This window comes from Myxine glutinosa, chromosome 7 (genome assembly GCF_964187855.1).
Source record: "Myxine glutinosa chromosome 7, kmMyxGlut1.1, whole genome shotgun sequence".
Taxonomy (NCBI): Eukaryota; Metazoa; Chordata; class Myxini; order Myxiniformes; family Myxinidae; genus Myxine; species Myxine glutinosa.
The window spans coordinates 8353408-8425496 of NC_136267.1; the positions used below are offsets into that span (position 1 = coordinate 8353408).

A 72089-nucleotide genomic window follows, 5' to 3' on the forward strand; every position below is an offset into this window, starting at 1 on the left:
ACTACCCCAACTACTGCCTCAATCCCCCGCTACCTCTCAACACTGACGGACAAACAACACCAACTACTGTCTCAGGTTCCCCTCTACCGCTCAACACAGATGGCCAAACTACCCCAACTACTGTCTCAGATCCCCCGCTACCTCTCAACACTGACGGACAAACTACTCCAACTACTGCCTCAATCCCCCGCTACCTCTCAACACTGATGAACAAACTACCCCAACTACTGTCTCAGATTCCCATCTACCTCTCAACACTGACGGACAAACTACCCCAACTACTGCCTCAATCCCCCGCTACCTCTCAACACTGATGAACAAACTACCCCAACTCCTGCCTCAATCCCCTGCTACCTCTCAACACTGACGGACAAACTACCCCAACTACTGCCTCAATCCCCCGCTACCTCTCAACACTGATGAACAAACTACCAAACTACTGTCTCAGATTCCCATCTACCTCTCAACACTGACGGACAAACTACCCCAACTACTGCCTCAATCCCCCGCTACCTCTCAACACTGATGAACAAACTACCCCAACTACTGCCTCAATCCCCCGCTACCTCTCAACACTGACGGACAAACTACCCCAACTACTGCCTCAATCCCCCGCTACCTCTCAACACTGACAAACAAACTACCACAACTACTGCCTTCCATGACCTTTCATCCTGCATTCAAAATGTCATTCGTCCATGGCCCAGACACTTAAACTTGTGTTAACAAACAGACCCGAGTCAAATCCAATGCTGTAATAACGGAATTTAAATTTGTTCCCGTATTATAATAATAATAATAACTAGCCGAAACCCGTGGAACATCCACGGAAGGGAGGATGTGGTGTATGGATAGAGTGTACCATTATGGATGGCATAGGGGATTTGCTTGTCCGAGTAAGAGTTAGGAAGAAAGATGAGAATGAAGAGTGCGTATATGAACAACGATCGCCGACACCGGCACAAATGCATGCTCTGGATTGTCCACTCAGTGGACGGCTTGCTTTCGCCTTCGCCTGTCCAATCAGCGGACGGCTTGCTTCGCCTTCGCCCAGCAGACGCCAATACGATGGCGTCGTAAGATGGCGTCGTATCGGCAGTTAATCGGATGCTCTTGGGCCCCAGCGTCGGCTAATTCAGATTTTTCGAGTATGGCTGTACGTGATAAACAAAGAGCGCGGTTCGTAGATCGTAAATCCATTAGTGCCGTGGGCATCGGGTCACTGGGTGCGGCGTAAAAGGGATAACAAAGTCGAGTCCTTTCGCTATTATTATCTATCTATAATTCCACTAATCTCTGTGTGTATGTTTGTATGTTTGTTTGTCTGTGACCGCTGTTTCTCGACAACCACGGGTCCGATATACTTGAAACTTGCCAGGTATATTGCTGGGGACCCGAGGATGTGCCTTTTCAAGGTTTCATATTAATCGGAGAAGTAGTTACCGAGCTATGTCCAAAAAACGATTCAACCAATCAGAGAGCAGCGAGCTATCACGTGTGCCGAACGTGGCGAACAGACTCTGCCTCGGACGGCACATTTGAGAGCGTATTCATTTATTTCACGTTGGCAAACTATGTTGCCGTTAAACTATGTTTTAAAACTAATTAAAACTAATTTGCGATTCTTTCGCTTTCCTGCGCTTTTGTGCACGCTATGGCGATTTCTTTACCAAACTCCGCAAGCCGTTCGCTTTGGACCAAACCATTTCATGTAAATAGAGGGGGGGGGGGATTGTCACCGTACTTGCAAGCCGTTCGCTTTGGACCAAACCATTTCATGTAAATAGAGGGGGGGGATTGTCACCGTACTCGCAAGCCGTTCGCTTTGGACCAAACCATTTCATGTAAATAGAGGGGGGGATATAATTTTAGATATAGATATAGTACGGGCATGCCCTAGTATAGATAATAATAATAATAATACCACCAAATGGCGATTTGTACAAAGTTTTGGATTTCTTGTATTACGAGAGAAAGTTTGTTTTTGAAACAATTTGAAAATGGCTGTTTGTATAAAAGAAAATAAATTTCACATTTTGATTGTAATGGAAGTTCCATCCTGCAAGAAATTTGAGGAATGGCGACTACGTTGTGACTTGGTCATTGTTAATATCACAAGTTAACATGTTTTATGCAATATGTAAACCACAACGTTGCTGCACTTGAATCTTTCCACTTCCATCCCTCGTCATTACAACCGGAGAATTCTCATTAAAGGCTGAGTGTGTGGTTCGGGAATATGTCCATGGATTTCTTTTTCCCACCGTTAGGGGTGATGATGTCACGCAGCGAGGACTTTACATTCCGAAATCCGCTCGCACTTGGGACACTTCGAGCGTCTTCACACATCTTGTGCAGTTCAAGGGAAAGTTGGATTTGAAAGGTAACTTTTGTAAATAGTTTGAGCCGTTTCAAGGTGTGCAAAATGTGCACAGCACAACATGTGAAAACGTCAAGAGATCCATTCCAGGGGCAACTCGGAATCCATCGGAGGCCGACTACTTCGGCCATCTTACCAGCAGATGTTATTTTGAGTATCGCTTGTCGTGGTTGTCCTTCGGAGACGCTCAGTGGTTTCACTTGCCAAAGTTTGGATGTTCGGGAGCTGGCAGCCGTTATTCCAATGATCCACTGTTGTCCTTCGGAGACCCTCAGTGGTTTCACTTGCCAAGGTTTGGATGTTCGGGATCTGGCAGCCGTTATTCCAATGATCCATGGTTGTTGTCCTTCGGAGACCCTCGGTGGTTTCACTTGCCAAAGTTTGGATGTTCGGTAGCTGGCAGCCGTTATTCCAATGATCCATGGTTGTTGTCCTTCGGAGACCCTCTGGTTTCTTTCACTTGCCAAAGTTTGGATGTTCGGGAGCTGGCAGCCGTTATTCCCATGATCCATGGTTGTTGTCCTTCGGAGACCCTCGGTGGTTTCACTTGCCAAAGTTTGGATGTTCGGGAGCTGGCAGCCATTATTCCAATGATCCATGGTTGTTGTCCTTCGGAGACCCTCGGTGGTTTCACTTGCCAAGGTTTGGATGTTTGGGAGCTGGCAGCCGTTATTCCAATGATCCAGCTGCTTCTGCTCGGCACTGCATCACTATCCTCTGTATTTTCCTTTGTACAAGGAGGTGAAAGTGGTAACAGTTATTCGTCTCCGGACACTCAAGAGTTTCAATCATCCCAACTGGTTTAGTTTGCTCGATAGGTCGGACAGAAACACGATTCCTTCGTAGTCCGAGCCCATTCATTTAGGCCAGGGCTTCCCCGGAAGTTGACGTGGCACCAAGAACACCACTCCGTCGTGTGTGTGCTCGAGCGTGTATTTTTCAGGTGAGTATGGGCTACCGTGCTCATCGCGCAAGTTTGCAAAGACCCGTTTCCGTAAGTTAGCAAGTGCGGTGCGTGCTGTTTGCACAGTCGTGCTCAAACGTTCCTTCTGGTGTTGCAGACATGTCCGCTCTGTGTGCAAGGCCTCAATCTCACCCTCGAGCGACGCCAGACTTTGCATCTTTCGGCGTCGACAGTTTTGAGCGGCCACCTTGTTTTTTCCTCGTCGACGAATGTCTCGCACAAGTGCCAACTGTACATCAGAAAGCGAGTGTCTTGCCAGTAGCCTGCCGAAACTGTCCACGGGTAGTCCCACGACATCCGACACCGAGAAAGGGATCTTCATGGCGTCGGTGCGACGTTGGTCACGAGACGGTCGTGCCACCATCTTGCTCGCCCTAGCTGCCATAAAGGTTTGTGCCTTCGCCTTACCGGTTGATTTGTAATCGTCCGGTGAACGGGAAGACCTCAGACTAAAGCTGGTGCTCATCGTTCCAGACTCAGAAGAATCTTCATCTTCCTCATGAAGTGAATTAGGTGGGCTTCTTGGAATGGGAAACGGAATAGAGTCTGAATCGAGATCAGGTGGCGTCGACGTGTTGCAATCGGCACCGTCACTGACGGATCCCGAATCGGACGATTTCATCAAGGTCCAGCCTATCCTACTTTCATCGCTTCCTTTCGAGGGTTCCAAGTAAGGAACTGCACAGATTCCGGCAGGAAAAAAGCTCTCCTCCCATGGAAAATCGTCATCTGCTTTGCTTTGACCCTTGCTCTGATGGATTTCCATGTCTTCACCATCCATGGCACTATAAAGCAACTCGCTCAAAGGATCATCGGCCTGGAATGAATTTTGACAAATCGTAGTGGAAATGGCACGGATTTTGGAGACCGTGTCCGAGTCGAGGAGTTCGTGTTCAGAAGTGCTCGTGTTTCTGTTGAGAGCGTCCATGGCAGGGCAGAGATTGTCCATCGCCTCAAGCTTTATGGAAACCACATCATTTGGGGCGTTGAGTACGTCATCGCATTTCAATGCCGGGCAGGCCTCCAAGGTGGAGATGTCCACCCGGTTATCGGAACGAACCTGCTGCATTCTCGAGCAGACTCCATCCGCATCCATTCCCTAGAAATACACAGACACGTTTCATGACAATCTGTGTGCACAACCGGAATTCTAAGGTACAAATATTGTGGTGTTCAAGTGAAACTTTGACATCGATTTGTTTTTCCCGTTTCGGAACTTCGACATTGTCAACAATCCATCCGAGCCTTTTCTGTCCTGAGAGCTACAAGATAAGGCACCACAAAAAAGTATTATCTTATCACCTCGCGCATCACTTTTGGTAGAATTCTGGGGATTTTTTTTTCCATCGTCTTTTCGGTCTTTTTTTGCTCGAAAAACGAACGATTCCTTTCGCGCTCCGGAAGTCATCGGATCGATAGTTTTTACTTTATGCGCATGCGCAGTTACCACAATGACTGTTCGATCCTTTGTGTGTGAGGTGCTCAGCGAGGCCTGCGACGCTCCGTTTGTTGCATTGTGTTTGCTTTTTCTTCTGAACTATATTGAACTTCTTCAGCACAATGCCTCCAATTGTCATGCAAATAACGAGGGGAGTGAATGTTTTGAAGGACTGGTTCGCCAAAAACATCCCTGCAAATAGTACTGTGAATGAATTGTTTATGGCTTTCAAATCGGGCGAGATCGGAGGAGGGGAGCCTGTGGGAGTCCCTGACGGTACTGCCGTTCGATCTTAGTCTGCGTCCGTGCGGCCGAGGCTTGGCCGGGCTTGCAGAAGATTTTTAAAATTAGTTTTTGGTAGATTTGGGAATTTTGCGATATATTTAAAAACAATTTGTCGTTTGAGGTGGGACTGTCGGGATGTCATCAAAGATACATCTACCCAAATGTTTTAAGTAGGCTGGGCCATGAAGGGGCCGAGCTTGCTATGCTCGGCCTACTTGATCGTACTACAGACGTTCGTGTCGCCAGGACTCGAGAGCCTTCTCTCAGCAGAGCGCCGGCTCGGGCTACCATCAACTTATTTTTGCTGCACGTCCGAGCCAGAGCAGACTCCCGTGGTCATGTGGTGTGAGGCAGGCCTAGTTGATCACCAACATCACAATTTGGGTTCCATTTCTACCCTCGAGAATGTTCAGGGTTGTCATGCGATGCCAAATTTAATTTTGTGAAGAATTCAATTTCTATTTTTGAAAAATTTATTTGGCCGAATACCCAGGCTTTTAATATTCATGACAAGTGTGACGATTGAGGAATGCCAACAAAATATATCAAGTTTTGTTTCTGTCGTATACACTCACAAAATTGATTTGTTTGCGCATCCATCAATGTCAGGATATGTTGATATTCTTTCACTCTTTTTGTGAGAGGACATGGTGTGCTGTAGTTTGCCGTACCAAATAAATGCAATATTCTGTGCTACAAGAGATACTACATATCCAGGTTCTCACTGTTGATACTGTAGTTTTAGATGCAAACTGTTTACTGTGTGTAAAATAAAAACCTGGTTGTTTTAAAAGTTGATAGTGTGTATATGGTTTTTTATGTTAATTAATGTTATGTATTTGACCTTGACGGTCAACGCGCCAACAAACAACACCGGGTGATATTTGGCTTTGGCAAATAAATAAATAAATAAATAACCTCCCCCATCACTTCTCCAGCCTGGATAGGGAGAGGGAAAGGGATAGGGATAGGGACAGGGTGACAAGATAATACATTTTTTGATGGGGCCGAACATGAGGAGAGGGCATCTAATAATAAACACGAAATTACAGGGGGGTTCATAATCTGTTTTCCTGATGTTGACCCTCTGTTTGGAGTGTGTGGGATTAGAAATCCTTTTACCCATGTTGACCCTCTGTTTGGAGTGTGCAGGATGAGTAATCCTTTTACCCATGTTGACCCTCTGTTTGGAGTGTGTAGGATTAGTAATCCTTTTTCCCATGTTGACCCTCTGTTTGGAGTGTGTAGGATGAGTAATCCTTTTACCCATGTTGACCCTCTGTTTGGAGTGTGTAGGATTAGTAATCCTTTTTCCCATGTTGACCCTCTGTTTGGAGTGTGTAGGATGAGTAATCCTTTTACCCATGTTGACCCTCTGTTTGGAGTGTGTAGGATGAGTAATCCTTTTACCCATGTTGACCCTCTGTTTGGAGTGTGTGGGATTAGTAATCCTTTTACCCATGTTGACCCTCCGGAGTGTGGAGGATTAGTAATCCTTTTACCCATGTTGACCCTCCGGAGTGTGTAGGATGAGAAATCCTTTTACCCATGTTGACCCTCTGTTTGGAGTGTGTAGGATGAGTAATCCTTTTACCCATGTTGACCCTCTGTTTGGAGTGTGTAGGATTAGTAATCCTTTTTCCCATGTTGACCCTCTGTTTGGAGTGTGTAGGATGAGTAATCCTTTTACCCATGTTGACCCTCTGTTTGGAGTGTGTAGGATTAGTAATCCTTTTTCCCATGTTGACCCTCTGTTTGGAGTGTGTAGGATGAGTAATCCTTTTACCCATGTTGACCCTCTGTTTGGAGTGTGTGGGATTAGTAATCCTTTTACCCATGTTGACCCTCCGGAGTGTGGAGGATTAGTAATCCTTTTACCCATGTTGACCCTCTGTTTGGAGTGTGTGGGATTAGTAATCCTTTTACCCATGTTGACCCTCTGGAGTGTGGAGGATTAGTAATCCTTTTACCCATGTTTACCCTCTGTTTGGAGTGTGTGGGATTAGTAATCCTTTTACCCATGTTAACCCTCTGTTTGGAGTGTGTGGGATTAGTAATCCTTTTACCCATGTTGACCCTCTGTTTGGAGTGTGTGGGATTAGTAATCCTTTTACCCATGTTTACCCTCTGTTTGGAGTGTGGAGGATTAGTAATCCTTTTACCCATGTTGACCCTCTGTTTGGAGTGTGTGGGATTAGTAATCCTTTTACCCATGTTGACCCTCTGTTTGGAGTGTGTAGGATGAGTAATCCTTTTACCCATGTTGACCCTCTGTTTGGAGTGTGTGGGATTAGTAATCCTTTTACCCATGTTGACCCTCTGTTTGGAGTGTGTAGGATTAGTAATCCTTTTACCCATGTTGACCCTCTGTTTGGAGTGTGTAGGATTAGTAATCCTTTTACCCATGTTGACCCTCTGTTTGGAGTGTGTAGGATTAGTAATCCTTTTTCCCATGTTGACCCTCTGGTTGGAGTGTGTGGGATTAGTAATCCTTTTACCCATGTTGACCCTCTGGTTGGAGTGTGTGGGATTAGTAATCCTTTTACCCATGTTGACCCTCTGGAGTGTGGAGGATTAGTAATCCTTTTACCCATGTTGACCCTCTGTTTGGAGTGTGTAGGATTAGTAATCCTTTTACCCATGTTGACCCTCTGTTTGGAGTGTGTGAGATTAGTAATCCTTTTACCCATGTTGACCCTCTGTTTGGAGTGTGTGGGATTAGTAATCCTTTTACCCATGTTGACCCTCTGGTTGGAGTGTGTGGGATTAGTAATCCTTTTACCCATGTTGACCCTCTGGAGTGTGGAGGATTAGTAATCCTTTTACCCATGTTGACCCTCTGTTTGGAGTGTGTAGGATTAGTAATCCTTTTACCCATGTTGACCCTCTGTTTGGAGTGTGTGAGATTAGTAATCCTTTTACCCATGTTGACCCTCTGTTTGGAGTGTGTAGGATTAGTAATCCTTTTACCCATGTTGACCCTCTGTTTGGAGTGTGTAGGATTAGTAATCCTTTTTCCCATGTTGACCCTCTGGAGTGTGTAGGATGAGTAATCCTTTTACCCATGTTGACCCTCTGGTTGGAGTGTGTGGGATTAGTAATCCTTTTACCCATGTTGACCCTCTGGAGTGTGGAGGATTAGTAATCCTTTTACCCATGTTGACCCTGTTTGGAGTGTGTGAGATTAGTAATCCTTTTACCCATGTTGACCCTCTGTTTGGAGTGTGTGGGATTAGTCATCCTTTTACCCATGTTGACCCTCTGTTTGGAGTGTGTGGGATTAGTCATCCTTTTACCCATGTTGACCCTCTGTTTGGAGTGTGTGGGATTAGTCATCCTTTTACCCATGTTGACCCTCTGTTTGGAGTGTGTAGGATTAGTAATCCTTTTACCCATGTTGACCCTCTGTTTGGAGTGTGTGGGATTAGTCATCCTTTTACCCATGTTGACCCTCTGTTTGGAGTGTGTAGGATGAGTAATCCTTTTACCCATGTTGACCCTCTGTTTGGAGTGTGTAGGATGAGTAATCCTTTTACCCATGTTGACCCTCTGTTTGGAGTGTGTAGGATTAGTAATCCTTTTACCCATGTTGACCCTCTGTTTGGAGTGTATCGAATTAGTAATCCTTTTACCCATGTTGACCCTCTGTTTGGAGTGTGTAGGATTAGTAATCCTTTTACCCATGTTGACCCTCTGGAGTGTGTAGGATTAGTCATCCTTTTACCCATGCTGACCCTCTGTTTGGAGTGTGTAGGATTAGTAATCCTTTTACCAATTTTGACCCTCTGTTTGGAGTGTGTAGGATTAGTAATCCTTTTACCAATGTTGACCCTCTGTTTGGAGTATGTAGGATTAGTAATCCTTTTACCCATGTTGACCCTCTGTTTGGAATGTGTAGGATTAGTAATCCTTTTACCAATGTTGACCCTCTGTTTGGAGTGTGTGGGATTAGTCATCCTTTTACCCATGTTGACCCTCTGTTTGGATCCTTTACCATATAAAGGACTAAGCGGGTTGGCGTCAGGAAGAGCATCCGGCCATAAAAACATTGCCTCAAAAAGAGAACCATGACAATTACTACTACATATGGGCAGGGTACAGCCCGAAGTGCAGATCGGTTTCTGAGGTTTGGGACATGGAATGTAGGGACAATGACAGGGAGATCAGGAGAAGTGGTGGAAGTATTGGTCAGAAGAAGAGTGGACGTATGTTGTGTGCAAGAGACGAGATGGAAGGGAAGTGGTGTGAGAATGGTGAAGGGTAGGCAGGGACAGAAATACAAGTTTGTGTGGCAAGGGTGCCTGGAGGGCGTGAATGGTGTTGGTGTCCTGTTTTCTGAGGAGTTTGTAGACAGTGTGGTGAGTGTGACTAGAGTGAGTGATAGGTTGATGATGGTGAAAATGATGATTGGAAAGCTCTTGGTGAACGTCATCTCGGGATATGCTCCGCAGGTTGGTCGAAGCGATGAAGAGAAGGACAAGTTCTGGTGTGCGATAGAGAAGCTGATGGAAAACGTGAACGATGAGGAAGTTGTGGTAGGAGTAGACCTAAATGGACATGTGGGAAGGAGTATGGATGGTTTTGACGGAGTTCCTGGGGGTTACGGATATGGTGTGAGAAATGGAGATGGTGAAAGGATTTTGAAGTTTGCTGATGGAGCTGATTTGTTGATTTGTAATACGCAGTTCCAGAAAGAGGATAATAAGCTTGTTACATACACGTCAGGTGGGTCGACGACAACCGTTGACTACCTGATGGTGCGTTGGCGAGATAGGGGGCACCTCCGAGACACAAAGGTGATCCCGGGGGAGGAGGCTGTTTCACAGCACCACTTGGTTGTCTGCGACGTAAGGGTGAAAGGTGCGAGGAGAGCTCGGCGGGTGAAGTACCAACCGAGAATGAAGGTGTGGAGGTTGAAAGAGGTGACAGTAAGGGAGGCATTAAAAGAGAGGCTGAGTCGGGTAGAGGATGATGTGGTTGAGCTTGAAAGTGGTTGGACGTCAATGAAAGCTAGTCTGTTGGGAGCCGTTGGTGAGGTATGTGGATGGACAAAAGGACCACCGAGGCACTCGGAAACATGGTGGTGGGATGATGAAGTTGGAAAGAGGATTGACGAGAAGAGGAAGAAGTTCAAGGAGTGGCAGAAGGCGAAGGGTACGGGAGCAGAAACAGCAGAGCATGAAAGTTATAAGGCTGCAAAGAAAGAGGTAGCAAAGGCGCAGGAGGCATGTAGGAAAATGTTCGGAGAACGCTTGGATTCGGAAGAGGGTCAGAGAGCGGTATTCAGGATTGCAAAGCAGATCGCGAAAGAGAGGTGTGATGTGATGGGGGTGAGTTGCTTGAAGGATGAAGTGGGACAAATCGTTGTCGACCCAGATGGAATTAAAGGAAGATGGAAAAGATATATGGAAATACTGTTGAATACAGAGAATGAATGGGATGGCAACAAAGAGAGTAACCCAGTTTTAGGACCGGCAGAGAAGATAACTGAGAAGGAAGTTGAGGAAGCGATAAAAGCAATGAAGGGTAGAAAAGTGGGAGGGCCGACAGGAGTTGTGGGAGATATGTTGAAGGCAGCAGGAAGTTTGGGTGTGAAGAGAATGACAGAGATCTGTAATCTGGTGGTGAAAGAAGGCCGCATTCCAGTGAATTGGGAACTGAGTACCCTCGTCCCTCTATACAAGGGGAAAGGTGACCCTCTGGAGTGTGGCTCGTACCGAGCGATAAAGTTATTGGAGCATGGAATGAAGGTATTGGAAAGGGTGTTGGAGAGGAGGATAAGGAAGAAAGTGAAGATCAACGAAATGCAATTTGGATTCATGCCAGGAAGAGGAACGACAGACGCGCTTTTCATTGTGAGGCAGTTGCAGGAGAAGTACATGGAGAAGAGGAAGAAGTTGTTTCTTGGGTTTGTTGATCTGGAGAAAGCATTCGATCGGGTTCCACGCAAAGTATTGACGTGGGCATTGAGGAAGTTATGAGTGGAGGAATGGTTGATCAGAGTAGTGATGGCAATGTACAAAAGAGCGCGCACAGCTGTAAGGACGAAGGACGGGAACAGTGGTGAGTTTGAGGTGAAGGTGGGAGTGCATCAGGGGTCGGTACTAAGTCCACTACTATTTGTAGCTGTGATGGAGGTGCTGGCTCAGAACGTAAAGGAGGGTTTACCGTGGGAGTTGTTGTATGCAGATGATCTGGTGTTGATTGCGGAAAGTATGGATGGACTGAAGGAAAAGATGAACACGTGGAAGGAATGTATGGAGACAAAAGGTCTGAAGGTGAATATCGGAAAGACGAAGGTGATGGCAAGTGGTAAAGCATGTGGTGAGGTGGAAAGAACTGGGAAGTGGCCCTGTGCTGTGTGTAGGAAGGGTGTCGGAGTGAACTCCATTCAGTGTACAATGTGCGCTGAGTGGGTTCATCAAAAATGTAGTGGTCTGAGAGGGTCATTAACCAGTGTGGCAGCTACATTCAAATGTAAGGTGTGCACAGAGGGAGCTGCAGATGGAGGAAATGTTGAGTTGGATCTTGGAGACGGCGTGAAGCTGGAAGGTGTGAAAACATTTTGCTACCTCGGAGACATGCTGAATGGAGAAGGTGGATCAGACTCGGCAACGGTTGCTCGAGTGAGATGTGCATGGAATAAGTTTCGGGAATTGAGTGGCGTGCTGATGATGAGGGGAGTGTCGTTGAAGCTGAAGGGAAAGGTGTATGCTGCATGTGTGAGAAGTGTTAAGATTTATGGGAGCGAGACATGGGTAATGAACGTAGAGCAGCAACGAAGGTTGGAAAGGGTGGAAATGCGAATGGTTCGACGGATGTGCGGAGTATCTTTGAGAGAGAGACAAATGATGAATTGCGAAAGATGATGGGAAAAGAGCCTGTGATTTATGCTGTGAAGAGGAACAGGTTGAGATGGTTTGGTCATGTGTTGAGGAAGGATGAAAGTGACTGGTTGGGAAGAGTGATGGAAATGAATGTGAAGGAAGTAGAGGACGGGGAAGACCGAGAAAGAATTGGCTAAAGATGGTGGAAGAAGAAATGCGGGCAAGGGGGTTAACAAGGAGAGATGCAGAAAATAGGGCAAGATGGAGAAGATTGTCATGGGGACCGCAAGGCTAACCCCCGCTCTAGCAGGGAAAATGGCCTTTAAAATGCATGTTGTTGTTGTTGACCCTTTGTTTGGAGTGTGGGATTAGTAATCCTGTTACCCATGTTGACCCTCTGTTTGGAGTGTGTAGGATTAGTAATCCTTTTACCCATGTTGACCCTCTGTTTGGAATGTGTGAGATTAGTATCCTTTTACCCATGTTGACCCTCTGTTTGGAGTGTGTGAGATTAGTAATCCTTTTACCCATGTTGACCCTCTGTTTGGAATGTGTGAGATTAGTAATCCTTTTACCCATGTTGACCGTCTGTTTGGAGTATGTGGGGTTAGTCATCCTTTTACCCATGTTGACCCTCTGTTTGGAGCGTGGGATTCGTAATCCTTTTACCCATTTTGACCCTCTGTTTGGAGTGTGAAGGGTTAGTAATCCTTTTACCCATGTTGACCCTCTGTTTGGAGTGTGTGGGATTAGTAATCCTTTTACCCATGTTGACCCTCTGTTTGGAGTGTGTGGGATTAGTAATCCTTTTACCCATGTTGACCCTCTGTTTGGAGTGTGAAGGGTTAGTAATCCTTTTACCCATGTTGACCCTCTGTTTGGAGTGTGTGGGATTAGTAATCCTTTTACCCATGTTGACCCTCTGTTTGGAGTGTGTGGGATTAGTAATCCTTTTACCCATGTTGACCCTCTGTTTGGAGTGTGTGGGATTAGTAATCCTTTTACCCATGTTGACCCTCTGTTTGGAGCGTGTGGGATTGGTCATCCTCCTTTTCCATATTTTTGGGGGGATGTAAAACGCCTTCCCTTTTGTCCTTACACTGAACTCTCCCCTCCTTTGTCTCTGATTTTGTCTGTGAACCCCACTCCCTCCCACCACTCTCCGTTTTGTGTGCAACATGTCTGGCAGTGGCATCTAAACTTGATTGATAAAGTCATTGAATGATTTTGCCCAAAGTTCAAGTTGTTGCATGTAAATGTTGAGGTCAGTTGTTGCAGGTAAATGTCATCGCCACACCTGCAGCTCATTGAGGGACAGGATTTCCTGCCATTGCTGTTCCAGATCGATCGGTGGCTCTGAGGATGTGCAAGTCAAGGCCCCGTGTCGTGGTGCACCCGTCATCTTGACCAGCTCCAAACACGGACTTTGCACAGCCAAAGATTCCTGCAGAGAAAAAGCTGAAATTATGGTCTTCAAATTCATTTACTGCCCCCTCGGCCGCTGCCTCCTCCCAAATCCTGATCACCGCCCGAAATCACGCGATGCCGTTTTGTGTGACGCCTTCGGGAGAAGAGACTGTTTTTCCAAAGATTGCATTCGGCAACATCCTGTAACATGCAATGTCCAACAGGTAACTGGGAATCTGTACGAGGAACCAGGAAATCCTTTTCTTTGTGAAGAGGTAAATTGATTGAAAGATTGTGAGGTGACCTAACCACATGACTCTGCTTGGGAATAACTGAGCGATCCCAACTTGGTCAAAATATCCTGCTTTTGCCAATTTTTCTCTCAAGTGCGAGCCAGAGTTGATTTGTACAAGTTAACGTTTTTTATTACCCTGCGCTCACGAAGGGAAAAGCAGGGTTAGCCATTTGGTGTCTGCATTTTAAAAACCAGCAACGGTACCCGCCCTGTGGGCGGGGCTTCAATTGAGAAGCCCAAATGAAAAGGCAAAATATCAGAAATTGAAGGCTTTTTTTTATTTTGAACGAATCGTATACACGTCCGTTGAATCATATCACACGCAAATCATCAAAATCTAAACAGTCCATGGCGCCCATTTTGAAAAAAAGATTGAATTCTGCAAAACGGAAGCGGACGCTTACACGTCTTTCTCAGTCGCACGTTTAGTTGTGAAGAATGCGCGCCGAATCTGTAACACGGAAGCGGCCGCCACACCTGTTTCTCAGTCGCTTTGCACACGCCGCCGTGTTACTTCGGAGCCGCACGTTTTTATCGGAAGAGTTCGTCAGGAGTCAATCTGCTCTCTCCTGGAACGTAGAATTTCAACAAAAGCCACACGTACGTTGGTACGTAGAATCACTGTTCTCGGTAAATATTATTCCATCGTTTGGAAAATTGGGAAAAAATTGGAAAAACAATGTGGCCTATTTTACTCCAAATGGTCCCAGGAATACCCATCCAAAATATTGTTGCGATCGGTTCAGCCGTTTTAGCGGTACCTTCGAACGGACAGACGGACATGTGGTGAATTATAGTAAGATTAATTTTCTCGGCAACCGTTGGTCCGATTGACACTAAATGTTACCATTGGACCTCCTCCGCCTTTTTTATTCATAATTATGACGTCATAGGTCATGTGGTATGGACGCCATCTTGGAAAACCGTTACACCTCGATATCTCCAATCAATTGAAAATATTGAAACATGTCTCATTGTCAAGTACCCACCATGGGAAATAAGATATGTTAATGATGTCACCGGTGCCTTCATTATGACGTCATAATTCAACAAGTACAAAACTTGCTCTGATCAGTATGAAAACAAAATTTTCTGCAACTGTTAGTCCAATGGATACGAAATTTTGACCATCGGAGCACCTCTTCCTGTAGAATTTTAATGATAATTATAACATTATAGGTCACGTGGTACAGGCACTATCTTGGAAAAATCTAAAAATGTTGCACTTCTATCTACGAAACCGCTCCATGGAAAAAATTGAAACATGGTGCGTTGTCAAGTACTCCCCATGGAGAACAAGATATGTTAATGATGATGTCATCGCTATCTTAATTATGATGTCATAATTTGACAGGTACAATGCTTGATCCAATCGATATGATTTTTTTTCTCTGCAATTCTTGGTGTGATTGACACAATTTTTGCCATTAGAGCACCTCCGCTTGTAGAATTTGTGATAATTACGACGTCATTAGTCATGTGGTATGGGCGCCATCTTGGAAAAACTTCGCACCTCTATATATCTGAAACCGCTCAATAGAAAAAATTGAAACTTGGCTCATTATCAAGTACTCCCAATGGGGAAAAGAGAAATGTTCATAATGATGTCATCAGTACTTTTGTTATGACATCATCGTGTTACGGATTCATCACTTCCGTTGTTGTGGTTTGCATCCACTAAATATTTCTGATTCCATGTACTATTATTGTTTTTCAAAAGGTTTATTGTCCATAAACTGTTTCAAAAGGTAAAAAAGTTAATGTTAAAAGAAACAGGAAACCGGATCGGGAACCGGACGACGAAGAGGAAGAAGAGGGAGAAAAGGCTGGAGCGAGTGAGTCGGACAGGAAAGCCGAGTCGCTCCGCGTTCTGAAGCGAACGTTGGCGAGCAAGAGTCACTAGCGAACTTTGGGGTTTCCGGGAAAGGAATTCCTGCGACAGTTGTCATCGCTGTGACCGATCAACCTGCGTGTCAGGTTTTTGGCGGTGGATTCCGAAGAGAATTATCGCCGGGCCGTCTCGTCTCAAGAGCGGGTCGTCGGCCATTTTGACTCGCACAGGACTTGTGCTTCGCTCGCGGTTTCGTCTCTTTTCGACCATCTCCACCACATTCAGACGTCGATCTGGGGCGTGTGTGTGACGTCGCTTTTTGAAGGTTAATTCGTCCATACCCGAGGGGGTGATCTCTCAGTCGCTTGTAGGGCACCTTTGGATTTCCCAGGTGCCTTGAGGGCGCCTTTGTACAGCTTCGGCTGTGTGACTGTACTGGCCATCCGCACGGGATTCTGGTCTCGATTGGGCATCGTTCTGGCGATCGCTGGAGCGAATCAACTTCGTCTTGAAGCCGGGAATAAGAGACATTGTGGAATGTTCTTGTTTCACTCACTTGGAGCACAGTGAGTTATATATTACAAAACTGATGGTACCATCATAGGATATCGATTGTACTTTTGATTACTATTATTGTTGTACCATTATTCTTGTGTGATCTTAATACAGTATTTGTTTGTGAGTAACAATTGGGGTGGCTTCTCCATTGATCTTTGACATACGGAATAACACATTTTTCTGCCGTGACTCCTTTCGGGGCTCGGAGGTACACCGTGACCAGGGGGTTCGGGGAGGAGCACGTAACAATAGTTCAACAAGTATAACTTCATCTGATGAGTAATGACGTTATCGGTCAAGTGGTTCAGCCACAATCTTGGAAAAACCAAAAAACTTTGCACCTCTATATCTCCGAAAGCGCTGAATAGAAAAAATTGAGACATGGCTCATTGTGAAGAACTCTCCATGGGGAATAAAATGTTAATGATGATGTCACACCGGAAGATCATCTACAAGTGTAGAAGATTCCAAACAACTGCCAACTTGTTCAGGCCAGGCCGCCCCAGCAAGTTCAGCCCGAGAGCAGACCGCAAGATGCTGAAAGAAGTCTCGAAGAACCCCAGAATGTCATCACGGGACCTACATGTCGCTCTTGCCACTGTTGATGTCAAAGTGCACGAGTCTACCATTAGAAAGAGGCTGCACAAATTTGATCTACATGGGAGGTGTGCCAGGAGGAAACCTTTGCTGTCCAGAAAGAACATCAGGGCAAGAATAAAGTTTGCCAATGAACACCTCGGCAAAGACCAGCACTTCTGGAACAATGTTCTCTGGACAGATGAGTCAAAGGTAGAGCTATTTTGGCCACAGTACCAGAAGACATGTTTTGGTGAAAACCAAAGACAGCATTTGACCACAAGAACCTGATACCAACTGTAAAGCATGGTGGTGGAGATATTATGGTTTTGGGCAGCTTTGCTGCATCAGGGCCTGGGCAGATCACCATCATATAATCCACTATGAATTCTTCATTGTACCAGAGCGTGCTTGAGGATAATGTGAGGCCATCTGTCGGAAAGTTGAAGCTCAACCGAAGGTGCACCTTGCAACATGACAATGACCCTAAACATACCAGTAAATCCACCAAGGAATGGCTGAAAAGAAAGAAATGGAGGGTTCTGGAATGGCCAAGTCAAAGCCCGGATCTAAATCCCATCGAGATGTTGTGGGGGGATTTGAAACGAGCTGTGCATACAAGAAACCCCTCAAACATCGCACAGCTGAAAGAATTCTGCATGGAGGAGTGGGCACACATTTCTCCCAGTCGATGTCAGAGACTGGTAGACAGTTATAAGAAACGCCTACTTGAGGTTGTTTCTGCCAAAGTGGGCAATACCACCTATTAGAGCCAAGGGTGTACTTACTTTTTTGACATGCGAAATTTGCATTTATGTTTATTTAAATTATACAATGGACTACAAAATGTAAATGTTTCATGATATTTGTTATATTATATCACCTTTATCTATCAATATTGTTGAAATGAAGATCAAATAGCTGTATGTTGAAATATGTTGAAAAAGTCAAAACTTTACAAGTAGACACTGATGACGATATTGTGCAAGTGGCTCTGACTATATTGTGCAAGTGGCTCTGACTATCTATATTGTACATGTAGTCACTGATGACTATGTTGTAAAAAGGAGGGGCGGCCCACGTAAAAAAAAAAAAAAAGCTGCGGGGATGTTGTGTGAGGAAAAAAAAAAGTTGGTAACTGTTGAATTGGAGAGGGGAGTTTTGATAACGAGTACAGGATGCTTGCGATGTTACCATCTTGACATCATCTCACCGGTTGCTCAGTCACAGGCTCGAGGGTTACTGTGAGCAATTCTCCAGTCTCGTGGTCCACCTCGAAGGAAGCCTGCTCTCCTGCTTCCTGCTTTTGATCCTGTGTTTCTGTTCGCTCGTGCTCACGCTGCTCTTCGAGCTCCCACCGCATCCGTTTGGATCGCTCCACCTCGTCAAATGCCTCACGTGCCACGCCAAGGTCCACATCCTGCCTCCATAGAATCTCCGACAATTCCATCTGGGAAGGAGATTGGGGTGTAATTAATGGCGCAATTAATTCAACTCATGCTTGGATGGAAACACTAAATGGGTGGTGTGGTGCGAATGGACAGGTTCTATTAGATTCTTTATCTCGAGGATGTTTTGTATTTTTAACACAAAATGTACATGGAAAAAAAAACAGTGGTGACCTCTCGAAAGTTCATATTCTTGGTGGCAGTGTCTGTCACGTATGCGCATGTACTTTTGTGTACGAGCACAGGTGGACATCACTTCCCTCTGCTCGCTTCTCATGACTGCCTCTGACGACATCGGCCACCAATGAGCGCCGAGGACGTAAACTGTTCACCTGGCGGAGGTATACCCTCGACCGAGTTCTGTTCCAGTTGGTATTATTAATTGGCTTGTGTATTTCTGGAAGCTGCCATCTCGTCAACTTGAGCAGGACAACTCGCTTGTGGAGCAAAACAATTGGTTTGTACGTGAGCTGGGGTCACATGACTTTTCATGCCTCCCGGTTTGAATCGTTCGATCAAATCGCGTGATGACGACCAACAACCATACTTGCTGCAATATTAAATTCTTAAAAGTCAAATTATCACGATAGTTCTTAATTTCCTAATTTTTGACGAGATCTCCCTGTGAATCTGTTATTTCTAACTCTCGTGCACAGGTGTTAAACTATTGCCAGGCAGGACAAAATTATTCATCACATCATTTGAAAAAAGGTCAAGGGAGATAGTTTTCGATAATGAGTATATCGGTGCTGTGATCCGGTAATGAGTATATCGGTGCTGTGATCCGGTAATGAGTATATCGGTGCTGTGATCCGGTAATGAGTATATCGGTGCTGTGATCCGGTAATGAGTATATCGGTGCTGTGATCCGGTAATGAGTATATCGGTGCTGTGATCCGGTAATGAGTATATCGGTGCTGTGATCCGGTAATGAGTATATCGGTGCTGTGATCCGGTAATGAGTATATCGGTGCTGTGATCCGGTAATGAGTATATCGGTGCTGTGATCCGGTAATGAGTATATCGGTGCTGTGATCCGGTAATGAGTATATCGGTGCTGTGATCCGGTAATGAGTATATCGGTGCTGTGATCCGGTAATGAGTATATCGGTGCTGTGATCCGGTAATGAGTATATCGGTGCTGTGATCCGGTAATGAGTATATCGGTGCTGTGATCCGGTAATGAGTATATCGGTGCTGTGATCCGGTAATGAGTATATCGGTGCTGTGATCCGGTAATGAGTATATCGGTGCTGTGATCCGGTAATGAGTATATCGGTGCTGTGATCCGGTAATGAGTATATCGGTGCTGTGATCCGGTAATGAGTATATCGGTGCTGTGATCCGGTAATGAGTATATCGGTGCTGTGATCCGGTAATGAGTATATCGGTGCTGTGATCCGGTAATGAGTATATCGGTGCTGTGATCCGGTAATGAGTATATCGGTGCTGTGATCCGGTAATGAGTATATCGGTGCTGTGATCCGGTAATGAGTATATCGGTGCTGTGATCCGGTAATGAGTATATCGGTGCTGTGATCCGGTAATGAGTATATCGGTGCTGTGATCCGGTAATGAGTATATCGGTGCTGTGATCCGGTAATGAGTATATCGGTGCTGTGATCCGGTAATGAGTATATCGGTGCTGTGATCCGGTAATGAGTATATCGGTGCTGTGATCCGGTAATGAGTATATCGGTGCTGTGATCCGGTAATGAGTATATCGGTGCTGTGATCCGGTAATGAGTATATCGGTGCTGTGATCCGGTAATGAGTATATCGGTGCTGTGATCCGGTAATGAGTATATCGGTGCTGTGATCCGGTAATGAGTATATCGGTGCTGTGATCCGGTAATGAGTATATCGGTGCTGTGATCCGGTAATGAGTATATCGGTGCTGTGATCCGGTAATGAGTATATCGGTGCTGTGATCCGGTAATGAGTATATCGGTGCTGTGATCCGGTAATGAGTATATCGGTGCTGTGATCCGGTAATGAGTATATCGGTGCTGTGATCCGGTAATGAGTATATCGGTGGGCTGCATTTGAAATAATTTTTTCAGAGGCCAAGGTTATCTCAACGGTTCCTCTATGTTTTTTGCATGCTGAATTCAGAAATGTATCTAATTTCGCTCAATCAGGTCAAGGCTATCTCAATTTTAAGGAAAAAAAGAATCAAAATTTTTGTTTTTTTAATTGGCATTTTTTAAAATTCAAAATCAGACTTACATTGACAGAAAATGTACAAACTATACATATAATGACACACAAGTACACTTAATGTGGAAGAAAGTGCTTTCTCAATTACTTTCATTTCAATTTCATAAAAATATAGATAAATCGTTGTTTCTGGCAACACCCAACTTCAGTCGCTCCAGCAGCTGCGTGGCTCAGTCTGGTGTCTCCTGTCCACTTAGGTGCACGTGAGCGGCAGTACGTCCTGCGTAGTGTCCTCCTTACTATAACATTACTGTGATTCACGATGAATCGAAAGTGCAAGAATGACCCAAACATGTTCTGCTAAATCTGTGGTAAAGTGACCATGCCAGACCGGCAGTCTAACATCACATGTTTTGTAAGGAAAAGCTATCACGCATACTTTGGAATGAAACTTGGTGACCAGGACAAAGCCTTTGCCCCTCACATATGCTGCAAAACGTGCGTTGAGAGTCTGCGGCGCTGGAGCCACAAGAAGATTGAGTGTCTGCCTTTTGGTATCCCAATGGTGTGGAGGGAGGGAAGAGATCATACTAATGACTGTTATTTCTGTATGACAAACCTCCAAGGTGAGTTTATCAATTTTGTTTGAGTTTAACTTTATGTTTAATAAATTCCCAAACATTCTAAATTGTTTAACTTTATATATCATGTCACCCCCTTGACGGTATGTCTATCTTTCATTTTAGGCATAAATCGAAAAAACAAGCAACACTTAAAGTATCCAGATGTGCCATCTGCCATTAAACCAGTGCCTCATGGACCAGGAATTCCAATTCCAGCACCGCCCGAAAATTGCAGACATTCGGCGTCCGATTCCGATGAACAAATGGAAGATGGTGACATATCTGGTACATATCAACCTACGGGCGAGACAAGTCAACCCAAACTCTTTAGCCAAGCGGAGTTGAACGATTTGACACGAGATTTGTGTTTGTCCAAAGAATCTGCTCAGTTGCTAGGGTCACGACCGTGAAAATCGTTTGTTAGCTCCTGAAACTACATTCTCCTGGTACCGCAGCCGTGAAGAAGAGTTTCGAGAATATTTTAGTTCGGACAATGAAGTTTCTCTGGTTTACTGTCGCAACATCACCGGCCTCATTGCAGCTATGGGTTTAGCGTATGATCCTACAGAATGGCGGCTCTTCATCGACTCCTCAAGTAGAAGCTTGAAAGCAGTACTACTCTTCAATGGCAACATTGGCAACATCGCGTCTGTCCGCTGGGTCACTCGGTACAGATGACTGAGAACTATAGTAACATGGAGCATTTGCTAACTGCTTTGAAGTACAAAGATCACAATTGGATGATTTGCGGAGACCTAAAGGTATGTTGGTGTCAACCTTGTTACATATATTTTCTACTTTATTTATTGAAATATTCTTAACATGGATTAAAATATATATTTTTAATAAACTGGAATAACAAATTTTAAAACAAATAAGTGTGTTCTTTATTTTTATTTATAGGTTGTGTCCATGGTGCTGGGTCTACAAGGCGGCTACACCAAATACCCCTGCTTTCTCTGTCTGTGGGACAGCCGAGCAGACAAGCAGCACTATGTACAACGCAACTGGCCAGAAAGATCTGGCCTGGAACCAGGTTCCCACAACGTTGTGTCACACGCTCTTGTGAATCCTCAGAAGATTCTGCTTCCGCCACTGCACATCAAGCTCGGACTTATGAAGAATTTTGTCAAAGCACTGAACAAAGAAGGTCGAGCTTTCGTTTTCCTGAACAAGAAATTTCCTCGCGTAAGTGAGGCCAAACTGAAAGCAGGCATTTTTGATGGCCCTCAGATCAGGGAGCCTATGAAAGATCCTAAATTGGACGAAAGTATGGAGAGCAATGAGAGGAATGCCTGGCTCTCATTCAAATCCATTGTGACGAACTTTCTGGGCAATCACCGAAGTCCAGAGTATGAATGTGTTGTGGAAGGGCTCCTGCAGAGCTTCCAGGCTCTTGGTGCACGCATGTCCATAAAGATGCATTTTCTCAGCTCGCATTTAGACTACTTTCCGGAAAACTGTGGTGATGTCAGCGAGGAGCAAGGAGAACGGTTTCACCAGGATATTCGAGTGATGGAAGAGAGGTACCAGGGCCGATGGGATGTCAACATGCTTGCAGACTACTGTTGGTGCCTCAAGAGAGATGTTACAGATGCGACACACAGACGAAAATCTTTGCGAAAGCCATTTATTCCGCATTAATTGTTTTCCTTCGTCTTTTTAATGTTGAATTTCACATTAACGGTACTTGTGCGTCATTTTATATATAGTTTGTACATTTTCTGTCAATGTAAGTCTGATTTTGAATTTTAAAAATGCTAATTAAAAAAACAAAAATTTTGATTATTTTTTTCCTTAAAATTGAGATAGCATAAAAACTTGACCTGATTGAGCGAAATGAGATACATTTCTAAATTCAGCATGCAAAAAGCATATCAGAACCGTTGAGAAAACTTAGACCTCTGAAATGACGCAGACCAGTGTTATAATTGTAGCTGTGATGGAGGTGCTGGCTCAGACCATAAAGGAGGGTTTACCGTGGGAGTTGTTGTATGCAGATGATCTGGTGTTGATTGCGGAAAGTATGGATGGACTGAAGGAGAAGATGAACAAGTGGAAGGAATGTATGGAGACAAAAGGTCTGAAGGTGAATATCAGAAAGACGAAGGTGATGGCAAGTGGTAAAGCATGTGGTAAAGCATGTGGTGAGGTGGAAAGAACTGGGATGTGGCCATGTGCTGTGTGCAGGAAGGGTGTCGGGGTGAAACTCCATTCAATGTACAATGTGCGCTGAGTGGGTTCATCAAAAATGTAGTGGTATTGAGAGGGTCATTAACCAGTGTGGCAGCTACATTCAAGTGTAAGGTGTGCACAGAGGGAGCTGCAGATGGAGAAAATGTTGAGTTGGATCTTGGAGATGGCGTGAAGCTGGAAGGTGTGAAAACATTTTGCTACCGAGGAGACATGCTGAATGGAGAAGGTGGATCAGACTCAGCAACGGTTGCCAGAGTGAGATGTGCATGGAAGAAGTTTTGGGGACTGAGTGGCGTGCTGACGAGGAGGGGTGTCGTTGAAGCTGAAGGGGAAAGGTGTATGCTGCATGTGTGAGAAGTGTTATGATTTATGGGAGCGAGACATGGGTAATGAACGTGGAGCAGCAACGAAGGCTGGAAAGGGTGGAAATGCGAATGATTCGGTGGATGTGTACAGTATCATTGAGAGAGAGGAAGACAAATGATGAATTGTGAAAGATGATGGGAATAGAGCCTGTGATTGATGCTGTGAAGAGGAACAGGTTGAGATGGTTTGGTCATGTGTTGAGGAAGGATGTAAGTGACTGGTTGAGAAGAGTGATTGAAATGAATGTACAAGGAAGTAGAGGACGGGGAAGACCGAGAAAGACTTGGCTAAAGGTGGTGGAAGAAGAAATGCGGGCAAGGGGGTTAACAAGGAGAGATGCAGAAAATAGGGCCCGCAAGGCTAACCCCCGCTCTGGCAGGGGAAATGGCCTTAAAATGCCTGTTGTATACGCTCCCCATCATTTTCACCTGTGTAAACACTATATACGCTTGCATCATTCACACACGTCAACACAATGTATGCTACCATCATTCACACCTGTGTAAAAACGAAATATGCTTCCTTCATTCACAAGTGTGTAAGAACGAAATGTGCTTCCTTCATTCACACGTGTGTAAGAACGAAATGTGCTTCCTTCATTCACACGTGTGTAAGAACGAAATGTGCTTCCTTCATTCACACGTTTGTAAAAATGAAATATGCTTCTTTCATTCACAGGTGTGTAAGAACGAAATGAGCTTCATTCACACGAATGTAAAAATGAAATGTGCTTCCTTCATTCGCACATGTGTAAGAACGAAATGTGCTTCCTTCATTCATTCACATGTATGTAAAAACGAAATGTGCTTCCTTCATTCACATGGATGTAAAAACGAAAACAGCTTCCTTCATTCACACATATGTAAAAACGAAATATGCTTCCTTCATTCACACATGTGTAAAAACGAAATACGTTTATGCTTCCTTCATTCACACTTGTAAAAACCAAATATGCTTCCTTCATTCACACGTGTGTAAAAACGAAATATGTTTATGCTTCCTTCATTCACACGTGTGTATAAACGAAATATGTTTATGCTTCCTTCATTCACACGTGTGTAAAAACGAAATATGTTTACGATTCCTTCATTCACACATGTGTAAAAACGAAATATGTTTATGCTTCCTTCATTCACACGTGTGTATAAACGAAATATGTTTATGCTTCCTTCATTCACACGTGTGTAAAAACGAAATATGTTTATGCTTCCTTCATTCACACGTGTGTAAAAAATGAAATATGTTTGTTTCCTTCATTCACACACGTGTAAAAACGAAATATGTTTATGCTTCCTTCATTCACACGTGTATAAAAACGAAATATGTTTATGCTTCCTTCATTCGCACATGTATAAAAACGAAATACGTTTATGCTTCCTTCATTCACACGTGTAAAAACGAAATATGTTTATGCTTCCTTCATTCACACGTGTTAAAACGAAATATGTTTATGCTTCCTTCATTCACACGTGTGTAAAAACGAAATATGTTTCTGCTTCCTTCATTCACACATGTAAAAACGAAATATGTTGATGCTTCCTTCATTCACATGTGTAAAAACGAAATATGTTTATGCTTCCTTCATTCACACGTGTATAAAAACGAAATATGTTTTTGCTTCCTTCATTCACACGTGTGTAAAAACGAAATATGTTTATGCTTCCTTCATTCACACTTGTGTAAAAACGAAATATGTTTATGCTTCCTTCATTCACACATGTGTAAAAACTAAATATGTTTATGCTTCCTTCATTCATCCTTTCCCCGGTGTGTACCCCGGTTTAGAATAGGTACACCGAATCCCTGCATGTCGTAAGAGGCGACGAAAAGGGTTGGCGTCAGGAAGGGCATCCGGCCATAAAAACATTGCCTCAAAAAGAGAACCATGACAATTACGACTACATATGGGCAGGGTACAGCCCGAAGTACCTCGTGGGGGACCCCACTCCCTCTCGTCAAAACTCAAGGTGGGGAACCCGATCGAAGCAAGGGTGGAAATCATTCCATTTATGACGACGAAACGTCTGATGCCCGACGTGGAGATCGGTTTCTGAGATTTGGGACATGGAATGTAGGGACAATGACAGGGAGATCAGGAGAAGTGGTGGAAGTATTGGTCAGAAGAAGAGTGGACATATGTTGTGTGCAGGAGACGAGATGGAAGGGAAGTGGTGTGAGAATGGTGAATTGGTGAAGGGTTAGGCAGGGACAGAAATACAAGTTTGTGTGGCAAGGGTGCCTGGAGGGCGTGAATGGTGTTGGTGTCCTGTTTTCTGAGAAGTTTGTAGACAGTGTGGTGAGTGTGACAAGAGTGAGTGAAAGGTTGATGATGGTGAAAATGATGATTGGAAAGCTTTTGGTGAAGATCATCTCGGGATATGCTCCACAGGTTGGTCGGAGCGATGAAGAGAAGGACAAGTTCTGGTGTGCTTTCGAGAAGCTGATGGAAAACGTGAAAGATGAGGAAGTTGTTGTGGTAGGAGGAGACCTAAATGGACATGTGGGAAGGAGTATGGACGGTTTTGAGGGAGTTCATGGGGGTTACGGATATGGTGTGAGAAATGGAGAAGGTGAAAGGATTTTGGAGTTTGCTGATGGAGCTGATTTGTTGATTTGTAATACTCAGTTCCAGAAACAGGATAATAAGCTTGTTACATGCACGTCAGGTGGGTCTCCGACAACTGTTGACTACCTGCTGGTGCGTAGGCGAGATAGGGGGCACCTCCGGGACACAAAGGTGATCCCGGGGGAGGAGGCTGTTTCACAGCACCACTTGGTTGTCTGCGACATAAGGGTGAAACGTGCGAGGAGAGCTCGGCAGGTGAAGTACCAACCGAGAATGAAGGTGTGGAGGTTGAAAGAGGTGACAGTAAGGGAGGCATTAAAAGAGAGGCTGAGTAGGGTAGAGGATGATGTGGTTGAGCTTGAAAGTGGTTGGATGTCAATGAAAGATACTGTTGGGAGCCGTTGGTGAGGTATGTGGATGGACAAAAGGACCACCGAGGCACTCGGAAACATGGTGGTGGGATGATGAAGTTGGAAAGAAGATTGACGAGAAGGGGAAGAAGTTCAAGGAGTGGCAGAAGGCAAAGGGTATGGGGGCAGAAAAGGCAGAGCATGAAAGTTATAAGGCAGCCAAGAAGGCTGCAAAGAAAGAGGTAGCAAAGGCACAGGAAGCATGTAGGAAAATGTTCGGAGAGTGCTTGGATTCGGAAGAGGGTCAGAGAGTGGTATTCAGGATTGCAAAGCAGATAGCGAAAGAGAGGTGTGATGTGATGGGGGTGAGTTGCTTGAAGGATGAAGTGGGACAAATCGTTGTGGACCCAGATGGAATTAAAGGAAGATGGAAAAGATATATGGAAATGCTGTTGAATGCAGAGAATGAATGGGATGGCAACATAGAGAGTAATCCAGTTTTAGGACCGGCAGAGAAGATAACTGAGAAGGAAGTTGAGTAAGCGATAAAAGCAATGAAGAGTAGAAAAGCGGGAGGGCTGACGGGAGTTGTGGGAGATATGTTGAAGGCAGCGGGAAATTGGGGTGTGAAGAGAATGACAGAGAACTGCAATCTTGTGGTGAAAGAAGGCCGCATTCCAGTGGATTGGGAACTGAGTACCCTCGTCCCTCCATACAAGGCGAAAGGTGACCCTCTAGAGTGTGGCTCGTACCGAGCAATAAAGTTATTGGAGCATGGAATGAAGATATTGGAAAGGGTGTTGGAGAGGAGGATAAGGAAGAAAGTGAAGACTGACGAAATGCAGTTTGGATTTATGCCAGGAAGAGGAACGACAGACGCGCTTTTTATTGTGAGGCAGTTGCAGGAGAAGTACATGGAGAAGAGGAAGAAATTGTTTCTTGGGTTTGTTGATCTGGAGAAAGCATTCGATAGGGTTCCACGTGAAGTAGTGACATGGGCATTGAGGAAGTTAGGAGTGGAGGAATGGTTCATCAGAGTAGTGATGGCAATGTATAAAAGAGCGCGCACAGCTGTAAGGACGAAGGACGGGAACAGTGGTGAGTTTGAGGTGAAGGTGGGAGTGCATCAGCGGTTGGTACTAAGTCCACTACTATTTGTAGCTGTGATGGAGGTGCTGGCTCAGAACGTGAAGGAGGGTTTACTGTGGGAGTTGTTGTATGCAGATGATCAGGTGTTGATTGCAGACAGTATGGATGGACTGAAGGAGAAGATGAACAAGTGGAAGGAATGTATGGAGACAAAAGGTCTGAAGGTGAATATCGGAAAAACGAAGGTGATGGCAAGTGGTAAAGCATGTGGTGAGGTGGAAAGAACTGGGAAGTGGCCGGGTGCTGTGTGCAGGAAGGGTGTCGGAGTGAATTCCATTCAATGTACAATGTGCGCTGAGTGGGTTCATCAAAAATGTAGCGTTCTGAGAGGGTCATTAACCAGTGGGGCAGCTACATTCAAGTGTAAGGTGTGCACAGAGGGAGCTGCAGATGGAGGAAATGTTGAGTTGGAGATGGTGTGAAGCTGGAAGGTGTGAAAACATTTTGTTACCTTGGAGACATGCTGAATGGAGAAGGTGGATCAGACTCGGCAACGGTTGTTCGAGTGAGATGTGCATGGAAGAAGTTTTGGGGACTGAGTGGCGTGCTGACGATGAGGGGAGTGTCATTGAAGCTGAAGGGAAAGGTGTATGCTGCATGTGTGAGAAGTGTTATGATTTATGGGAGCGAGACATGGGTAATGAACGTAGAGCAGCAACGAAGGCTGGAAAGGGTGGAAATGCGAATGGTTCGGTGGATGTGCGGAGTATCATTGAGAGAGAGGAAGACAAATGATGAATTGCGAAAGATGATGGGAATAGAGCCTGTGATTGATGCTGTGAAGAGAAACAGGTTGAGATGGTTTGGTCATGTGTTGAGGAAGGATGAAAGTGACTGGTTGAGAAGTGTGATGGAAATGAATGTAGAAGGAAGTAGAGGACGGGGAAGACCGAGAAAGACTTGGCTAAAGATGGTCGAAGAAGAAATGCGGGCAAGGGGGTTAGCAAGGGGAGATGCAGAAAATCGGGCAAAATGGAGAACATTGTCATGGGGACCGCAAGGCTAACCCCCGCTCTCGCAGGGAAAATGGCCTGAAAATGCCTGTTGTGTTGTTGTTGTTGTTGTTGTTGTTGTTGTTGTTGTTGTTGTGTGTGTGTGTGTGTGTCGATGTGTGTTTGTGTGTGTGTGTGTGTGTGTATATAAACACAAAGACCCTTGTATCTCGTGGAATAATCTGACATTAAAATGCTTATTTGGGCATCAAGCCAAAATCACCAGAACAGGCATGGAGAATGTACATGTTTTATAATATGATGTTAGCATGTCACTGCATTTCCCAAGCACCACTTGATGTGTTTGCACTCAAATATTTTCATTGTCTCGCTTTTAGCTTTCACCCCCAATTGGGTGTGTGTGTGTGTGTGTGTGTGTGTGTGTGTGTGTGTGTGTGTGTGTGTGTGTGTGTGTGTGTGTGTGTGTGTGTGTGTGTGTGTGTGTGTGTGTGTGTGTGTGTGTGTGTGTGTGTACATGTGTGTGTGTATATGCGTACAGAGGGGTATCAGTACCCATGATACAGTGCTCGGGCACCATATTGGTTGGCAAGCGAGAACAGGTAAACCAGATCTACCAAGGCCAAATAATTAGCTTAATCTTCCATTGCAGCAGGTCAGAATAACGAGATAAACGTGCTGGATTGCAGGCCTACGGATCCTATCATTGCCATGGAAGTGAATGCAACCAACATGGTGGCACGCATGGCATTATGGGATATCTCTAAAAACCTTCTACAGGATGGTATATGTCTATGTGTCAATCTTATCGAAGTGGAAATGGCGAAGCCGATCTCCACTAAATGTGAGCACCACGATAACTTTTATGAAAGAGGTTCGAGAATACAGGTGGAATATTTAAAGTTGGGGTTGGGGGGGAGGAAAGGGGGTTTGTACACTGGCAGTATGTGAGATCTGTCACCGACAGCATCATTCACTCCCAGAGGTGAGGGCCTATTTGCTTGATCTAAATAGGCCAAACCTGATTTCCAAGGCAAATCCCACAATGGAGTCAATAATACCTGCCCTATGTTTAGTTTCATCGCCATGGTGATGCAGGCATCCCACCCACATGTTTGTGCAGAGCGTTGTGATGACGTCAGAGCGACGGGGCTTGCTTCGATCTCTCCACGGCATCAAAGTTTGAGGGTTTTCCCGTTTGTTTCTTTGTCAAATTTCCGCTGCGTATTTTGTTGTGTATGTGTTATTGTGTGTTTCTATTTGGTTTTGCTTTTGTAGTTGTTGCAAATTTGTGTGTAATTAGTCGTTTCTTTGTCCGCGCCTCGTGCGGCCTGGTGTCTCGTGCGGCCTCCTCGTCTCGACTTGTGCCCCGCCCCCTATAATCTCGTTTGTTCTTTCACCTCTGCTCCTGCTTTCTCAAATCCACGTTCTCACTTAGAGACTTTTCCCGGATTGTTTTCATGGTTTTGTTTAAATATTTATTTAAATATGTTTAAACCGCAGCGATGATCCCCCCCCCCCAGGATTTCCATGTTTTAAACGTTTCCCAGTGTGTACCCTGGATAAGAATAGGTACGCCGTATCCCTGTGTGTCGTAGGAGGCGACTAAGAGGGTTGGCGTCAGGAAGGGCATCCGGCCATAAAAACATTGCCTCAAAAAGAGAACCATGACAATTACAACTACATGTGGGCAGGGTACAGCCCGAAGTGGAGATCGGTTTCTGAGGTTTGGGACATGGAATGTAGGGACAATGACAAGGAGATCAGGCGAAGTGGTGGAAGTATTGGTCAGAAGAAGAGTGGACATATGTTGTGTGCAAGAGACGAGATGGAAGGGAAGTGGTGTGAGAATGGTGAAGGGTAGGCAGGGACAGAAATACAAGTTTGTGTGGCAAGGGTGCCCGGAGGGCGTGAATGGTGTTGGTGTCCTGTTTTCTGAGGAGTTTGTAGACAGTGTGGTGAGTGTGATTAGAATGAGTGATAGGTTGATGATGGTGAAAATGATGATTGGAAAGCTCTTGGTGAACGTCATCTCGGGATATGCTCCGCAGGTTGGTCGGAGCGATGAAGAGAAGGACAAGTTCTGGTGTGCGATAGAGAAGCTGATGGAAAACGTGAAAGATGAGGAAGTTGTTGTGGTAGGAGGAGACCTAAATGGACATGTGGGAAGGAGTATGGACTGTTTTGAGGGAGTTCATGGGGGTTACGGATATGGTGTGAGAAATGGAGAAGGTGAAAGGATTTTGGAGTTTGCTGATGGAGATGATTTGTTGATTTGTAATACTCAGTTCCAGAAAGAGGATAATAAGCTTGTTACATACACGTCAGGTGGGTCGACAACAACCGTTGACTACCTGATGGTGCGTAAGCGAGATAGGGGGCACCTCCAAGACACAAAGGTGATCCCGGGGGAGGAGGCTGTTTCACAGCACCACTTGGTTGTCTGCGACGTAAGGGTGAAAGGTGCGAGGAGAGCTCGGCGGGTGAAGTACCAACCGAGAATGAAGGTGTGGAGGTTGAAAGAGGTGACAGTAAGGGAGGCATTAAAAGAGAGGCTGAGTAGGGTCGAGGGTGATGTGGTTGAGCTTGAAAGTGGTTGGATGTCAATGAAAGCTCGTCTGTTGGGAGCCGTTGGTGAGGTATGTGGATGGACAAAAGGACCACCAAGGCACTTGGAAACATGGTGGTGGGATGATGAAGTTGGCAAGAGGATTGACGAGAAGAGGAAGAAGTTCAAGGAGTGGCAGAAGGCGAAGGGTACGGGAGCAGAAACAGCAGAGCATTAAAGTTATAAGGCAGCCAGGAAGGCTGCAAAGAAAGAGGTAGCAAAGGCACAGGAGGCATGTAGGAAAATGTTCGGAGAACGCTTGGATTCGGAAGAGGGTCAGAGAGTGGTATTCAGGATTGCAAAGCAGATAGCGAAAGAGAGGTGTGATGTGATGTGGGTGAGCTGCTTGAAGGATGAAGTGGGACAAATCGTTGTCGACCCAGATGGAAAAGATATATGGAAATGCTGTTGAATACAGAGAATGAATGGGATGGCAACATAGAGAGTAACCCAGTTTTAGGACCGGCTGAGAAGGAAGTTGAGGAAGCGATAAAAGCAATGAAGGGTAGAAAAGCGGGAGGGCGGACGGGAGTTGTGGGAGATATGTTGAAGGCAGCAGCAAATTGGGGTGTGAAGAGAATGACAGAGATCTGTAATCTGGTGGTGAAAGAAGGCCGCATTCCAGTGGATTGGGAACTGAGTACCCTCGTCCCTCTATACAAGGGGAAAGGTGACCCTCTGGAGTGTGGCTCGTACCGAGCGATAAAGTTATTGGAGCATGGAATGAAGGTATTGGAAAGGGTGTTGGAGAGGAGGATAAGGAAGAAAGTGAAGATCGACGAAATGCAGTTTGGATTTATGCCAGGAAGAGGAACGACAGACGCGCTTTTCATTGTGAGGCAGTTGCAGGAGAAGTACATGGAGAAGAGGAAGAAGTTGTTTCTTGGGTTTGTTGATCTGGAGAAAGCATTCGATCGGGTTCCACGCAAAGTATTGACATGGGCATTGAGGAAGTTAGGAGTGGAGGAATGGTTGATCAGAGTAGTGATGGCAATGTACAAAAGAGCGCGCACAGCTGTAAGGACGAAGGACGGGAACAGTGGTGAGTTTGAGGTGAAGGTGGGAGTGCATCAGGGGTCGGTACTAAGTCCACTACTATTTGTAGCTGTGATGGAGGTGCTGGCTCAGAACGTAAAGGAGGGTTTACCGTGGGAGTTGTTGTATGCAGATGATCTGGTGTTGATTGCGGAAAGTATGGATGGACTGAAGGAAAAGATGAACACGTGGAAGGAATGTATGGAGACAAAAGGTCTGAAGGTGAATATCGGAAAGACGAAGGTGATGGCAAGTGGTAAAGCATGTGGTGAGGTGGAAAGAACTGGGAAGTGGCCCTGTGCTGTGTGTAGGAAGGGTGTCGGAGTGAACTCCATTCAGTGTACAATGTGCGTTGAGTGGGTTCATCAAAAATGTAGTGGTCTGAGAGGGTCATTAACCAGTGTGGCAGCTACATTCAAATGTAAGATGTGCACAGAGGGAGCTGCAGATGGAGGAAATGTTGAGTTGGATCTTGGAGACGGCGTGAAGCTGGAAGGTGTGAAAACATTTTGCTACCTCGGAGACATGCTGAATGGAGAAGGTGGATCAGACTCGGCAACGGTTGCTCGAGTGAGATGTGCATGGAAGAAGTTTCGGGAATTGAGTGGCGTGCTGATGATGAGGGGAGTGTCGTTGAAGCTGAAGGGAAAGGTGTATGCTGCATGTGTGAGAAGTGTTATGATTTATGGGAGCGAGACATGGGTAATGAACATAGAGCAGCAACGAAGGTTGGAAAGGGTGGAAATGCGAATGGTTCGACGGATGTGCGGAGTATCGTTGAGAGAGAGGAAGACAAATGATGAATTGCGAAAGATGATGGGAATAGAGCCTGTGATTGATGCTGTGAAGAGGAACAGGTTGAGATGGTTTGGTCATGTGTTGAGGAAGGATGAAAGTGACTGGTTGAGAAGAGTGATGGAAATGAATGTAGAAGACGGGGAAGACCGAGAAAGACTTGGCTAAAGATGGTGGAAGAAGAAATGCGGGCAAGGGGGTTAACAAGGAGAGATGCAGAAAATAGGGCAAAATGGAGAAGATTGTCATGGGGACCGCAAGGCTAACCCCCGCTCTAGCAGGGAAAATGGCCTTTAAAATGCATGTTGTTACCTTCGCAAAAGCGGAAGGTTATGTTTTGATCGCTGTGTATTTATTTGTATGTCTGTGTGTGTGTGTGTGTGTGTATGTTATTCGCATAACTCAAAAAGTATTCAACCGAATTGCATGAAATTTGGTGGGATGATTGGTTATTATACGGGACACATTTGATTAGATTTTGGGAGCAATCGGGTCAAAGGTCAAGGTCAAGGTCACGAAAAGGTCAAAATCGTATTTTTACCATAGCGCGGTCAATTTTTATCCAATTGGCATGCAACTAATGCCAAAATGTTCAGAATTCAATGCCCGATCTTGTGATATACGACATGACCCAGTGAAGACATTACCCTTGTTAGCGGTTGGGGGTCAAAGGTCAGGGGGTCACGACCTTGCAAAATGTGCGTTTTTTGTCATAACTCGGTCAATTCTTATCCGATTTGCATGAAATCAGCACCAAACTGTTCACTGTTCTGTTCCCTACACTCCCATGCCAAGTACAGAACAGTAGCTGCGGCGAAGGTATGCGCTCTACCGAGTGCCCGTTCTAGTTGTTGTTGTGATGACGTCAATGCACCTGAACTTTCTGAATGGCGGAGGCCCAACTGGCCCACCACTGTTTCCATACCGATTTGTCTGTACGAGAAGACGATGAACCTTGGCCGGACACTTGACATCACAAAGACCTGTGCCGAGCAGTCTTGCTTTGACGGCTGCAATTATTCCCATCTTCTGGGATCGGCTGGGAAAGTTTTTCACTCAAGTCTTTCATGAACTGGCAGTCTGGCCTGACATTCAAATAAGTAGGTTTTAACAGAAATTTTACTTAGTAATTTGTTCATGGTGCCAGAGATAGCTCACCAACTCTGCAGATACACCATGGGATCTTTAACGTACAGGACCTACTGCTGCCACATGGGATGCACAGTTCCGACAGACGACACACATGTTGATGAACCACCCTGCCTGTGAAGCACCAGGATGACGGTTTACAGCTGGGTCGGGATTTGAACCCAGGCTGGACAGCTCAAAGGGGAGTGTGCGCACCTCCAGGCCATCCTGTAAACCTGAAATCAGTGTTCAGCACATGTGGTGAAAAGAATAAATGGCATGTCTATGTTTCGTCATAACAACATAAATCAAGCAAAGTCGCACGTGACCCAAAGTCTCCTCCTTCACTGGCTCTAGCACTTGTGCAGGAGAGGGCATGGGGGCGGGCAGGGTGTGTTGGGTGTGTTACTGCTATCCCCAGACCAACTGTTGTTGATCTTACCCCCAGCAAGCTGGTACTCACTACTAACCTCAAAATGATTTTTCTGACCCACTTCTTATCATGATTGAGTTTGCAACTCAAGACCCCAAGATCCTCAGCCAACCACCTTCACTGCAAAGTCACCACCAGGTATAGTTAGAATATAACATAGGTAACTGAAACCATTTCCGAGAAATGCTGTCAATCAATAGGTTGTGGAGTTATGAAGCATCTGGCAATGGTTCATGGGTGTTGTGATAAAACCTAAGACACCATTGACACGTGTTGACCATTGTGGCTGTCTTGTTGCTTGTACACAAATTTCCCAACTGAAAAAGGTGTATTTACATTGCAGGTAATCGAAATGTAACCATAGCCAGAACTAAAATGGCTTCAAATGCCCTCGTCTTTTTGAACGAATTCACAGCCAGAACTTTAAAAACTCGATTCAGTTCAGCTATAACACAAAACACATTCAATGTACGGTACATATAACTCGGTCTTTTGAACAAACCCCCCCAAACACAAACATTTAGAGTGCAGTCTGAAAATACAGCAATACGAGCGTCGTGCTTGAATACCCCGCTGAGAAATCCCACAACATGTCAGTACACTATTGAGAAATCGCACATCATGCCAACACCAAACTGATAAATCACACATCATGACAACACCAAACTGATAAATCCCACAACATGCCAACACGCCATTGAGAAATCCCACATCATGCCAACATGCCATTGAGAAATCGCACATCATGCCAACACCAAACTGATAAATCACACAACATGCCAACATGCCATTGAGAAATCCCACATCATGCCAACACCAAACTGATAAATCACACATCATGCAAACACCAAACTGATAAATCCCACAACATGCCAACACACCATTGAGAAATCCCACATAATGCCAACACCAAACTGATAAATGACACATCATGCAAACAGCAAACTGATAAATCCCACAACATGCCAGCATGCCATTGGGAAATTCCACATAATGCCAACACCAAACTGATAAATCCCACAACATGCGAACACCAAACTGATAAATCACACATCATGCGAACACCAAACTGATAAATCACACATCATGCGAACACCAAACTGATAAATCCCACAACATGCCAACACCAAACTGATAAATCCCACAACATGCCAACACCAAACTGATAAATCACACAACATGCGAACACCAAACTGATAAATCCTACAACATGCCAACACCAAACTGATAAATCACACAACATGCTAACACCAAACTGATAAATCACACATCATGCTAACACCAAACTGATAAATCACACATCATGCGAACACCAAACTGATAAATCACACATCATGCTAACACCAAACTGATAAATCACACATCATGCGAACACCAAACTGATAAATCCCACAACATGCCAACACCAAACTGATAAATCCCACAACATGCCAACACCAAACTGATAAATCACACAACATGCGAACACCAAACTGATAAATCCCACAACATGCGAACACCAAACTGATAAATCACACATCATGCGAACACCAAACTGATAAATCCCACATAATGCCAACACCAAACTGATAAATCACACATCATGCGAACACCAAACTGATAAATCCCACAACATGCTAACACCAAACTGATAAATCCCACAACATGCCAACACCAAACTGATAAATCACACAACATGCCAACACCAAACTGATAAATCCCACAGCATGCCAACACCAAACTGATAAATCACACATCATGCCAACATCCAACTGATGGAAATCACACATCATGCTGACACCCAACTGATGGAAATCACACATCATGCTAACACTCAACTGATAAATCCTACAACATGCCAACACCAAACTGATAAATCACACATCATGCTAACACCAAACTGATGGAAATCACACATCATGCTAACACTCAACTGATGGAAATCACACATCATGCTAACACCCAACTGATGGAAATCACACATCATGCGAACATCCAACTGATGGAAATCGCACATCATGCTAAGATTGTCATGGGGACCGCAAGGCTAACCCCCGCTCTAGCACGGAAAATGGCCTTAAAATGCATGTTGTTGTTGTATGCTAACACCCAACTGATGGAAATCACACAGCATGCCAACACCAAACTGATGGAAATCACACATCATGCCAACACCAAACTGATGGAAATCACACATCATGCGAACACCAAACTGATAAATCCTACAACATGCCAACACCAAACTGATAAATCCCACAACATGCCAACACCAAACTGATAAATCCCACAACATGCCAACACCAAACTGATGAATCCCGCAACATGCCAACACCAAACTGATAAATCACACATCATGCTAACACCCAACTGATGGAAATCACACATCATGCTAACACCCAACTGATGGAAATCACACATCATGCTAACACCCAACTGATGGAAATCACACATCATGCTAACACCCAACTGATGGAAATCACACATCATGCTAACACCCAACTGATGGAAATCGCACATCATGCTAACACCCAACTGATGGAAATGACGCAACATGCTAACACCCAACTGATGGAAATCACACATCATGCTAACACCCAACTGATGGAAATCACACATCATGCTGACACCAAACTGATGGAAATCACACATCACGCTAACACTCAACTGATAAATCCTACAACATGCCAACACCAAACTGATGGAAATCACATCATGCCAACACTCAACTGATGGAAATCACACATCATGCCAACACCCTACTGATGGAAATCACACATCATGCTAACACCCAACTGATGGAATCACACATCATGCTAACACCAAACTGATGGAAATCACACATCATGCTAACACCCTACTGATGGAAATCACACATCATGCTGACACCCAACTGATGGAAATCACACATCATGCTGACACACAACTGATGGAAATCACACATCATGCTGACACCCAACTGATGAAAATCACACATCACGCCAACACTAAACTGATGGAAATCACACATCACGCTAACACTCAACTGATAAATCCTACAACATGCCAACACCAAACTGATGGAAATCACATCATGCCAACACTCAACTGATGGAAATCACACATCCTGCGAACACCCTACTGATGGAAATCACACATCCTGCGAACACCCTACTGATGGAAATCACACATCATGCTAACACCCAACTGATGGAAATCACACATCATGCTAACACCCAACTGATGGAAATCACACATCGTGCCAACACCCTACTGATGGAAATCACACATCATGCTAACACTCAAATGATGGAAATCACACATCCTGCGAACACCCTACTGATGGAAATCACACATCATGCTAACACCCAACTGATGGAAATCACACATCGTGCCAACACCCTACTGATGGAAATCACACATGCTAACACCAAACTGATGGAAATCACACATCGTGCCAACACCCTACTGATGGAAATCACACATGCTAACACCAAACTGATGGAAATCACACATCGTGCCAACACCCTACTGATGGAAATCACACATGCTAACACCAAACTGATGGAAATCACACATCATGCTAACACCCAACTGATGGAAATCACACATCGTGCCAACACCCTACTGATGGAAATCACACATGCTAACACCAAACTGATGGAAATCACACATCGTGCCAACACCCTACTGATGGAAATCACACATGCTAACACCAAACTGATGGAAATCACACATCATGCTGACACCCAACTGATGAATCCCACAACATGCCAACAACAAACTGATGGAAATCATGCTGACACCCAACTGATGGAAATCATACATCATGCTAACACCCTACTGATGGAAATCACACATCATGCTAACACCCAACTGATGGAAATCACACTTCATGCTAACACCCAACTGATGGAAATCACACATCATGCGAACATCCAACTGATGGAAATCACACATCATGCAAACACCCTACTGATGGAAATCACACATCATGCTAACACCCAACTGATGGAAATCACACATCATGCTAACACCCAACTGATGGAAATCACACATGCTAACATCCAACTGATGGAAATCACACATCATGCCAACATCCAACTGATGGAAATCACACATCATGCTAACACCCTACTGATGGAAATCACACATGCTAACATCCAACTGATGGAAATCACACATGCTAACATCCAACTGATGGAAATCACACATCATGCTAACATCCAACTGATGGAAATCACACATCATGCTAACACCCAACTGATGGAAATCACACATCATGCTAACACCCAACTGATGGAAATCATGCTAACACCCTATTGATGGAAATCACACATCATGCTAACATCCAACTGATATCATGCTAACACCCAATTGATGGAAATCACACATCATGCCAACATCCAACTGATAAATCACACATCACGCTAACACCCTACCGATATCATGCTAACACCCCATTAAGAAATCACGCCAACACGAACAGTCCAAGTAAGCGCCAGAATTAAAACGTGATAGAACAGCCAACTCGAACATTCTGCTCGTTCACAAAAGGGATTCGTGACTCATCGCGACCACGTGATGGTCTCGCGGAACTCACGTGACATCCTCTGGCATTGCTCTGATCATGAAGGGTGTGGACTGTGGAGGGGACGGTGTGTGCCCCTCCGAGCCCCACCAGGAGGCTTTGCTCCTCCGAGCCCCACCAGGAGGGTTTGCCCCTCCGAGCCCCACCAGGAGGGTTTTCCACTCCGAGCCCCACCAGGAGGGTTTGCTCCTCCGAGCCCCACCAGGAGGGTTTGCCCCTCCGAGCCCCACCAGGAGGGTTTGCCCCTCCGAGCCCCACCAGGAGGGTTTTCCACTCCGAGCCCCACCAGGAGGGTTTGCTCCTCCGAGCCCCACCAGGAGGGTTTGCCCCTCCGAGCCCCACCAGGAGGATTTGCCCCTCCGAGCCCCACCAGGAGTTACTCATTTTATATTGGTGTTTGAAACCAGCCTGGTGGTGACGGCGGCTCCATTTTCAATACATCGATAGAAAATCATTATTTGAACGTGAAAGTTGGAGGAATCTGAGTCTCGGGTTAAACCATGTCCGCGTGTTGTGTTGTGTTGTCCGCCTCGGTGAATCGTGTTGTCCGCCCCGGTGAATCGTGTTGTGTTGTGTTGTCCGCCCCGGTGAATCGTGTTGTCCGCCACGGTGAATCGTGTTGTCCGCCCCGGTGAATTGTGTTGTGTTGTCCGTTCATGATCGCTGATCCCCAGGCGTGTAATAAGTGACACGGCGACTCAAGATAGAGTCCGAGGGCGACCGCAGGGACAACACTGACGTCCTTCTGGTTACAGACAGAAAGTAGGACATTTAGGAACACGGACATGGACACGGACGCGCCTTTGGGGAGTTTCCCCGCGAACTCTGACCCCGTTCAGAACTCGTGCGATGTCCGCACTATTCGACAACATCGCCAACGTGGGGAACGCAAACGTACCCGTCCGTGTCCGTTTCCCACCATAAGATAACGTTCGACTGCTTCAGTTGAAGTCGCTTTCCTCTCGTTAACTGCCCGACGTCAGGAGGTCGCGCGTTCATTTCCGCCTCTCCTCCCTCCTCCCTCCTCGCTCCTCGCTCCTCCCCACGCACTTCGCTCGCTCCTCCCTCCACGCTCCGCTCACTCCACCCCACGCGCTTCGCTCGCTCCTCCCAACGCGCTTCGCTCGCTCCTCCCAACGCGCTTCGCTCGCTCCTCCCTCCACGCTCCGCTCACTCCTCCCCACGCGCTTCGCTCACTCCTCCCTCCACGCTCCGCTCACTCCTCCCCACGCGCTTCGCTCACTCCTCCCTCCACGTTCACTCACTCCACGCTCCACTCGCTCCTCCCCACGCGCTTCGCTCGCTCCTCCCTCCACGCTCCGCTCACTCCTCCCCACGCGCTTCGCTCACTCCTCCCCACGTTCACTCACTCCACGCTCCGCTCACTCCTCCCCACGCGCTTCGCTCACTCCTCCCTCCACGTTCACTCACTCCACGCTCCGCTCACTCCACCCCACGCGCTTCGCTCGCTCCTCCCTCCACGCTCCGCTCACTCCTCCCCACGCGCTTCGCTCGCTCCTCCCTCCACGCTCCGCTCACTCCTCCCCACGCGCTTCGCTCACTCCTCCCTCCACGTTCACTCACTCCACGCTCCACTCGCTCCTCCCCACGCACTTCGCTCGCTCCTCCCTCCACGCTTCGCTCGCTCCTCCCTCCACGCTCCGCTCACTCCTCCCCACGTGCTTCGCTCACTCCTCCCTCCACGTTCACTCACTCCACGCTCCACTCGCTCCTCCCCACGCACGTCGCTCGCTCCTCCCAATGCGCATCGCTCGATCCTCCCAACGCGCTTCGCTCGCTCCTCCCCACGCTCTTCGCTCGCTCCTCCCCACGCGCTTCGCTCGCTCCTCCCAATGCGCTTCGCTCGCTCCTCCCAACGCGCTTCGCTCGCTCCTCCCCACGGTCTTTGCTCGCTCCTCCCCACGCTCTTCGCTCGCTCCTCCCCACGCTCTTCGCTCGCTCATTCCCACGTGCTTTGTTCGCTCATCCCCACGCGCTTCGCTCGCTCCTCCCCACGCTCTTCGCTCGCTCCTCCCCACGTGCTTCGTTCGCCTCTCCCCACGTGCTTCGCTCGCTCCTCCCCACGCGCTTCGCTCGCTCCTCCCCACTCCTTCCTCCCTGCTTTTTCCTTTCTTTTTCCTCCATTAATACACACGAACCACTCTTCAATACCAAGACAAACAAGTACAGATACATTCAAAGTACACCGCCCCCATGCCAAATAATTAAATACCCTCCAGCGCAGCATTGCCGGGACTGGGAGGGAGAGGTGTACATAGGGAGGGAGAGGTGTACACTAATTGATTGATTAATTATATAATTAAAATCAATGAAAGATTATCACAAAATATTTTCTTAATCAATTGGCTAATAGCACAACTAAACCACTAGTGCTTCATCCGAAGATGTATCTTTTAGAAATTTAATTAAATAAGTCATTTATAAAAAAAAAAAAAAAAAATTGATTAATCAATAAATAATTAATCAATAAATAATGAAGCGATTAAATGATTAATCAATAAACCAAAAATATCCTTGATAGCCACATCACTTGGTCACTGTCATGTCCAAATATTAGCTTCCCAGCTCAAAAGGTGCCTGAGATATTGGCCAAATGAGAAAGAAAACAAATAAATGATTAATAATGAAAATAAATAAATAATAATCATTAAAAAATTAAATTATCAATCAATTCGGTCACAGAACACATAAATCACCACCATTTCATCAGAATCTGTAACTTTAAAAAAAAATTTTTTAGTCATTAATCGAATAATTAAATAATTAATCGATTAATTGATTAATTAATAAATCAAAAATAGCCTTTGCAGCCAAATCACCTGGTCATTGGCATGTCCAAATATCAGCTTCCTAACTCAAAAGGTGCCTGAGTTAATGGTCAGAAGAGAAAGGAAATTTGATTAATTAAATAAGTACTTAATTAATCGCTAATAATTAAATAACTCCTCAATTAATTGATTATTCAAAAAACAAAAAATACGGTTTTTGACAAAGGACTTGCTCACTACTGTGCCGAAATTTCAGCTTCCTAGCTCAAAGGATGGCTGAGATATCGCCCGGACAAACAAGAAAGAAAACAAACAAGAAAACAAGAAAGAAAACAAACAAACAGAGTGAAAACTGAGTACTCCCTTTCAGCGTGCGTCACTGCCGAGCCCCATTCGGTGCCCGGCAATGACGATTTGCAATGCCTGGAGATGGCATAGGAAAGGTGCGGTGTACAATACTGTAAGCAATTCTTTGATACCAGATCCTGCTGGATATCGGCAACCAAGCTTAAACATACAACTGTCACCTACTGTGACAAATAAACAACCAACTCACTTCACACCACACCAAATCACTGTTCACAACCCCTTCTTCTGCAGCAAGAGTAAGTTAGTGATACAGTTTTAACCCCCGCTACGAAATGCGGACAACCTGTGTTCAACAGGTCAAAACCAGATCAGACCAGATCTGTCCAACTCATCAAACACACCAGGGTATTTCACGCGATCGACGTCCGGTGTACCCAAAACCGAATCTTTAACCAGATCACACACCAGATCACACACACCAGGGTATTCCACTCGTTTTTAGAGTCCGGTGTACCCAAACCGAATCTTTAACACAAATCACTGAACATTACACCTGAACCTGCGAGAGGGTTTTACACCTGTACATAATAAAGCAAACAACAACAAACAAGCAAACAAGAACAGGAACAGATAAAGACACACTTTACACAATACACGGTCATTTAACCCTAGTCCTACCATTAGGGGTCTTTTCAGACCACAGGCATACATTTTGATGTGTTATTTATATTGTTACGGAACCCAACGTCGGCCTCTGTTCCCCTTATCGAGGGGGGATTAATCCCCTCGTCTATGACTGACCGACGTGGTCCCGGGGGTATGACGTGACGCCCGGTCGGCGCTGGGTAGGGTATTAGGCCCAACCGTCCTATGACCTAAATACCAGCGCCTCTCGGTACGCGAGGAAATACTCCCGCTCACGGCAGCAGCGTAATGGATTGGTTGTGCCGAGCGAAGCGAACTGCGGCGTGAGCCGTTTATCGAAGGGGCTAAACCCGATTCCTATGCATCGGCCGAATCACGCCACGTATACTCAATTTGGAAATTGCTAAAGCGACCGAATGTGAAGAAGAAGACAAAGTAGGCAGAACAGGGATTTATTATTATTTACACACAATTAAAGGAAGAAAAGCAATCAAAGTAATATACAAGGAAATGGAAGAATCAGAAAGACACAGGGCAATTTCTAGCTTATCTATGCAGTCTTACTTAAACCCAGGGACAAGACACACAAAACAAACTCATGTACACGAATGGGGAATTTCAGAGTGGATTGGCTGGAGGGAGAGGAAGGTAGGACCACAAGGCTGGAAGGTTTGGCAGGGCGCACAGCAAGCAGGTCCTTTCTGGGCTGGGAGCGAGCAGGGCGGTGGCGGCACACGTATCTTGTCCTTCCTCGACATGCCTCGGGCTCTTTTGTCATCTGCTGCGGTCCTCTCCTCCCTCAAAATCATCTGACGCGTCTCTCTCCCTCAATCATCACTTGCGCGATTTTCGCACGCATATATCATACCTCAAGCGCGGGTGTGACACGCCCTCGTCTGTTTCGGTCCCGCCCTCCCCCGTGCTCTGTTTCGTGACCTTATATGGCAATGCCACGGGCTTGTCTCCTTATTTGGGCATGGAGCCGAACGGAGCGCCCCTCGTGGCGAGCCATGGGCTTGCCTCCTTATTTGGGCATGGAGCCGAACGGCGCGCCCCTCGTGGCAAGCCACGGGCTTGTCTCCTTATTTGGGCATGGAGCCGAAAGGCGCGCCCCTCGGCGAGCCACGGGCTTGTCTCCTTATTGGGGCATGGGGTCGAACAGCCCCGCCCCTCCTGTCCAAACAGAGCACGGAGCACATATTCATTATAGCAGCGAACGCCGCTTCCAAAGCCAGGCCAGTTGAGGGGGCACGCACCCCACGCTTGTTAAGTTGCGTTACCCAGAGAGGGAGAGTTCGGCTGGGAAAGGTAATTATTGAAGGGGAGCTATCCTTATTTGATTCGGTGCAACGCAATGAATTAGTGGACCACAGAGCCTTATACTGACATTTACTAAGGACATAACTACTGAGGGGAAACTTATGATTGGCTACGTGTGTGCGATGGCCTAACTAAGGACGACCTTTGACCTTTACAATTGGAGGTATTTACAAGGAATATTTACAGCAAATTACACACACAGTTCCCAAATCCTCAACACTGCACCGTCCTTCCTTACGTCCAGGCCCAAAAACTTTAACTTTAGTGTGACACGCAGGTGTAGTAACCCTCTACAATTAACCTGACCCTGAGTGCGACAATTTTAAAACACAAATAAATATGTCCCGCTAATTGCGTTGCACCCTGCCTAACAGTTTCACACCCACAGCTAACCGAATTGCGGAATTATTTTCAAACTAAACATGAACGGTGGGGGAGCATTATTTACAGTGACATTATTTTGACTATTTACAAAACGCAACCCAGGACCTGTGATTTTTCTTTCAGGGAAACAAAAAGAAATTCCTGTTGGGAGGGAGGAGACAGCATGCATTGCATCGACGCACCAGCACCAATAAATACCAAAGCACCAATCACCAAAACCGCACCAAAAGCACCATTTGGTGCAACAGTTACCAGTTCATAATAATGACACACACAAAAAAACAAACAACTGGTGGTGGTCTTCCTCTTCTCTGCTGGGCCGATGTTCTTCCTGATGCTTTCTCTACTTGCGGCCTATTTGGAAATAAAAGGGCACCAACGCGTCCACTTTTATTTAGGGCCACATCGGCCAACTAAGGGTGGTCCACCTGTTTGGCATAGGTGCCACCTTTACACTGGGCCGCAAGTAAGATTACCTGGCCACCATGGCCGGTCCCCAGCAGAGGTGCCAGGCCCCAAAATGTGGGGTCCATAAAGTAGTGCTTGGCCGCAGAACGGCGGTCCATAAGTGGTGCATCAATGCAAGCATGCTGGTTACGGGAGTTTCGGGCTCACAGGCACGGCCCCCCGCACGCTCCTCTCAGTGCCCAGAGAGCACAGTCCTCGGGTGGGAGACAGGGGAATAGCAGACAGGTGAGTAATGGGTCAGGGCGCAAGGGTACACATCAAACAAGGTAATGCCGGATGAGGTGCGCACGGAGAGCGAAGTGAGAAAGCTCGTCCCTACCGTATGCCCCCCACATGTGACCTACACTACCTCCCCTTGCCCCCCCCCCCCCCCCCGTATTTACAAAAACCTACACATTTACAAATTCGTCACTACTGTCTCGTCTTCCCCATATTTCCCCTAATACCAAATTCGTCACCACAAACCCTTTGTCTAAATTTGCCATCACCAATTCATCATCAATCCTCATAAGGAGGGAGAGATGGAACACAACACAATGTCACACCCACGTCATGATGCATCTCACAATCCAAGCATTTGCACAAAAAATAATCAAAACATGGCATGGTGTGGCGTTCTGTCACCTCAGGTGAGTGGATGTAGATGGTGCGAGGAGATTCCAATCCTATCTACCGTCTAAATGACATTAACACACTTTACACTACCCGGGGTCTTTCCCTGCCAAACCATTGGCCGTCTTACTCTATGCGGTTTTAAGAACCAAATTCCCATTGACCAAACTGTGGTGCTTCATCAATTTGGGGTCTCACTCCCCCGATTCAACTCCCTGTGCCTTTGCACAATTTCAGGACTGGGTCGTGTGGCTCTCCCAGCAGGTCTACCCACCTGCACTCCTCCACCACTGCAGTTGCCTCCGAGCTTACCTGCTCCTTACCCGAACCTATCTACCTGGGGAAGGCCCTCTGGCGCTCTCCCCACTCGGTGCCCTCTCTGGCACTGGGCTACCCGGGTCCGTCCTCCGGATCCTCGGGCCCCATCCACAACTCTAACGGCTCCCAGAGCCCACCTGCGGCCTCACCTGGCCGACATCCTCACAGTGGCGGAGTGCCCATTTAACTACACACACTAACAGGCCACACGCCCAGCCATTTCCACATCACTAATGCACCCATCCAAACGCCATTCTTCCACACGCACCACAGATGCAAATATCCAACCACAATTTACCTACTCCCTCTACCTAACTCTTAAACTACCCTCCCCGGGTATTCGTGATGGGGTCCATCCTCCCCATACACACCTTCGCACCATCCACTCCACTCCACAGTTTCCACCATACTCACTCCACACCATCCATTCCATACTCCATATATTCCATACTCCATGTATTCCACACAACCATTCTCCATACACCTGTATTTGCACACCTGTGCAATCACTCCTACACCTGGTGCTTCCTGCACCCTCCTTCCTCCAGGACCATTTGCTCAACACAACACACAATCACCATTACTCACTCATACACTGCTCCATACACCTGTTCACTTGCACACCTGTGCAATCACACCTGCTGCCACCTGCACCCTCCTTCCTCCCCGGCTTCCTCAATCATTCAATACAATGCATAACCACAATTGTTCCCCACGCTGCTTCATACACTTTCGATTCTCAAACACACGGCATCATCTGATCTACCTGGTTTCCTGCTAACTTGGTGCTCCCCATATTCCCTTTAAACTAAGCACATCCCACGTCGTTATCATCCATTCTAACCTCTCTATGTCCCCGACTCCCTGTACAATGTTGCTACTTAACTCTACCGTTAACTATGGTCATCTCTAGGTCCCTATACATTATCCTAACCCTCCCGGGCTAGTTTTCACTGCCAAACCCCATAGCTATTGCTCATGTGCCCCATCTGTGAGGGATGGCAGAGTTGCCATCCCATCACATCGGGTATCTCCCACTATCAATTTGGCTCATCCAATTCCAACCAATCAAAAATTTTCCAATCACAAATTCCCTATCCCTACCAAATGTCCTTTAACTTGAGCCTCGGTGCATCATTACCTCATTACACAGCTTGGCTCTGCACAGCCGAGCAATGAATTCGGGTGGTTTGGTCGCCTGCAGGTTGAGTCCGTCCGGCATTCACGATTCTGGGAAGGAGGCTTCGTTGGGCCGAGATTCCATGCACCATCTCGGCGCGGCACCTTGCGGTCGCCGGCCCGATGGCTCAATCTTGCCCGGTCGGAACCCCGCCCCCGCCACCATGGGGCACCGTTCCGATCCCTTCGACCTGGCCCCCCTCCCCCGGAATCGCGCCGATCGCCGCTCTGACGCGGCACCGACCATTCAGTGCGGAACCCGGTCCGATTCGTGCGCGGCGCTCCGAAGAGCGACGCGCTTACGGTCCCGGCCGGTCCTCGTTGCAAACAAAACGCACCGCGCACGGAGTGCTCGCCTCGGCTATCCGTCGCCCTAACTGCTAACCCGGTTAACGTCGATGCTTCACTTGCATGCTCACACCACGTGACCCTTTTCACACTCACCAAACCCGGCGTCTCGGCGCCTCTAGTGCATCCCACACACTCTGTCCATTCCACCACCACACTCCCTGTTACACACCTTTCTCGTGCATCCTCTTTGCACACTCTCCGTTCGCACACTTCCTTAACACACCTCGCGCACCATCTTGCGCACTCTCCCCGTTCACACACTTCCTTAACACACCTCGTGCACCGTCTTGCGCACTCTCCCTCGTTACATACTCCGTACCACTCATGGGGGTGCACTCTTGCATCCACCCACTCACGCGCTCCGATGTGCCCTGCCGCACATGCGCCACAACCAACTCAGGTGTACACTCTCGCACACGTTCCGCCACCACCTTACTCTCCGTGTCACACTCCGACGTGCATTCTCGCTCGCACTCGATTTCACACTCGCACTTTGTAACACGCTCATTCCCCGATGCACACTTTTTTTCCACAAGCGCGCCATTTCCACTCACAGGGGACCCTTCACCAACGCCCGGATGCTTTCTCGATCCCAAGCGCGCGAAAATTCTTTTGTCGCCAAACATCCTCCTGCAAAATCTCCCCGCACAATACACAGCACGACTCACCTGGGGGATCCTCTTCTCCACGCGCACCTGCAAATCTTTATAAGGATTAGCAAGTATGGCATCAGGATGTGAACTTAGACTTTGTGCACAATCCATTCCTCCCTGCCGCGAGTGCTTTTCTAAGCCCCCGGTCTCTCCAATTTCAATTCCCACTACTTTTTCTTTGTTCACCTCGACGACCGTTGGCTTTAATAAAATTCCCTCTACCTCAGTGGTCGCCGGCTGCCCCAAACCCCGGGTCGCGATCTCTATACCAGTCATTTTACCCGCGCTTTTCTCCTCCTCGCCCAACCAGCGCTTCTCGACCCGCTTTACCTCGTCGTGCACCCTGGGGACTCTCTCACCCAACCTGCAGTCTCTGTCCCGCTCCGCTTCCCTTACTTCAGATGCGACTCTGTCCCTCGCCAACCCCTCATTAATTTCTTTGGCTTGGCCAACTATGCCCCCCAGTTTGTCCCCTAATCTGCTTCCGAATCCCTCAAATTTGACCAAGTCCCCCGATTTGATTTTCCAATCCCCCAAATTTACTGTCTAAACCCTCAAATCTATTGTCTAGCCGTTCACTGGTACCCCTTGCTTCGTCCCTCATTGCCCCCATTTGATTGCCCATATCATTCCTCAAATTGTTTAACCCATCTTCCATCTGGCTACCCATTTCTCTTCACTCTCAGGTGGATTTATCACTTTGGGCATCCATTTTTGCCATTAATTGGTCCATAAAAAATCGCATGTACCCTGGTATCTCGGGCTCGGCTGCCGCAACCACGTGCAAAGCGCCGCCATTTTGTGCACCTGATACCCCTGCAACCACATCCTCATTTCTCTCCTCCTCCCTCTCCTCCATATACATTTCCCTGGGGTCCTGGGTCGCTTCAAACCCCTCTTCTAATTCTACTCCCACCGGCATCCGGTCGCCTTGATCATCCATGGCGCGATTTCAAATTTTTTTTTTTTTTTTTTTTTTTTTTTTTTTTTTTTTTTTTTTTTTTTTTTTTTTTTTTTTTTTTGTATACAAGATCGAGGCTCGTGAAAGAGCTAACATTAATCACACAAAAAGTCAAACCGACACATAAAACACAAAAAATAAGGGGAGCGGTAGACAAGATGGCGAGAGAGGGGGAAGGACACAAACACAACATTTGAGAGCAGGGACATCGGGAGAAATGTGGGAGGGGGAGGGCTTGGGGGGAGGTGGGAGAGGTATAAAACATATGGACACTGCAAGCACTTCCAGGAAAGAAGTTGGAATTTCAAAAAAAGTGTATCTGGGGTGAATTAGCGGGCGTAGAAAAAATCAAGGTTTTGGATGGGGGAAGATCAGAGATGGGGGTGAACAGCTGTTTTAAAGACCTGGAGGGAGGAGTGGGATTGAAGGGAGTGGGGGAGTTTGTTCCAGATGTGGGAGAAAGGGGGAATGAAAGAGTGAAGGTGAGCAGAGAGCCTAGATTTTGGCAATTTTACCATAAGAGGGTTGCTGGCAGATCTTATGCGACCTGAAGGAATATTGGGGGGGGACAGAGCACAGAGAGAGCTGGGGGAGCAAGGCCGGAGAGGAGTCGGTAGAAGACAGAAAGACCACCAACCTGCCTGCGGTGTGTGAGTGAAAGGCAGTGAAAGGCCTGCAGTTCACACTTAAATACAAACATTAAAAAAATTGCTACGATGATCACCTTGGGACGTGCACCCTGAGAACCAGCCCTCGTGGCGCTCCGTCCCTTCCACCGCAATTCTTCTCCACACATGACCTCCTACACGCCGGGGGCCGGGAGCTCTCTGGTTTGTTCTTTCTCTCCTCTCGAGGCCTTTCTTCCTGGTCTCAATCCTCCCTCTTCTTCGTCACACTCCTATCCTTCTCTCCTCTGAGCTCTCTCAAACCACTCCTTCATTGTCCTTGTCTCGAGTCCTCTGGGAGCTCTGGTGTGTCCATTCTCTTCACTCCCCCTTTGTCCTTGTGAGGAGTCATCCTTCAGACCGTCCTGTAAAAAAGTATTTCCCTGCGTCCCAATCATACAGCGCACTACGCCGCTGTGGCTGGCACAAACTGGGTTGAGATATTGCGACGTCCTTTTTGCACACACGTGACACGTGTGCCTTTTTTCTTGGATGTTAAAACTAAATTTTGGCCGCTCCAAATTTTGACCAATTTTTTTTAGATGTTTAAACATTTGGTTCGGGCCTCAAATCCCACTACTCCTGACACCAATTGTTACGGAACCAAACATCGGCCTCTGTTCCCCTTATCGAGGGGGGATTAATCCCCTTGTCTATGACTGACCAACGTGGTCCCGGGGGTATGACGTCACGCCCGGTCGGCGCTGGGTAGGGTATTAGGCCCAACCGTCCTATGACCTAAATACCAGCACCTCCCAGTACGCGAGGAAATACTCCCACTCACGGCCGCAGCGTAATAGATTGGTTGCGCCGAGCGAAGTGAACTGCGGCGTAAGCCGTTTATCAAAGGGGCTAAACCCGATTCATATTCGTTGGCCGAATCGTGCCACGTACACTCAATTTGGAAATCGCTAAAGCGACCGAATGTGAAGAAGAAGACAAAGTAGGAAGAACAGGGATTTATTATTATTTACACACAACTAAAGGAAGAAAAGCAATCAAAGTAATATACAAGGAAATGGAAGAATCAGAAGGACACAGGGCAATTTCTAGCTTATCTATGCAGTCTTACTTAAACCCAGGGACAAGACACACAAAACAAACACGTACACGAATGGGGAATTTCAGAGTGGATTGGCTGGAGGGAGAGGAAGGTAGGACCACAAGGCTGGAAGGTTTGGCAGGGCGCACAGCAAGCAGGTCCTTTCCGGGCTGGGAGCGAGCAGGGCGGCGGCGGCACACGTATCTCATCCTTCCTCGACACGCCTAGGGCTCTTTTGTCATCTGCTGCGGTCCTCTCCTCCCTCAAAATCGTCTGACGCGTCTCTCTCCTTCAATCATCCCTTGCGCGATTTTCGCACGCATATATCAGACCTCATGCGTGGGTGTGACACGCCCTCGTCTGTTTCGGTAGCGCCCTCCCCCGTGCTCTGTTTTGTGACCTTATATGGCAATGCCACGGGCTTGTCTCCTTATTTGGGCATGGGGCCAAACGGCGCGCCCTTCGTGGCGAGCCACGGGCTTGTCTCCTTATTTGGGCATGGAGCCGAATGGCGCGCCCCTCGTGGCGAGCCACGGGCTTGTCTCCTTATTTGGGCATGGGGCCGAACAGCCCCGCCCCTCCTGTCCAAACAGAGCACGGAGCACATATTCATTATAGCAGCGAACGCCGCTTCCAAAGCCAGGCCAGTTGAGGGGGCGCGCACCCCACGCTTGTTAAGTTGCGTTACCCAGAGAGGGAGAGTTCGGCTGGGAAAGGTAATTATTGAAGGGGAGCTATCCTTATTTGATTCGGTGCAATGCAATGAATTATTGGACCACAGAGCCTTATACTGACATTTACTAAGGACATAACTACTGAGGGGAAACTTATGATTGGCTACGTGTGTGCGATGGCCTAACTAAGGACGACCTTTGACCTTTACAATTGGAGGTATTTACAAGGAATATTTACAGCAAATTACACACACAGTTCCCAAATATTCAACAATATTGTTACAGACGCGGTTGTGGATGTTAGTTTACCGAGCGGTTTGGTATGACCACGTCTGCACAGTTTACCCGATTGTACTCGAACGTTGCCGAGTCGCGCTACGCTAGATCAATTGAGGAAAAGGACACTACGGCTGGGATTCAAATGACACGACACCAAGGGTTCAGTTCTCAAGACCTCCGGAGGAGGTTATATTAGGGCGGAAGGTTAGATTACAACTACAAGAGGGACATCATAGAAAGACAGGCACTTAGACACACTTATATTAACCCCAACAGACGACAGATAAACGGGACAAGGCTGACTCACACGGGGATTGATGGCAAGGAAAGGCGGGTATCGATGGCTCCAGGTGCACCTGGGCTCAGGGCAGAATCGACCTGGTTCGGTCCGGTCCAAAGATGCGGGGAGGTATCGTCGCGCTGGGGGTGGCGGTGGCTTCCTCTGCTCTCCGTAGTTCAGGCGCATCTGACGTCACATCCGGTAAGTCGCTGCGTATATCCGGCGGGGAGTGACACGCCCTCGGCTCGTTAGCTCCGCCCCAGATGGAATCGGCACGTTGCTTCTCATTGGGTGCATGCGGGGGGGTTACCGGCTCCACCCTTGACGAGGGGCTGACAAGGAGCCCCTTCGTGGTAACCCCGTCGGAGCGCATGGTCATGGCGGCTAACCGAGCCGGTGTGAGGACGCACACTCCCCCCGCGCGCCGTTGTTGTAGTTGTTGTTGTTGTTTCATGGGGAAGATGGGAGGAGGTAAGGGAAGGTCCTAAACTCACTACTGGTGCCATATAATCACATTCTGGTGCAACGAAGAGTCAGAATTAATGGAAACGAGTCCTTAACTGACATAGACTAAGAATAACTAGCAAGATGTCCGAAAGTTGTCTACGTGAGATGCGGTGGACCTGGGCACGACATTTAATGGGGGAAAAAGGGGAAGGTCGGTTCTACAGAGTGTTGTTTACAGACAATGGGACTAGGGAATGGGGGATTGGGGATAGTTGGGGAGTATTGGGGAAATAGGGGAATATTTACAAGCGGATATGGAGGCCAAATTCCATATTCGCAACATTGCACCCTTCTCTACCCTCGGGGCGTCCCGACCCGATAAATTTTTACCTACTTTAGTGTGGCACTCAGATGTAGTTCCCTCTACTATTAACTCTACCCTGAGTGCGACAGTTTTACAGATATTCACAAATGAGTAAATATGTCCCCCTGCGACGTTGCACCCTTCTCCTCTCAGAAACACACCCACAGGATAACCGAATCCGGAAAGAATTCGCAAACTAAACATACAGCCGGTAGGGAGCATTATTTACAAGACTACGCTGCTATTTACACTACGATCCAGGACCTGTTTCTGGAGGAACACATGCAGATGTTATGCATAGAGAGAGCACGCATGCCAGCATCGATACACCAACCCACGAGTGCTCTGTGGCCTACGGCCTTTAATAATGTGCAGAGCACCCCTTCCAAGCATCAAAAGCACCACCCCATCACACAGTGAGCACCATCCGGTGCACCAATAAAGTGTTTATGAATCACCGGTGGTGTCACAGCCGGCCGATGTTCTGCCGCTGGTCTTGCCTTCGTGTGGTGCACTTGGTGTTCTTGCCTCTTTCAAAAAATAAAGAAAGGCGCCAACCGCGTCCATTTCTATATTGTGGCCTTCAGTGGTGTCAACTAAAAGTGGTTCACCTGTATGGCATAGGTGCCACGTTGACCCATAGGTCCATCCACGGGTGGTGCTTGGCCGCAAAAGAGCTGCGGTCCATTGTGGGTGGCCACAAACATTGCGGTCCATATGGTGTATCGATCCAAGCAGCAAGCAGCGAAAGTGCAGGCCCACAACTGCGAAGCCAGCACCTCTCTCTCCTCTCTCTCTCTGCCCCAAAGCCAGATCCTCGGAGGTGGGAGACAAAAGAAGCAGACAAGTGAGTAAGGTGGTAAGGGCGCAAAAGTGCACGCAATACAAGATGATGCACACTGGGGGCACATGGGAACCAGGTGAGACAGGTACGTTCCTATCGTACGCCCCCCCCCCCCCACCAGGTAACCTACATGGCCCCTCCCTTACCCCTTACTGTATCCACAAAACACAACACTACCCATAAACATCTACTTTACAAATCAACAAACATCCCTACTGTCTTCCCCGTTCCTCCCATAAACCAAATTCGTCTTCTCTCCCTCCTAACCAATCAAATTTGCCATTTTCAACTCTCATCAAAATTTGCCATCTCCAACTGAACATCAAAATTTGCCATTACCAATTCATCATCAGTCCCTCCTAGGGAGGGAGAGATGGAATCACCCCAATGTCTCATCCACGTCGTGATGCGTCTCACAAATCCACAGCAATCTCATTTCCTGCAACAAAACAAAGAAAACACAGGTGTGGAGTCATCATCATCACCACGGGTAAGTGGCTGCGTATGGTGCGACAGGCTCATCAATCCTAACTATTTCCTAAATGACTTTAACAACTTTACACTACCCGGGGTCTTTCTCCGGCCAAACCATTGGCCCTCTTACACTATGGGTTCTAAAAACCAATTCCCATTGGCCAAACTGTGGTGCTTTCCAATTTGGGGTCTCACTCCCCCGATTCATCTCCCGGTGCCCTCGCACAATTTCTGGGCTGTGGCGTGTACCTCTCCCAGCGGGTCTACCCACCTGCACACCTCCACCACTGCAGTTGCCTCCGAGCTTACCTGCTCCTTACCCTAACCTAACTACCTGGGGAAGGCCCTCTGGCGCTCTCCCCACTCGGTGCCCTCTCTGGCACTGGGCTGCCCGATCCACACCCGGGATCCTCAGGCACCCACTCACTACTACCGGCTCCCAGAGCCCACCTGCGGCCTCACCTGGCCGACATCCTCACAGTGGTGGAGTGCCCAACCAACTACACACACTAACAGGCTACACGCCCAGCCATTTCCACAACACTAATGCACCCATCCTCAATACCATTCTGTCACCCGCACCACAGATGCCAATATCCAACCACAATTTACCTGTACCCTCTACCTAACACTTACACTACCCGCCCCGGGTATCCGTGATGGGGGTCCACTCTTCCCCCATTCACACCTTCGCACCATGCACACCACTCCGTACCACTTACTCCAACTCTCTCCACACACCTGTACCTGCACACCTGTGCTCTCACACCTGGTGCCACCTGCACCCTTCTCTCCCCAAGCGCATTCGCGCTGATCCACAACACTCACTACTCATACACTGTTCCACACACCTGTCCAGTTGCACACCTGTGCAATCACACCTGTTCAATTCTCACACACACGGCATCATCTCAGCTTACTACTCCCCTCTGAAACTTGCGCTTCCCAGTCGTCCCTTTAAACTTTTGCGCTCCCTCGTCATTATAATCCTTACTAATCTACCTGCGTCCCCACTACAGGTATCAGTCACTAACTAAACTTAACGTTACCTAATGTCATCTTCTAGGGCCCTATCAATATAACCTAACCCACCCGGGCTAGTTTTCACTGCCATACACCCCATAAGCTATTGCTCCTTTGCCCTGTTGTGGAATTTGTAGTGGGGGACTCAGGACTCCAATGACCGGACACAGGTTTACAAAAGGTCTGGTTTATTAACTGTATTTACTTCATTCCAATTACCAAAATGATACCGCATAATATAATGGATCAGGTTAACTCTTTTCGCTGGTCCTTCTCGTTCATCCGATGTTCCTCCGACACTCCCGTTCGGTCAGCGCTTCTCGTAGCAAGTCCCTACCCAACGTTTGCTCTCGGTTATATCGCCAAACTGGACTTAATCCTCTCTCCGCTGATGCCCCGAGGTCATGCATTGCACCGAGTCCTGGCATCAGCTCGCTCCCCTCCTGCTGTGATTTCCATTTTCACAGTAGGGGGGGTGCTCTAGCCTGGGGCCTTGACCAGGTGTTTCAAGAGATTACCATGTTCATGCACATTCTGACACTCATTTACAAACTCGTCTTTAACAGAGTTTAAATGTAAAATGTATCTGCTTTGTTACCAGGTTAATTAATAAGTTACCAGTGCCAATTAATAAGTTACACTGAGTTACACTTCCACAATTCCCTCATTTTTTTGTTTTTGTTTATATTAACCATTAATCTAAACATCAATATAAGTAAACAGTCAATCACTACAAGTAAACATCATTACAAGTATAAGTAAATAATCATAACTTTGGTAATCAAATTCCCTTAGGCATACACAGTCATCCTGCAAGAATCACAAAACATTTCGTTGGTCATTGACTCCTTCCATATCGTTCAATCTATTGCATTTGCATCACAAATATATTTTCAAAACAACACTTCACCATCACCAAGATACAACAATTTCACTTCATTTTCAAGTTTTGTAAAGCATCTGCACCATCTGGAAAAAACGTTTGCCTCCACACACATGTTGACTTTGTTTGAAAGGAAGGGCTGATCACTTGTGTTTGAATCCAGGTATGAAACATTTTCTCCTAATGTCTTCATAGCTCCTGCACTACTTCGTGTAGGATTTCGCTGTTGTGGTAACACTGCGGAGTCATAGACTGACCCTTCTCTCCATGTAGCATTCTTGCCACTTTTTGCTGTGAACCATAATGATTCCTTGAACAAGGCCTTCGCCCAGTTGTAGTCAACTTGCCTCCTCCCTCATTATGAGTGGGCAGCAAGTATTGGTGTGACGTTGATTGGCCAGCAAGATGTGGAACAGGGATGCCGGATGCATCCACAATGATGTTGGGACCATGGTGTTCAGGTCATCCATGGTCCATACCAGGCGTGGCCCGCAGAATCGCGCACAGCTGTTGTGAAAAGGCACAGCCATTGGTTTGCAGCTTCATGCTGGCTCCCCGGAAGTTGGTGAAGTAATAACATATGTCCCCGCATTTCACAGAGGTTGCCGGTAAAATGTCGTTGTCCTGCAACTTTTGATGTGGTGAATGTTCGAAGCCTTCGAACAAGAGTAAGTGATCGCCTTTCTTTCATATGTTGCAGTGTGATCCAGGCAAATGGTCACATAAATTTCCTTGGTGAAGGTAAGCATTCATCTCCAAGTTACACAGGAGAATGTCTTCATCATTCTTTGAGAAAGAGGGTGTATGCCACGGTTAACTTCATTTTTTAGCCACAAATTTTCTTTCTTTCTTCTTCCCAATTCCGTTAGCAATCCCTCCAAATTGTGATCTCGTCTTATCCTTATGCTCAGTCACATCTGAATCTGCTTTCCGCACACACTGAATCAGATAGGGTACATCTTACCATGAAATCAGCATAATCATGTATATCTTCCGACAGTTTCACATTCAACAATTTGTTGTTTTTCCTTAACACAAAAAGTTATATTCATTTATATGCGTCACACAAATAATATTCAATCAGGTATGTATTTTATTACTAAACTAAGAATAGCATTGAATATGATTACAATCACAAACGGGAATACCTAATTCCCAACAACAATTTTCCCAAACCAACAAATTAAGCATAATGTATTATTACCATAATTCCTCTCCACTTTTTCTTTTCCCTCTTTTTTTTCCTAACAGTGTGTCACTCGTGGTGATATGAGTTCATTGATATTGTAATTGACACAACTCATAACATTGTCGTTATGCCATTATCTTAATTCTACTGTTTATGTCGCCATAAAAGTCTTCCTTTTCTGGTTCCACATTTCTTTCCTCATTTGTCACTTCATGCGTTATCATCGTGTTGTTGGTTACCTTATTCAAACACACCGTCACTAAGGCTTTCAAGCAAGCCACCACTAAAACAATTGCCAATATAACTACTAAACCAACAAACAAGTCTGCTACTCCTTGTATATATTCATACCTATGACATAGTTATATGTCGATGACATTTAACATTATATACCAAACTAACAAGCTTCCTAAAAGGTAAATAAAGAAAATCCCTTAATATGTAACATAATCAGATTATTTGTCTTACCCTGATCCCCCTATCTCCCGGGGTTGAACTCAATCCCCTGATCATGAGTGTAGTTGTGATACATTTTTCACTCATGCTGTATTAATATCAGCAGGTAATTGTATGTCATGTAGGCAAATAAATGTCACTATTCCAAGTAGGAATATCACATGTTGAAAATGTAATGTTTATCAATGCAAGGGGTGTTAAAATGTAATTCAAATGACTGTAAATCACGACTATCATTTATCTACCACTGAATGTTCTGCTGGGCTGCTAGGTGCAGCCTCATTTTCTGTGGGATCGTCCACCTTAGCCCCATGTGCTTGTTTGCAATGAGGGGCATGAATCCAACTTTCTATTTTGGGTCCATCTTTTTTTTTTATTCTTATCAATCTCCTATGGTTTATCATTTCGTTCCAAGATACCGCAACCAAAGGTTTTAACCAAAGCTCTACCATACTATTTCCAATTTGAACAAAAAATGCCAGTGAAACAATGATTCGAAGAATTAACTTCAAGGGGTCAATAAATTTATTCTATAGCCAGATCTAATTTTCCCATCCAATAGTTTGCCTTGCCACATGTCATATTATAACACCTTAATAAACCTTCGAAAAAATGTTTCCCATCTCAACAAATTTCCTTTTTTCAAATAGCCATGTGTAACTTACGTATTTAACTACAATTTCCTCTCAATTTGTTTGGCCTAACTGGCCGCAAAAGTGGCTGCCAGCATGCAGTACCGTTTTTTATCTACCAAGGAAGTGTTCCACACAAGACCTCTACCAAAATGTTGTTTGTAAAAAACAAATCTGGGATTTCTGATTACATGGATGCACACTCTCAGGACATTTTCAGGCTGCTGTTAACAATCCACTACGATGACTTAATTCCTTTACCCACAATCAAATAATTAGTACAAATTGAGGATATTATCCCTATCACATTCTTTTATAGATTCATTATGTTGGATCTAATTTTTTCCAATAATTTTCCACTGCTGTAAGGCGGAACAATAGCTCTCATAAGTCTTAGTAATATCGTACTTAATTTGCCCAGCAGAGAATAATTTATTTACTATCCTTTCTCATCTGTTAACCAGTGACTTTGTTTAAACTCCAGAACTGAAAACCCACAATAGTTCAAACCAGCAAAATTTTCTTTACTATTTTCCCATATCATCTATGCCTAAAACACATCCATACATACAGCACAATTTATATGCTGATAAAATTCAAGTTTATATATATAAAATCCATGAGCAGAGTATTCTGGGAAGTCAGTGTAAGACCTCTCCCAAATTTGGATGATTTTGTACTTCCTCATTTCCTTTTATGAAGCTCATATCCATAAATAGATGTTATTCTCATATACATTCTATCAAAAAATGGAATCCCAAAATTACTCACAATTTTACTATTAATTAATGGCTGCTCATAACCCAGCACATCAAATTTTTATATTCCATTTCCCTTGACAAAAGAGATAATGTTCATAATCAAATTATATTTCTATTTTATTTTACGGATTCTCTGGATATTCAATCCCATCCACATATCCCAATCCCATCCACATATAACTATCCATTTCCAGACAGGCACACTGTCGGTGTCAACAATCTTGTAAGATTGATACACAAAAACACACACACACATGCATTATGCATATTTGTTTGCGTTGGAACCATTATTTACAGATCAGATGGGTGTCAATTTTATTTCAATTTCATAAAATTTGTCAATCAAATTCAAAATGCTTATAGACAAATAAACCAAAAGTCCATTCTTAGAAAACCCTTATGATGTCACATTGAAATTACCCTTTCTGCCTTCACAATAATCTATCCAAATTTTGACTACACACCCATTTGCATGTCAGTCGACCATTGACCTATCAATCGTGCGGAACAATAGTCCGAAATTCCCACCTGATCATCATGTGACTCTTGTCACTTGGTTTGCCAAAAAAATTGCAACGCAATTGTTCCAAACTTTGTAAATTTAAAATTGCTGTGCCCAAAATAGAAGATCCAATTTTGGCATTTGATCAATTAATTATTAATTTGTTAACAAGCAAAAAAGAAAAAATGAATCATTCTTGCTCTGAAAACTTTTCAGACACAAGAATCATCGACAGTTATTCATGTTTGTCCAGTAATCGAATCTGTTGAGGCCAATCATCATTTGGGATTTGCAGCAATGAAGGCCTAATCATTGTCTGAGGTACCGGTAAGCACTGGTACCCTTGATCTTGGTTTGCCCCATGACCTTGTCTTCCTGTTGACATACGGACATCTTCTTCTCCAATGTCCCATCTTTCCACACTCGAAACACCGGTTTCTGTCGTTGTCTGATCTGTGCACCTGTGCACTTGTATTGCTGGGCTGCATCTCTACATCCCTGAGTTGCCACTGCAATCTCTCGTTATCTCCTGAAACACGAAAAAATTCTCTGTACCGTCCTTTTTGGGGAGACAACTGGAAATCAGATGGGACAACTGTGACTTTCATTCCTAATTTCGAGGGCAGTTGTGCATTTGTCTCCTCCACTGTATCCTGTATCCTTTTTATTTTAAGTTCTAGTTCCGTGATCCGTTCTTGCTGTTCCCGTTGTCTGGATTCACCATCCCAAAGATGGAATGCAAGCCAGTCTACCGTTAGATTCTGTCTCTTCCTGGCTTTCAATCTTTGTTCCAATCTTTCCAATCGACTTCGCTCAAATGTACCATCTCTTGGAAACTCCTCATCATGTCCCTTTGTCCACAAATACCAATTCTCGACCTGCCTTATAGCTTCTGCACCATAACGGTCGTACATATGATGTGTACAAGTACCTTTTTGTGGAATCTCTGGTTGTCCTTGTGTATTCTTGCAGGCTCCATTTCCCATTCTGCCTTTTATCAAAGTAGCGTTGGATGTGTTGTAGTTTGTTCCTCTAAAGCTTCACTCGTACCTCCAGGAAGGGTCTCTCCACCTGTTCGCACGGTGATTTCCAGAGAATCTCCCTCAGCCATGGCTTTTGCACAATCCAATCTCACAGATCAGTATTTGCAGATGAGCCGGAGGGTCAGTATGAAATGGGTGAATCCTCAGGTGTCCGCTCTGTTGACGGGGAAATCACACAATGGTAACCGCACATATATATCTGTATATAAACTCACCACCTTGCTCAATATTCCCAGGTTGTCTCCACATTGTTAATATCACGCAAAGATATCAAAGCTTCTTTCTTGAGACCGCATTTTCATCAATCAAACAATCAATATATTCAATTCAATTTATTCAGTTAAATTTATTCAATTAAATTCAATCAATTAGATTCAATCTCAATTAATTCATCAATATTCATCAATAAATTAAATTAATCATTTTGGATGACTCCTTGCATAAGCCCTTTCCCCAATGATGTCAGGACAGGTCCATCCATTGACCGTCACCTCTGGTTCGTACCTCATGTTAATTGATGAATCACCGTCCTGTCCTAGGGTCATATCTGACATATTTCCCCATTTTGCCTGGTCTCCACAAATTTTCTTTGCAACCACTAAAGGCAACTCATCCTTCATTCGTGAGACAGCCAAAATGGATGGCAGATATTAAAGTTCATTGGGAAAAATATCTCATCATTTTTCTTTTAATAGTACCCAAAATCTCTTGGCAATATAAATTTCGTAAAACTCCTGAAATAAGACTGTAAAATTTCTTCAATCATGCTAAATTTTGAAACTCCATCGCTTGTAATACCCAATTTATCCCATAGGGCTTGAAAGTTCTTTCCCAAGTTCATGCAGCATTCTGCATTTGAACCCTATGATATCATTCATAATAATCATCATGATTTTATAGTCATGGTCCTATCATAATCATCTATTTAAACGAACATTTCCTTTATCACCACAGCTATGTGGTATAATCAACAATAGAATAAAACTGCACATAGCAACAGGCTACCTCATGGCCACTTAGTATACCTATTGACAATAAGTCATAACAATATCGAATAATCATTGAACAATTCAAAAATCGCTTCCCCTGCTCCAGCCGCAGCATCCGTGATATTTGTTTGCTCATTCACTATTCCTGATTCGTCATCAAGGATCTCCATCATCACACAGCGTACTTAATTCCGCATTCTAATGAGAATTCAACAGGAATTTACGACTCAAAGGAAAAAGAACGAGCAGACCTTTTGCAGGATGATCGTTACAAAAATCGTTACATATATTAAAGTATTTATGATGTCGACAAATCATATCTTAATTCTTACAAGATTTTGGTTCTTTGAATAAATCACAGCACCGGGAGAACCAGCTCCAAAAATGGATCTTTGTGTTTATTCAGCACCCTAGTAATTGGTTCTTTGTGTACTAATTACACAGCACCCAGGCCCCGCTCATATGGATCTTTGTGCAGCGCTACACAGCACCTGAGCAAAAGGGGTTTCATCTACATTTTCCCTATCTGGTGTACCATCCGTGATATTTGTCTGCTCATTCACTATTCCTGATTCGTCATCAAGGATCTCCATCATCACACAGCGTACTTAATTCCGCATTTTAATGAGAGTTCAACAGGAATTTACGACTCAAAGGAAAAGAACGAGCAGACCTTTTGCAGGACGATAACTGGAATTTAGTCGTGAAAATATATCCAAATACACAAAAATACACACCCACACAAATAAACAACATTTATTCCGTTTAACAGAACAAACATTTCCTCTATCATGACATGCATGTCTTCAAAATTATATGCCCAAGAGAAAAAGTAAAATTAATTAAAACTGCGGGCAGTGATAATCCGGGGACCATACCGCTCCATCCTGATTGGACGGGTGCGTGCTAGAGTCGTTAATAACGACAGTCCAGATCCGATTGTTCAAAATTTTAACTCAATCGATCGAAAAATGAACGCAGGGATGCATTTTAAAGGTGCAGTGGCACTAACTGAGTTGCCACGAATATGGCCACAAAATTGCCAATATGGCCATCACAAAATATTTTCCTTAATCAATTGGCTCATAGCATAACCAATCATATCATTCAACTTCTTCCTGAGTGTGAAGAATATCCAATCATATCATTCAACTTCTTCCTGAGTGTGAAGAATATCCAATCATATCATTCAACTTCTTTCATAAGTGTGAAGAATATCCAATCATATCATTCAACTTCTTCCATAAGTGTGAAGAATATCCAATCATATCATTCAACTTCTTCCTGAGTGTGAAGAATATCCAATCATATCATTCAACGTCTTCCTGAGTGTGAAGAATATCCAATCATATCATTCAACCTCTTCCTGAGTGTGAAGAATATCCAATCATATCATTCAACTTCTTCCTGAGTGTGAAGAATATTCAATCATATCATTCAACTTCTTCCATAAGTGTGAAGAATATCCAATCATATCATTCAACTTCTTCCTGAGTGTGAAGAATATCCAATCATATCATTCAACTTCTTCCTGAGTGTGAAGAATATCCAATCATATCATTCAACTTCTTTCATAAGTGTGAAGAATATCCAATCATATCATTCAACTTCTTCCATAAGTGTGAAGAATATCCAATCATATCATTCAACTTCTTCCTGAGTGTGAAGAATATCCAATCATATCATTCAACTTCTTTCATAAGTGTGAAGAATATCCAATCATATCATTCAACTTCTTCCTGAGTGTGAAGAATATCCAATCATATCATTCAACTTCTTCCTGAGTGTGAAGAATATCCAATCATATCATTCAACTTCTTCCTGAGTGTGAAGAATATCCAATCATATCATTCAACCTCTTCCTGAGTGTGAAGAATATCCAATCATATCATTCAACTTCTTCCTGAGTGTGAAGAATATCCAATCATATCATTCAACCTCTTCCTGAGTGTGAAGAATATCCAATCATATCATTCAACTTCTTCCTGAGTGTGAAGAATATTCAATCATATCATTCAACTTCTTCCATAAGTGTGAAGAATATCCAATCATATCATTCAACTTCTTCCTGAGTGTGAAGAATATCCAATCATATCATTCAACTTCTTCCTGAGTGTGAAGAATATCCAATCATATCATTCAACTTCTTCCTGAGTGTGAAGAATATCCAATCATATCATTCAACTTCTTCCTGAGTGTGAAGAATATCCAATCATATCATTCAACTTCTTCCTGAGTGTGAAGAATATCCAATCATATCATTCAACTTCTTCCTGAGTGTGAAGAATATCCAATCATATCATTCAACGTCTTCCTGAGTGTGAAGAATATCCAATCATATCATTCAACTTCTTCCTGAGTGTGAAGAATATCCAATCATATCATTCAACTTCTTTCATAAGTGTGAAGAATATCCAATCATATCATTCAACTTCTTCCATAAGTGTGAAGAATATCCAATCATATCATTCAACTTCTTCCTGAGTGTGAAGAATATCCAATCATATCATTCAACTTCTTCCTGAGTGTGAAGAATATCCAATCATATCATTCAACTTCTTTCATAAGTGTGAAGAATATCCAATCATATCATTCAACTTCTTTCATAAGTGTGAAGAATATCCAATCATATCATTCAACTTCTTCCTGAGTGTGAAGAATATCCAATCATATCATTCAACTTCTTCCTGAGTGTGAAGAATATCCAATCATATCATTCAACTTCTTCCTGAGTGTGAAGAATATCCAATCATATCATTCAACCTCTTCCTGAGTGTGAAGAATATTCAATCATATCATTCAACTTCTTCCATAAGTGTGAAGAATATCCAATCATATCATTCAACTTCTTCCTGAGTGTGAAGAATATCCAATCATATCATTCAACTTCTTCCTGAGTGTGAAGAATATCCAATCATATCATTCAACTTCTTTCATAAGTGTGAAGAATATCCAATCATATCATTCAACTTCTTCCATAAGTGTGAAGAATATCCAATCATATCATTCAACTTCTTCCTGAGTGTGAAGAATATCCAATCATATCATTCAACTTCTTTCATAAGTGTGAAGAATATCCAATCATATCATTCAACTTCTTCCTGAGTGTGAAGAATATCCAATCATATCATTCAACTTCTTCCTGAGTGTGAAGAATATCCAATCATATCATTCAACTTCTTCCTGAGTGTGAAGAATATCCAATCATATCATTCAACCTCTTCCTGAGTGTGAAGAATATCCAATCATATCATTCAACTTCTTCCTGAGTGTGAAGAATATCCAATCATATCATTCAACCTCTTCCTGAGTGTGAAGAATATCCAATCATATCATTCAACTTCTTCCTGAGTGTGAAGAATATTCAATCATATCATTCAACTTCTTCCATAAGTGTGAAGAATATCCAATCATATCATTCAACTTCTTCCTGAGTGTGAAGAATATCCAATCATATCATTCAACGTCTTCCTGAGTGTGAAGAATATCCAATCATATCATTCAACTTCTTCCTGAGTGTGAAGAATATCCAATCATATCATTCAACTTCTTCCTGAGTGTGAAGAATATCCAATCATATCATTCAACTTCTTTCATAAGTGTGAAGAATATCCAATCATATCATTCAACTTCTTCCTGAGTGTGAAGAATATCCAATCATATCATTCAACTTCTTCCTGAGTGTGAAGAATATCCAATCATATCATTCAACTTCTTCCTGAGTGTGAAGAATATCCAATCATATCATTCAACTTCTTCCATAAGTGTGAAGAATATCCAATCATATCATTCAACTTCTTCCTGAGTGTGAAGAATATCCAATCATATCATTCAACTTCTTTCATAAGTGTGAAGAATATCCAATCATATCATTCAACTTCTTCCATAAGTGTGAAGAATATCCAATCATATCATTCAACTTCTTCCTGAGTGTGAAGAATATCCAATCATATCATTCAACTTCTTCCTGAGTGTGAAGAATATCCAATCATATCATTCAACTTCTTCCTGAGTGTGAAGAATATCCAATCATATCATTCAACCTCTTCCTGAGTGTGAAGAATATCCAATCATATCATTCAACTTCTTCCTGAGTGTGAAGAATATCCAATCATATCATTCAACTTCTTCCTGAGTGTGAAGAATATCCAATCATATCATTCAACTTCTTCCTGAGTGTGAAGAATATCCAATCATATCATTCAACTTCTTCCTGAGTGTGAAGAATATCCAATCATATCATTCAACCTCTTCCTGAGTGTGAAGAATATCCAATCATATCATTCAACCTCTTCCTGAGTGTGAAGAATATCCAATCATATCATTCAACTTCTTTCATAAGTAATTCTGGACCGGCATGAGGTGGGATTGTCTGTCATGAATTTATTTGTTGATAGAACGAGTTTTAATTTGTCTAAATCCGACCAGTCGTTTCCAAAGATATAAGCCTTTTTGTCGCAATACCATAAATTGGAATGAGGTAAAATATATATATATAAATATAATTCCCTTTCCCGGTTCCCTGTCGCTCGCCGAGCGCCGAGCAAGTTGCTCGCTCGACGAGCAAGTCGAGTGTTTTGAACAAGTGCAAAAAAAAAAAGAAGTACTTTATACGTGTGCGGGTGGGTAAACGAGTGTACCGGCCTTACACGTCCTGGAAGCAAATGGTCGCAAGGTGCACACTTGCTCCGTTTGCTTCCAGGTCACAGTAAGACCCTTAATGACCAGCGCAAAAATACGTATTTACAGAAATCATTTAGAAAAAAAACGAATAAATTGCTACAGTCGTTTATCGAAATCCCATTCGTGATGGCTCACGCCACCTATATCGCGGCATCGGTGCGCAAAGAAGCCCCAGACCACCTGCTCCCCCATGTATGTACCCATAACTTCCAAGTTCGTAAATCATATTGGACAAAACAAGACACACTCACCTTTTAAAGAAGACTTGTTTGTGTGTACAATTGATGTCAGCGGTGCCTCCAGATTGTTGTGGAATTTGTAGTGGGGGACTCAGGACTCCAATGACCGGACACAGGTTTACAAAAGGTCTGGTTTATTAACTGTATTTACTTCATTCCAATTACCAAAATGATACCGCATAATATAATGGATCAAGTTAACTCTTTTCGCTGGTCCTTCTCGTTCATCCGATGTTCCTCCGACACTCCCGTTCGGTCAGCGCTTCTCGTAGCAAGTCCCTACCCAACGTTTGCTCTCGGTTATATCGCCAAACTGGACTTAATCCTCTCTCCGCTGATGCCCCGAGGTCATGCATTGCACCGAGTCCTGGAATCAGCTCGCTCCCCTCCTGCTGTGATTTCCATTTTCACAGTAGGGGGGGTGCTCTAGCCTGGGGCCTTGACCAGGTGTTTCAAGAGATTACCATGTTCATGCACATTCTGACACTCATTTACAAACTCGTCTTTAACAGAGTTTAAATGTAAAATGTATCTGCTTTGTTACCAGGTTAATTAATAAGTTACCAGTGCCAATTAATAAGTTACACTGAGTTACACTTCCACAGCCCCCACATGGGAAGGGTGGCAGGGATGCCAGCCTTACCCACCGGGCCCATCGCTCACTACCAATTTTGCACATCAAATTTCAACAAATCAAAAATTTGGCCAATCACTGCCCATCATCTGCCAATCACTACTGCCAATCCCTTGCCAATCATCAAATTTTGTTTTTCTCTAATTTTGGGTCCAAAACACTAACCTCATCACCCAGTCTACTCACTAATGCCTCTCGGTGCGCCAATTCCTGTCCAAAGCCCGGCTTCGTAAAGCCAAGCCATGAATGCTGGTTGTTCTGTGCCAGCGGCTGGACGCGTCCGGCACTCGGTGCAGGGACGGGGGCTTACCCGGGCCGAGATCCCACGCACCATCTCGGCGTGGAGCCATCCAATGTCCCGATCTCGACCTGCCGGACTGCCTCAACAAAAAGTGGTCGCCATGACGACCCTTTCTATCGGGCTGCCCGCTCCGCCTAGTGGAGCACGGACGTGGCCGCTCAAAGCGAGGCCCAGCACGCACCGAGGGCCCGATTCGGCTAAAAGTCGACCTAACCTCTAACCCGTGTAACGTCGATGCTTCACCTGCATGCTTACACCCCGCAACCCGTTCCTTGCTCACACATCCAGCCGTCTCCATGCTCCTCGTCGTACCTTTCCTTACACACCCAGGTACTCTCATTCCACTCACAGACTTGGTCACACACCTGGCCACCGAACACCTTGGCACACATTCGTTGGTAGCACACCTCACCAACACACCTCTTCGCGCCCCCTCCTCGGTCACCTCCTCTGTGACAATCACAGGTGTGCCCTCATTCGCACACCCAACCACGTGCCTCACCACCAACTCCAGCGTGCATGCCCACTCACGCTCTACCATTCCAGGTGTGCTTCCTTCCATCCCAGGTGTACATCCTCGCTCACCTGTCACAACCAACTCACTCTCCTTGTCACTCTCACTACTCTCACCTCCATTCTTGACAGCGCACTCACCCTTACTCTTGACAGCGCACTCTTTCCTCATGCACCTGTCCGTCACACACCTTTCTCGCGCACACTCTCCCGTTACACCCTCTGTAACACTCACCACAGGTGTGCATTCTTCCTTGCCTTTGACAGCGCACTCTTTCCCCATGCACCCGTCCGTCACACACCTTTCTCGCGCACACTCCTGCGCACACTCTCCCGTCACACCCTCTGTAACACTTACCACACCACGCTTCCATGTGCTCCCTCGCACACGCGCTACGACCGACTCACTCTCGCCAGCACCCTCACTCCTCGGCGTGCACTTTTTCCTCACACACCCCTGAGTCGGACTTTCTCGCACACCTCCTCTTTCGCACACCAGACCTGTCGCACACTTTACCAACGGCCTCTCACGAACACCCGGGTCCATCTCGACCCCCAAGCTTCTTAAATCCCCTGGCGCATCATACGCACGACCATATTGGTCACCACTTACACCGGGTCCTCTTCCTCTTCGCTTCTCCTCCATCACCTGCGAATCCCTCATCCGGTTAATGAGCACATCATTACGATCCGAACACAGACTTTGGACCAATTCTTTTATCTCCTCTTTTATCTCTTTCTTATCCCCTCTCCGTCGCTTCTTAATTTCGCTCACCCCTTCTTCCACTTCTTCTAATTTCTGCTTCACCTCTTTTATTCCCCGGTACGTCTCCTCAAGCTCGTCCTCCAAGGCTACCTTGACCGTTTCCATGTGCGTCCTCACCTGCCGGTCCTTCGTCTCCATTACCTCTACCACCTCGTCCAACCTCGCTGTCAGTCCCTCACGTACCATCTGACATTCCCTCTTCGTCGCTATCAAGTCATCTTTTAGTTCTTTCTGTGTCACTTTTAAACCTCCTAATACCGCAGTGTTCCTTTGAACCTGCTCCACTAACTCCGTCTGTCCCACCGTCAGCTGCTCCACCTCCTGCGTCAGGCCCTCTATGCCCCCTTGCAATTTTACAGTCCCCTTTCTCACCTCCTTCTCCATGTGCTCCTTACAGTGCCTCACCTCCTCGCGCACTCCTCCGACCTCCTCACTCACACCTCTTCTGATCTCCTCTCCCATCACTTGCATCTCCTGCCCAGATGCCACCCTCATCTGCTCCATTTCCTCCCTGTGAGCATCCAGTTTAGTTTCTACCCCCATTCTGACCCCCTCTATCTGCTGCCCCATTTGTTTAACTTCCCTTTCCGCTTGGTCCCTCATGTCCCTCAATTTGCCTTCCATGGTGTTTTCTAACCCCTCTAACCCTTTTTGCATCCCTTCCATTTGATTCTCTTGAGCGGCCATTCTGTTTTCTACCCCCGTTAACCCCTCCTGTATTTCCCCTAATCTATTGTCCAATTTCCCAAATTTCTCGTCTAATCCCTCACTGGTACCCCTCGCTTCGTTCCTCATTACCCCCATTTGGTTTCCCATTACCCCCAATTGCTCACTCCGAGCCCTCGCTTCGTCCCTCATTACCCCCATTTGGTTTCCCATTACCCCCAATTGGCCCTCCAATCGCTCACTCTGAGCATCCATCCGGTTCCCCATTACCCCCATTTGGTTTCCCATTTCTTCGCTATTCTTGTCCATAAGGGCCTTCATTTGTAGAAAAAAAGGTTCAAATCCACCAGGGGCGCTGCCACGGTCGCGGGCGCGGTGACCAGCGAGGCGCCATTTTGCGCTCCCGCAATGTCGGGCACAACGACGCTATTTTGTGCGTCTGCTACCCTCGCTGCTTCGCTCTCCTCGCGTCCCTCAATTTGGTCCTGGACCGACCCTGCCTCACTCTCCACTACCGGACCCCAGCCGACTTGGTCTGCCATAGCGCGACTTTCAAAATTCGGGTTTTTATTTCCGTATAACACAATCAAATTTCGCCGTTATAATTTCGTCGAGCGCGGGAAACGCGCTCCGGGTCGATTCTACTACAAATTTGGGCCTAATAAATTTAGTCCCGGGTCCGAATTCCACTCCTCGACACCAATTGTTACAGACGCGGTTGTGGATGTTAGTTTACCGAGCGGTTTGGTATGACCACGTCTGCACAGTTTACCCGATTGTACTCGAACGTTGCCGAGTCGCGCTACGCTAGATCAATTGAGGAAAAGGACACTACGGCTGGGATTCAAATGACACGACACCAAGGGTTCAGTTCTCAAGACCTCCGGAGGAGGTTATATTAGGGCGGAAGGTTAGATTACAACTACAAGAGGGACATCATAGAAAGACAGGCACTTAGACACACTTATATTAACCCCAACAGACGACAGATAAACGGGACAAGGCTGACTCACACGGGGATTGATGGCAAGGAAAGGCGGGTATCGATGGCTCCAGGTGCACCTGGGCTCAGGGCAGAATCGACCTGGTTCGGTCCGGTCCAAAGATGCGGGGAGGTATCGTCGCGCTGGGGGTGGCGGTGGCTTCCTCTGCTCTCCGTAGTTCAGGCGCATCTGACGTCACATCCGGTAAGTCGCTGCGTATATCCGGCGGGGAGTGACACGCCCTCGGCTCGTTAGCTCCGCCCCAGATGGAATCGGCACGTTGCTTCTCATTGGGTGCGTGCGGGGGGGTTACCGGCTCCACCCTTGACGAGGGGCTGACAAGGAGCCCCTTCGTGGTAACCCCGTCGGAGCGCATGGTCATGGCGGCTAACCGAGCCGGTGTGAGGACGCACACTCCCCCCGCGCGCCGTTGTTGTAGTTGTTGTTGTTGTTTCATGGGGAAGATGGGAGGAGGTAATGGAAGGTCATAAACTCACTACTGGTGCCATATAATCACATTCTGGTGCAACGAAGAGTCAGAATTAATGGAAACGAGTCCTTAACTGACATAGACTAAGAATAACTAGCAAGATGTCCGAAAGTTGTCTACGGGAGATGCGGTGGACCTGGGCACGACATTTAATGGGGGAAAAAGGGGAAGGTCGGTTCTACAGAGTGTTGTTTACAGACAATGGGACTAGGGAATGGGGGATTGGGGATAGTTGGGGAGTATTGGGGAAATAGGGGAATATTTACAAGCGGATATGGAGGCCAAATTCCATATTCGCAACAATATATTAGTTCAACAATGTATTTCATGTTTTATTAGTTTGTTTACATACATGTGCTGTTAATAAATGTGGATGATGTTTTAAGATTTTGTCTTGCTGCACAAAGTTACAAGCAAATTCTGTCTGGGGTCCAAAAAGACCCCAGTTGTTTTCGTTCATGTTTTTGCATTTGTGATTACTTTACATGAGATCTCTACTGAGCGAGTCTGCTAAATCAGTCCACTCAATCATTGACGTCTGCAGGAAGGTTTTTGCCCACTATACCACTCCCACCCCTTTTTCAGTTTTACAGTGTAACTTATTTTCGGTTCTGTGGTTCTGAGTTGGGAATTTTTAAAGTCCCCAGCATGTATGTTAATTTTATATTTTATACATATATTATTTCTAATGTTTGTTGACTTTATCAATAAACACCATGTTTAGTAGTTGATGTGAAACTTTGGCAGATTTAGTGAAATTGAGAGGTTTTTGAGTTGGGGTCCCCAAAGACCCCAGGTGGTAGGATTAAGGAGTAAAATATTGTTATGTCGGGAGGGTAGCGCAATATCTAGAGCCAGATAGATCTGTGTAGGTAGGTATCCGACTGTCGTGATCGGGAATCTACCTGTAATAAGTTCTGTGTGTTTAGGCGGTTTGTCGGTTAAGAAGTATACCTGTGGACATACCACGATGTTCGAGTGCTAGATAGAGTAGGGACTAAGAATAACGCACCTGTGTGTCCAACCTGGTCATCAAATCTTTGTCCCTTATGGCAATGCACACCTGCAGACACTTAGTTAGGCCCTTTAGTGCACGCATTAATTAAATTCCCTTCCCTGACAAGACTTTGGAAGGGGGCAGGTGGGAGGCCAGTTCAGGGCACCGCCGCATGGGCCGCGGCCAGCTGCATCTCCGCTAGACCTCGGGTAGCACGAGCTTTGCCCACGCTACACCCTACGTGCTATGACCACGCTACACGTAACACGCTACGTGCTATGACCACGCTACACCCTACGTGCTATGACCACGCTCCAGGCCTGTGGAGGGCACTGATTGGGGGGGGGGGGGGGGGTGGGCACGCTGA

General features: G+C 45.6%; 2 protein-coding genes across 9 annotated transcripts; one reads left to right on the plus strand and one right to left on the minus strand.

Annotated features, from left to right (window-relative positions):
• Positions 1 to 1945: 1945 nt before the first annotated feature.
• Positions 1946 to 39980, minus strand: LOC137430967 (nuclear factor erythroid 2-related factor 2). Of its 8 annotated transcripts, XR_013624008.1 has the most exons (7): positions 39813 to 39924; positions 34406 to 34488; positions 33966 to 34171; positions 17775 to 18011; positions 13192 to 13338; positions 2778 to 4443; positions 1946 to 2689 (listed from the first exon to the last, which is right to left on the minus strand). XR_013624008.1 is itself a non-coding variant. In XM_078781267.1 (6 exons), exons 4-6 carry the CDS (start codon positions 18009 to 18011, stop codon positions 3238 to 3240), a joined length of 1590 nt encoding a protein of 529 aa, XP_078637393.1. In that variant the 5' UTR covers positions 33966 to 34171; positions 34406 to 34488; positions 39813 to 39927; the 3' UTR covers positions 1946 to 3237. The 8 variants fall into 8 exon arrangements, 4 of the variants coding, with proteins under 4 accessions (XP_078637393.1, XP_067977872.1, XP_067977871.1 ...); XR_013624009.1 differs by lacking the exon at positions 33966 to 34171 and having other exon boundaries at positions 39813 to 39915; XM_078781267.1 differs by having other exon boundaries at positions 1946 to 4443; positions 39813 to 39927.
• Positions 20292 to 22577, plus strand: LOC137430969 (uncharacterized). Its single transcript, XM_078781268.1, has 2 exons — positions 20292 to 21553; positions 21696 to 22577. The coding sequence occupies exons 1-2, from the start codon at positions 21467 to 21469 to the stop codon at positions 22434 to 22436; spliced, it is 828 nt and encodes a 275-aa protein (XP_078637394.1). The 5' UTR covers positions 20292 to 21466; the 3' UTR covers positions 22437 to 22577.
• Positions 39981 to 72089: the final 32109 nt, after the last annotated feature.

What these genes read in the sequence shown, in the direction of transcription:
- LOC137430969 (XM_078781268.1), top strand. Translation starts at nt 21,467, where the DNA reads ATGACTGAGAACTATAGTAACATGGAGCATTTGCTAACTGCTTTGAAG. An exon ending in TGATTTGCGGAGACCTAAAG is followed by an intron (nt 21,554 to 21,695) that starts GTATGTTGGTGT and finishes TTTTATTTATAG; the next exon opens with GTTGTGTCCATGGTGCTGGG.
- LOC137430967 (XM_068121769.2), bottom strand. Translation starts at nt 39,836, where the DNA reads ATGGTGGGAAACGGACACGGACGG. An exon ending in TGGGAAACGGACACGGACGG is followed by an intron (nt 18,012 to 39,812) that starts GTACGTTTGCGT and finishes TCTCCTTCCCAG; the next exon opens with ATGGAATTGTCGGAGATTCT. An exon ending in TGTCCCTCAATGAGCTGCAG is followed by an intron (nt 4,444 to 13,191) that starts GTGTGGCGATGA and finishes GTGTATTTCTAG; the next exon opens with GGAATGGATGCGGATGGAGT.